The sequence below is a fragment of the Salmo salar genome, chromosome 16 (genome assembly GCF_965601325.2).
Source record: "Salmo salar chromosome 16, fSalSal1, whole genome shotgun sequence".
NCBI classification, from domain to species: domain Eukaryota; kingdom Metazoa; phylum Chordata; class Actinopteri; order Salmoniformes; family Salmonidae; genus Salmo; species Salmo salar.
This window is the reverse complement of record NC_138306.1, coordinates 12,185,809-12,244,357: the sequence shown is the minus strand read 5'-3', so window position 1 is coordinate 12,244,357 and position 58,549 is coordinate 12,185,809. Positions and strand designations below refer to the sequence as shown.

The following is a 58,549-nucleotide window of genomic DNA, read 5'->3' as shown; positions in this document are numbered from 1 at the left end:
CACACAACTACCACTATTGTAGTATAGAAGTCAAAATACCTACAGCTATGTTCCTACTTGGACATAATCAAAAACATTGACACCACAGTGATTCTCGTTCTAAGAGGATGCTATAATAAATAGATAATTGCGATTTTCAGATTTATTTGAGTACTGGGAATGTATTTGCCGTGCATATATGCTGATGAATTGAATATGAAACTAAAGTCGTGATTTTTTTTCAAAGGCGTCTGTGTGGCGTCAGCTGCAAACGTTCCACACAGATGTTCAATGAGCGATCGAGTTCTACGAAACTCACTAGGCCTACTCTCATTTTAATAAATTCAAAACCACTACTGTAATGAAAATAAAAGCCAATAAACTGAAAAATTACTGTCAAACTATTATTTTTATTCAATTGTTGAATTAGGTCTATTGTCTTTAATTTTACATTTCATGTCTATTCAAGTGGTTTTGACAAACTTTTATAATGTGGACGGCTGCTATGTCATAATGTACATGATGTCATAATGAAGCATTCTTTTGTTAAAATAAGACAATCCATAGACAGGTCATTGACGCTCTTCCTGAACTGAGGTAGGACCTATAATTAAATGAAATAATCTCAAATACATTACTTTTATCTTATGAGAACTTTATTTGATAAATATCTGTCAGAAAACTGTTATGTTTTGTGATTTGTGACAAAAAAGTTTTGGTTTCAAACTAGGTCTTGTGGTCTTGTGTTTCTGTTTTCAAGAATATATTGTTGAAACTGTATAGTCAAATCCTACGTGTGCAAATGATCTGGAAGTCCAAGTTGAAGGTAGGCCTTAGTCTGTGAATCTTTCATTTTTATGAATTTATGAACATTTTGGCAGGAATTGGAATGTCCTTTGAAAGTGGAAAAACACTAGTTTATAATAACAACTTTGATCAAATTCTATTGAAATATGTCATTTGTTCTATGTTCTTATTGTTAAACATGCTTTTTGTTGTTGTTTGCTACTCCACCTTGACTCTCAGCCATGAAAGACAGAGGGAAGTCCAGCTTACCGTTGGCTAGTACACAAGAGACCAGTCAGAACAGTTCTGAGAACAGCCTGACAGACATCCTCAGTGTCCGGAGTGCCAGTGATATTGTCCTACAGCCAATGCCACCAGGGAGAAAGAATAGCCGATCCCACTTCCACACGATGGATGTAACAAAAGAGAGGGCTGACATGGGAAGGCTTCCAATGGCCACTCCACCCGTCAGGCTCCCAATGCTCACTGTGACCTCTCTCACTGTCCAAAAGATCAAAAACACCCTCAAGGTGACTGGCATGCCTCGTCTACAGCTGGAGGGACAGATGGGTAGTAAGCGTCTGGGTCCGGTCAAAACCAAAACCGGAGGGAGCACATTGACCTCCAGCCACAAGCAGGAGCCAGAGGTTAAATCCAGCAGACCACAGACACCAGGAAGCATCCCTAGGAGGCCCAATGTATGCTCCACTGCAGCCAAGACAGTAGCTTCTTTATCTGGGACTCCATGCAGCCAGTCTGAGGTCAGGATCCAGGCCCATCCTCTCCAGAGGTCTAACATCCAGGACCAAAGGCCCCGCTCTCCTCCTGCTCAGGCCAGACGGTCTCTGTCCGACGGCAGCCTCTTGCAGCCGCCATGTTCTCCTGTGGATGTCCTCCAGACTGAGGTCCAGGCCAGCAGGAGCCTGGCTCGACCCAAGACCGGGATAGCTAGGATAACAAGACATACTGATGGCAGCACTCTGAGGTTCCCTAACCAGACCTTAGAACTTATAAACTCCATGGATAGGAGGGAGAGCAACAATACTTTCCCTGTGCTGCCAACCATTGCAGTGTCAGCCTCACCTGCCCAGATGGCCATCCCATTGCCTACCCCAATGGTCATCCATGTGCCTGACCTTCTGGTGCCTACTCCATCTGCTTTTCCGGTTCCTTCCAGCCGAGTGCCTGCCCCACCTGCCTCCCCAGTGCCAGCCCGGCCTGCCAACGCCAGATCACGGCGTGTGTCGAAGACGATCCAACTCTTACAGATCCGGTCTGCTATGCTGGACCAGCAGCTACCAGAACAACTGGGTGACAAACAAAGCATATTACCCTCTGAGCCCCTGTCCTTCAGTAGCACTGAGAGGATGTTCCTCTGTGGTCCACCTTTAGTCTGCCACCCAGCTAACGTAGGTGGAGATGATGGCTGTCACCCCCTGCCCAGACCTACGCCCAGCCACACAGGTCACACCGACCACTCCGCTTTACTGACCAGTAGGAGAGTAGTACAGGTGGGCGAGAAGTGCCCCTTTGAAATCCTCTTGACCCCCGTGGTCCCACTGGCAGAACAGCCTCCTATCAAGCGGTGGCACATGCCCGCCTCCCGTGCCAAGGCCGAGCGGAAATGGAAGAATAGCCAACGAGGGCGCAGGAAGAGAGCGAAGCCCATTCACTGGGACGTAAACTTTAAGTCTGGGCCTTTCTTCCCAGTGTGTGTCTCTCCATCACTGCCCTCGATCTTGGAGGTGGATGAAGAGTCTCTTTCTGAAGAGATGGAGCAAAGCCAGTTGTAGGGGTCGCACACACACACACACACACACACACACACACACACACACACACACACACACACACACCACACACACACACACAATCTTAATTTTTAGTTTTTTTTAACCGTTATTTAAATAGGCAAGTTAGTTAAGAACAAATTCTTATTTACAATGACGGTCTACCCTGGCCAAACCCTAACCCGGACGACACTGGGCCAATTGTGCGCCGCCCTATGGGACCAGTGCCTTAGACCGCTGCGCCAATCGGGAGCCCTATTGAGACCTCATGGCCTCCCATGGACCAGAGAGGATCAGCAAGCATCATCCCAGCATTGCCCTGCCTGTCATCCTAGTACCTCCACTGCCCTTTCAACCCTGCAAGGCAGTAACTGTATCGTTTTTCTTTTGATCTGAAGCCTGACACTGTTCAACACGTCATGTCTCATCCTCCATCTTTTGAATAAAGCTTCCTCTGCATGATTTTATTCTAACATTATCCATGTTTTTTTTGCAACCCTCAAAAACAAATGTTGATCCCCATGTAACGACACGTGATATTCCACAAGGGGGGCACTAAAGGTCTGTAACTAAAGGAGGTTGAACACTTTGTACCTTGAACACCATCTGAGGTACACCATCTTTGTACCTTGAACACTCACTAGCAGAATCTGTCTGCCACAGCTGCTGCGCTAAGGCCAATCTTCTATCACAGAGAGCGCTGACAACCAGAGGTGTTTCCAAAAGCCAACAACACAGAGCAGGTTAGAGAAGCTTCAAACTTAACCACACAGGCACGCACTTACGCACACACACACACAGACACACACACACACACACACACACACACACACACACACACACACACACACACACACACACACACACACACACACACACACACACAGATCTAGGAGCAGTTGACCTCCACAGAATGTGGACATTAGCCACTAATATCTGACATCAGTATAGTTTATAAAAGTGTATCTGTCTGTCTGTGTCTTTCAGTTTCTGTTTAGACTACATCAAAGATAGAGAAGTTGTGCAGCCACACCATGTTCAATCATGTTACCTAATTAGCTAGCTAGCTAGCTGACAATCTGGTTGACCTGTAGCATATAAACATTTGTTTGCACATGAATGTAAAAAATGATTGATCAAATTCCCCCCTGACACTATTTGACTGGGTTAATAACTTAATATTAAGTTAATATGGACCCATTGTCTTAGACTTGAAATCTTGGATCAGGATTCAAACACAGGGACTCTTATTTCAGCCATAGGGACTTGTGACTCGACTCGACTCAAACATTGGTGACTTTGACTCAACTCAGACTTAGCCATAGGGTCTTGTGAATTGACTGGAACTTATGCTTTAGTGACTCGACTACAACACTGCTGCCATTACATGGCTACTGCTACAACTAACAATTCTAGCAAGGGGCACCCCTTCTTGGATACACTTTTCTGCTGCTCCCTCAAAAGCATTAAGCAGACATTTTGATTATACCTCCCAACTCATAACTCCCTGTTGGGGTGAGTCTATCTACAAATAAACACAGCAAGAGGATTACAACAGCTAACACAGGAAGCTGAAATCCTGGGGTCCGCCTTATGTTCACTCAGTTCTACCACATTTTGAAAAGGTGCTTTTCATCCATGTCCAGGCCATGTTTTGGCCATTTTGCTGCACTAGGCATGACAATTGCAGACATTCTCCAATCCGGCAAAGAAATAGGCCTATAGTGTACAGTGTCGGCCTATAATGTAATTTTATAACTAGGCCTACCATTAGATAGCCTACCATTTGTAAAACATGCAGTTGTGTTGGCTTTATTAACCGAGTCCTGATTCCTGACAAAAGCTTATAGTGACTTGTCCTTTAAGATATGAACATAAGTTACACATCAGCTACCCAAGTTTATTATGAGTTTTCTTGAGGATTTTTGCAAAGAGACCAATGCTGATGTAAAGGCCTAAGTCTTCACAGCAGTACAAACCTGAAATCACTTATTATCAGTACATTTTATTCCACCTTGTGAAACCAGGGGTCTAGTGGAGGGTAAATGCGAATAAGATTTTTTTTTAAAGGCCTGTTATGAGAGAGAAAGAGAGATGGTGAGAGTAGTTGAGTGCCTATAGCAAGAGATGGCTGTTAATATCAGTAGGCTGTTTGGTCTGTGTGCAGGTAGTGAAGCTGATTGCTGAGGGGTTAGGTTGCTAGTTAGAATCTTAACCTGCCATACGGTACTTTTGTGTCAGCAGGTCTACAGACCATTCAAGTAGCTGCACTTAACACCTCACTGATACTGATTGTGTAAGCTACAAACCCAAACTGTCTAAAGAAATGTAGGTGACAGTAATAATATTGCACACATATTCAGAAATCTGGGCTGATGGAATCATTGTCTACTCTCCATAATTTCTGCTGGAGATCCAGCCCCTCCCCCACTGCAGAGTGCACAAAGTACCAAACTATCAAAAATGTCACAGGTCAACACAGTTCCCATCTCCCCCATGCTGCAGTGACAAATCTCTCCCTAGGGTTGCCACGTAAACTATATGTCTTTTATTGAGGTACTTTTAAAACTTTGCTGCAGGTGAAAAGTTTTGGTCGCTGGGTGCAAGTTTTTAATACTACTTCTATATTGCACCGTTACCAACATGGTAGTTAAAAAAAGCCATTAATTTCCCTGTAATCTTCTGAAATTGTGATAGGTTTCAGGCTTTGAACGTGGGTTTTTTACCTGGTTTTCATAGAAATTTGGAATTGACCTGGCAAGCCTGTCTCTGTCTGAGCATGATCACAACAAAAGTAGCTGTGCAGCACGTTTTTTAATGAAGAGGAGGATGGTTGTAGACGTTCACATTCCTGCAAGAAGGTAAGCTATTAACTAAACTGTTAACCAATATTGTAACTAAAATTTTATTTGGTGTATTGGCAAGCAAGCATGTTCCCGTTGTCTTTATTTGTAATGAATGTTAGCTCATGTATGTCTTTCGGTGGAATCCAACATGCATTGACAATGTCCGAAAGCCACATTGTGTCAGATATACTGCGTCATGAGAATGAAATTGTTGGGTTTATCCAAACAATTCATTAATGTGCAATTGTTACTTTGCATGTTTTTACCTTCTACTTATTTACTGCTTGCTAATGATTAGCGTGCTAGCTAGCGATTAGCGTGCTAGCTAGCGGTTAGCGTGCTAGCCAGGGGTAAGCGTGCTAGTTTAGCATAATTGGTAACATGTCTTTGACTCAGAATACATGATTGTGGTTAACCCAATGTTACATGCATTAGAAAATAATATTGCTAGTGTAACTTGAATTGGTTTACAAGCTAGCTAGAAAAGCCAGTTCTTTTTCATCTGTTTTGTCAAGTCATAAGCATGCATGTGTGCTGAAATATTTATATAAATCCCCCCATTTAAATTATTTTATTGAAGTTTTGGCAGTTTTTTTTGTGCCCTTTCTTACTCAAAGAGAAATAAGTTGCTAGTTATTTTGGCTATGCACGTAAAAGAGTGTAACACCACAACAGGAATAAGGATTGTGGAAAGGTTAACATTTGGTAGGGCTGTGCCAATTCACATGCCTTGCTTTAGCCATATCACTCATACTGTTTCTCGTTTAGTCCATCCATAAAAGCAGATCAGCTTTAGTTGCATCCAGGAACTTGCATAATGTGCTTATGTTATGCTTATACTTGCTTTTTTACCTTGAAAGTCATCTGAAAGGAAATTGTAATAGATGTTTGTAGGACCTCTATCAGTCAATGATAACAGTCATTGGTGTCCCCCAGCCCATCCCCTTTGTTGTGTGCTGAGCAATCTTGTCATTCTTTTAAGTCTCAACCATTCTTTTTGAAACTTGTCTTCCTTTACAAAGGCACTGCAGAGGCTAAGAAGACGCATGGAAACTCTAAAAGAAACATAATTCAACTTGTAGGCCAGATTTGAAAAGGAAATAATAAATCCCGAAGCTCAGGTTCGTCAGTTGTTTAGAATGAGGATACTAGGGATGGTTGAATCATATTCAATTGCCTAATTTGCACGTGACTAATTTTATTGTATCCTTAGATGTCAGACACCGAGGCTGCCAGTACCTCTGGGTCGATAGTCCATGTGTTGGATGATGCACTGCCGTTGATCAGAACAGACAGCGTATACGTAAGTTAGTGTCATTCAACACCAGCACATACTGTAAGTTCTTGTGAATCAGCTTTGTAAATCAAAGACAGGCAAGTCTGCACTTTCATCCCATATTCATTGTATTATTAGAAAATGTAAAGTAGAGGAGCACAGAGCCATAACTAATCAAAATGTACCAGTGTCCAAATACTTTGATATCTATCTAGTTATCCAAGATACTTTTTTTCTGCAATACAGTTGACCAAAGCTATGCTTGGATACAAGACTGATGACTCAATAACCAGTATTGACAACAGTGAAGATGGTTGTGTCCCAGGGCCATCAGAGGAAGGCAATTTCTATGAAGAAAATCTGACCTGTATGCCTATACCTTACATACACATGGACCTATTCTTAATTACAATGTCCTTTTTGACATGTTTTCCAGGAGAGATGTCAGCGATTCGGGCTAAACAGCCAATGACCAAGGGAAAGCTGGGACAAATGAGAGGCTCACACGGTAAGCATGTTTCCTGCTGCCTTCAGTCAGTGCATTTTCACTCTGTAGTGTCAATTTATGGCCGTACTGTGCTGGTCCAGATCAATACTGTCTTTATCAGTTAGTGTATTTCCAACCATGCCAGCACAGAACGGTTCAGTTTGGATTGGACACAAGTCAAGATGTTAGATCTGGAACTAGTGTGTCAGGATAGATGATAACACAGAAGGATTACAACGCTTTACATTGTTTTTCTTGAGGGAGGGAACTTGATTTAATAGGTATTGCTTTTATTAGAATATTACATTGCAAACAGGTTGTTGGGCTTAGATTCCATACAGATTGAGTCTGCCTTGATGTCAGCATTGCACATTCTCCTCTCACATCCTTATCTATGTAGTTATTTAGTTGGGATTGTTAGTTTAATCTCAACACACCCTCTGCAGAAACAGCTGTAACCTTGTAGAGTTAATACAGAGAGATGTTCAAGTACTGTATTGTAGTCAACCTTTTTTTAATGTAGTCATTCATAATGCCATCTCTTTCCAAAGGTGTAACGATCGTCAAAAGGAGTAGACCAAGGTGCAGCGTGGTACGTGTTCATCTTGAATTTATTTTAATTTAGAACACTTCAACAAAAGAACAAACAATGACAAACGACCATCACGTCTTGCAGGCTATAACGAGCAGTACAAAAATAAGATCCCACAACTACAGGTGGGGAAAGGCTGCCTAAGTATGGCTCCCAATCAGAGACAACGATAGACAGCTGCCTCTGATTAGGAACCATACTCTGCTCAACACAAAGAAATAGACACCATAGAATGCCCACCCCACACCTTGACCTAACCACATAGAGAATCAAACCGTCTCTCTCAGGTCAGGGTGTGACAAAAGGTGCCAAAGGAACAAAAGGTATTGGTCGACAATAGAGGTGGATGCCCTTGAAGATTCCTTGATGAATTTTATCCGAATGGGAAAAACAAGACTGAGAAATGCATTGCTGCTTCTCCCCAAGCGCTAGTAAACAGGGACTGGAGAGCAGTAAAGTTCTATGTACACAACAGAATAGTTGCAGATCAGAGAAAATAAGTGTATGAGATGCTTCTGGCTATCTTGGTGTACTTCTGAGGATTTAATGGGACTTAAACTCATCAGTAGATGACGAATGTCCTCTATCTCACTGTTACGATCGTCAAAAGGAGTGGATCAAAACGCAGCGTGTTGAGTGCTCATATTTATTACTATAATGAAACACTTAAACAAATAAACAAAAACGAAAGCAAACAGTTCCGTCAGGCCACAGACAACTAAACGGAAAACAACTACCCACAAAAACCCAGGTGGGAAAAGGCTGCCTAAGTATGGCTCCCAATCAGAGACAATGATAGACAGCTGCCTCTGATTGGAAACCATACCCGGCCAAAACATAGAAATAAAACACATAGAATGCCCACCCCATATCACACCCTGACCTAACTAAACAGAGAAAAATGGCTCTCTCAGGTCAGGGCCTGACACTCACTGTCCAGGGGAAGTTTTTCCAGGTGGGTGGTTCACTTTTGGAGTGACTAAGGTCTCAAGAATACAAAGCCTGCTGACTTTGAATGTTACAGAAAATAAAGAAAAAAAATTCTAAACTATTAATCTGTTACTTGGATATATTGAATCCATTACTGAAATGGTTGTTCCAGTTTAAATACTTTACAGAAGAACTACACTACAGCCGTTGAGTTGCCATCCGTGTTGCATCATTGTGGCATTCTACATGAATATTTTCAGTCTTAAAATAGAATGAATGCGTCAAATATTGAGAATTTAAACTTGTTAATTATTTTACGCTTCCATTAGATACAATGTAGGCAGTTGGATAGCTTTTATAGATTTCATAGGAGGCATTCTCTCCATGGATGATGGCAATGCATTGCAATGCATTGAGTGGCTGCTGCCAACATACAGACTCAATCTCTCGCCACTTTAATAATTCGATGTAATAAATGTATCACTAGTCACTTAAAAAATGCCACTTTATATAATGTTTACATACCCTACATTACTCATCTCATATGTATATACTATACTCTATACCATCTACTGCATCTTGCCTATGCCGTTCGGCCATCGTTCATCCTTATATTTATATGTGCATATTGTTAATTATTCCTTTACACTTGTGTGTGTATAAGGTAGTTGTCGTGAAATTGTTAGATTACTTGTTAGATATTACTGCATGGTCGGAACTAGAAGATTACAAGCATTTTGCTACACTCGCATATACATCTGCTAACCATGTGTATATGTGACCAATACGATTTGATTTGCAATGTACGGTTTCAAGAAGTTGGTAAAATTACAAGTGAACTTTTTTCAAGGAGTCAGAAACTTTACGTGATTAACTCAATAGATTTTTTTTCTTTCTCATGAGTGTAATTTCTGTGCTTCTATGATGTCTGGAAAGCATGGTCCTCAAAAGGTATGTATTTGTGAGGAGTCCTAAATTGGTTACAGTGTTTGTGCGTGTGTGGTTAGTTAGGTTTGAAGCTTCTCTAACCTGCTCTGTGTTGTTGGCCTCTGGAAACACCTTCACTTCTATTAGTCCGGTCAGCACTTACCTCTTCTCCTTGGGCAACAAATCAACAAATCCAATGAAGAAATAAACATTCTACTAAAATTGTATACTTCATAGCTCACAAGAAACCAACAACACACACCACTGATCATTTTCAACTGCAATAAAACTTTATAGAAACAGAATTCTTTGGAACATGCTGATGATAAATTAACATTTGCCTAACTAGAATAACAAGTGGATTAATATTAATCTCTAATTGATACTGATAGACATATTCTATCATCACACCAGCGTACTAGATACTCTGGATACTCCCAAGGGGTTGAAGCAGTCCATCTTCAGGAAGGGAACACTCTTCGAGAAGCTACACACCCCAGGGATGAAAGTACTTTGACAGCTTGTGGCTCCTGTTGGGTCTCATAGGAAAAGTCTGTTCCAACAGTACTTCCGACAGTAGCTGCTGCTGCTCATGCACAACAGCCTGGATCGGTGGGCGCTGGATCATTTCTGTCACCTGCCCTTTGTGCTTTGGGGTTGAAAGGGCAGTGGAGGAACTAGGATGGAAGGTAGAGCAGACACTGGGATGATGCTGACTGATCCTCTCTGGTCCATGGGAGGCCATGAGGGCTCCCGAATGGCACAGCGGTCTAAGGCACTGGTCCCATAGGGCGGCACAATTGGTCCAGTGTTGTCCGGGTTAAGGTTTGGCAGGGGTAGGCCGTCATTGTAAATAAGAATTTGTTCTTAACTAACTTGCCTATTTAAATAAAGTGACCCCCTACAACTGGCTTTGCTCCATCTCTTCAGAAAGAGACTCTTCATCCACCTCCAAGATCGAGGGCAGTGATGGAGAGACACACACTGGGAAGAAAGGCCCAGACTTAAAGTTTACGTCCCAGTAAATGGGCTTCACTCTCTTCCTGCGCCCTCGTTGGCTATTCTCCCGCTTGGCCTTGGCACGGGAGGCGGGCATGTGCCATCGCTTGATAGGAGGCTGTTCTGCCAGTGGGACCAAGGGGGTCAAGAGGATTTCAAAGGGGCACTTCTCGCCGGCCTGCACTGCTCTCCTACTGGTCAGTAAAGCGGAGTGGTCGGTGTGACCTGTGTGGCTGGGCGTAGGTCTGGGCAGGGGGTGACAGCCATCATCTCCGCCGACGTTAGCTGGGTGGCAGACTAAAGGTGGACCACAGAGGAACATCCTCTCAGTGCTACTGAAGTACAGGGGCTCAGAGGGTAATATGCTTTGTTTGTCACCCAGTTGTTCTGGTAGCTGCTGGTCCAGCATAGCAGACCGGATCTGTAAGAGTTGGATCGTCTTCGACACACGCCGTGATCTGGCGTTGGCAGGCCGGGCTGGCACTGGGGAGGCAGGTGGGGCAGGCACTCGGCTGGAAGGAACCAGAGAAGCAGATGGAGTAGGCACCAGAAGGTCAGGCACATGGCTGACCATTGGGGTAGGCAATGGGATGGCCATCTGGGCAGGTGAGGCAGACACTGCAATGGTTGGCAGCACAGGGAAAGAATTGTTGCTCTCCCTCCTATCCATGGAGTTTATAAGCTCTAAGGTCTGGTTAGGGAACCTCAGAGTGCTGCCATCAGTATGTCTTGTTATCCTAGCTATCCCGGTCTTGGGTCGAGCCAGGCTCCTGCTGGCCTGGACCTCAGGCTGGAGGACATCCACAGGAGAACATGGCGGCTGCAAGAGGCTGCCGTCGGACAGAGACCGTCTGGCCTGAGCAGGAGGAGAGCAGGGAGTTTGGTCCTGGATGTTAGACCTCTGGAGAGGATGGGCCTGGATCCTGACCTCAGACTGGCTGCATGGAGTCCCAGATAAAGGAGCTACTGCCTTGACTGCAGTGGAACATACATTGGGCCTCCTAGGGATGCTTCCTGGTGTCTGTGGTCTGCTGGATTTAACCTCTGGCTCCTGCTTGTGGCTGGAGGTCAATGTGCTCCCTCCGGTTTTGGTTTTGACCGGACCCAGACGCTTGCTACCCATCTGTCCCTCCAGCTGTAGACGAGGCATGCCAGTCACCTTGAGGGTGTTTTTGATCTTTTGGACAGTGAGAGAGGTCACAGTGAGCATTGGGAGCCTGACGGGTGGAGTGGCCATTGGAAGCCTTCCCATGTCAGCCCTCTCTTTTGTTACATCCATCGTGTGGAAGTGGGATCGGCTATTCTTTCTCCCTGGTGGCATTGGCTGTAGGACAATATCACTGGCACTCCGGACACTGAGGATGTCTGTCAGGCTGTTCTCAGAACTGTTCTGACTGGTCTCTTGTGTCCTAGCCAACGGTGAGCTGGACTTCCCTCTGTCTTTCATGGCTGAGAGTCACGGTGGAGTAGCAAACAACAACAAAAAGCATGTTTGAGAATAAGGATATAGAATAAATTACATATATTTCAATAGAATTTGATCAAAGTTGTTATTATAAACTAGTGTTTTTCCACTTTCAAAGGACATTCCAATTCCTGCCAAAATGTTCATAAATTCATAAAAATGAAAGATTCACAGACTAAGGCCTACCTTCAATTTGGACTTCCAGATCATTTGCACACGTAGGATTTGACTATACAGTTTCAACAATATATTATTGAAAACAGAAACACAAGACCACAAGACCTAGTTTGAAACAAAAACTTTTTTGTCACAAATCACAAAACATAACAGTTTTCTGACAGATATTTATCAAATAAAGTACTCATAAGATAAAAGTAATGTATTTGAGATTATTTCATTCAATTATAGGTCCTACCTCAGTTCAGGAAGAGCGTCAATGACCTGTCTATGGATTGTCTTATTTTAACAAAATAATGCTTCATTATGACATCATGTACATTATGACATAGCAGCCGTCCACATTATAAAAGTTTGTCAAAACCACTTGAATAGACATGAAATGTAAAATTAAAGACAATAGACCTAATTCAACAATTGAATAAAAAGAATAGTTTGACAGTAATTTTTCAGATTATTGGCTTTTATTTTCATTACAGTAGTGGTTTTGAATTTATTAAAATGAGAGTAGGCCTAGTGAGTTTCGTAGAACTCGATCGCTCTTTGAACATCTGTGTGGAACGTTCCCAGCTGACGCCACACAGACGCCTTTGAAAAACGTTCACAATTTTAGTTTCATATTCAATTCATCAGCATATATGCACGGCAAATAAATTCCCAGTACTCAAATAAATCTGAAAATCACAATTATCTATTTAGTATAGCTCATCTTAGAACGAGAAACGCTGTGGTGTCAATGTTTTTGATTATGTCCAAATAGGAACATAGCTACAGGTATTTTTACTTCTATATTATAATAGTAGTAGTTGTGTGTGTTTTGTTGTCGTGCATTCGTTTTGAGTCAACGCTAAACCCACAATTGTTTGGTCCCATTCGGTATTAGCACGGTCAGCCAATGGGGGAAGTGACATGCCTGATGCCTAAATTGATGTTGTCGACCAAACACATTTCAATATCATTTTTGAAATACAATAAATAGCCTGTTAATTTGTTGACAAAACATGTTAATAAATTAGATGTTGGCTTCGCGTCTCCAACTCAACCAAAAATAAAAGTTAAAGAATGGAATTAAGCCAGTGCCTTAGATTGAACTATCCAAGCAGTTAATATATCCTTTAAATGTTGATATTTGGTTGCGTTGTCCACTAAACACAATTCAATATTACTTTTGTAATACAGTAAATAGCCTAAAGTTATCTTACAAACTAATGTAACAATATTTATTCAACCTTAAAATAAGTAACAGATCCATGGCCACATTTTAAGGTTTCTGTAAGTATACATTTATTCGTATGTAACGTTAATCATATAAAGCGTACATGTTCAAGATAGCATGCATACTGTATGTTGTGGCGGATCTGTGGAGATATTCACAATTGCTGTAGTCTGTAGAATCTCGAACGGCATTGATCACTTGCAGCATGTACTTTTAATGTAATCTCAACTTCAAACCAGGTAATTTGGTTCTGCTATTTGATGAAGCACAGTGTGCTTTCGTCACCAGGGTTGTGGGTGCGATTCCCACGGGTGACCAGTGTGACCGTATGCTAAATGACTAAAACGTAAATAACCAGTGGTGGGAAAACGACAAAAACATTTTTTTACAATATATTTATTGGCATTTCTTTTTTTTCTTTTTTTATTTAACAATCATCAAAATATGACACAGATAATGCCCAGTTATTCCTTCCACCTGCACAAAACACCATGCTACATGGGTGGACATCGTGCAAAACCCTTCCCTCCCCAACACAGGAACACCCCCCTCCCTCCCCTCTGCCGGTATTAGCTTCACTGATTAACAACAAAAAAAGAAACAGAATGACTTTCACATTCCATGCTAGAAAATAAATGATTCAACATAAAAACAAATAATAATACATTAATGAAGAAAGTAGTAATGATGCAGCTAAGGTGACGTCTCTAGAAACTGCTGAAAGTCCCCCAGACGTCAGTAAATTCAAAGGGTTTATTACGTAAATTGTATGTTATTCTTTCAGATGGAATATAGAAAGATAGTTATTTTAGCCACATCTGCTTGCTTGGCGGAGTGTCACACTTCCTGTCACAGGGGTCGTTGAATGGAGACCAAGGCGCAGCGTGTATAGTGCTCATTCTTTGATTTTTAATAAAAACACTTCAACAACAAAACAATAAAACGACCAACAGTCCCGTCAGGTACTCTAGACTAAACGGAAACAACTACCCACAAACCCCAAAGGAAAACAGGCTGCCTAAGTATGGCTTCCAATCAGAGACAACGATAGACAGCTGACTCTGATTGGAAACCATACCTGGCCACAACATAGAAAATGACAACATAGAATGAAACTCTAGACAATCCACATAGAAAACAGAAAACCCAAAACACATAGACAAAACACCCCCCTGTCACACCCTGACCAATCTACTAGGGATAAATTACCTCATACCAGGGTCAGGACGTGACAGTACCCCCCCAAAGGTGCAGACTCTGACTGCACCCAAACCAAAAAACCCAACAACAACAACCCCAAACAGAAAGGGAGGGCAGGGAGGGTGACAACAGTCTATGGCGGCTCATGTGCTCCACCCAGAACCCTCCTCTTCTCCCGATCCTCCAGCTTCGGAGGTAGCTCTGGCTCAGGGCGTAACCTTCATTCCGCCCGCAGATCCCTCCGCTTCTGTAACATAGGCCTATGGATCATGATTGGAGGAATCGGACTGTAGATCCTTACCGGAATCACTGTGCTGTAGACCACTGCTGGAGGTTCCGACCTCCAAGCCGCCGCTGGAGGCTCTGGGCTGCAGACCTCCGCTGAAGGCTCTGGGCTGCAGACCTCCGCTGAAGGCTCTGGGCTGCAGACCTCCGCTGAAGGCTCTGGGCTGCAGACCTCCGCTGAAGGCTCTGGGCTGCAGACCTCCGCTGAAGGCTCTGGGCTGCAGACCTCCGCTGAAGGCGTGACACTTCCATATAATAGCTGTGCATTTACTGGCTGCAATGACTGCCAATTTAATGAATCTGGTTTTGATACAAATATTAACTGGTAGAACAGAATCATCTCCAAGAAGAATAAGGGAAGGATCTAGTGCTACCGTCATATTAGTGACCTGTGATAAGATCTGAATAATGTCTTTCCAATAATTGCTTAGTTCAGGGCAAGACAAAAACATATGCATAAGTGTGCCCATGTAAGGGGTGCGTAACTGGTGGCAGTGAAGTCAGACGCAGGAGAGCAGAACGGAGCAGTTTAATTTTGAAAACCAACGGCATAAAGAAATAACCAACATGGGTACAAAACCCAACGTGCACCAGTAAACATGTGCACAAGCACTTACAACAAACAATTCCACACAAAGACATGGGGGGAACAGAGGGTTAAATACACAACATTTAATGAGGGAAATGAGAACCAGGTGTGTAGGAAAACCAGACAAATGAAAAGTGGATCGACGATGGCTAGAAGACCAGTGATGCCGAACTCCGCCCGAACAAGGAGAGGAACCGACTTCGGTGGAAGTTGTGACAGCCAGGGGCGGAAATCCCGGGGGGGACGGGGGGGACACGACCCCCCCCCCCCCATCCTGGGAAAAATATGATTTGTCCCCCCCAATATATCACTGAAACATAACTATGTAATTTAAATAATATTAATAATACGCAATGAAAGCAATTGTGCTGATTATAGACACTTAATAGCGCGTTTTTAAGTTTCAAAAGATTGCGACCCCCCCCACCCTTTGCCTCACAATGGTTTGATCCACTGCCAGTTCCTTAGTTGGCAAGGTAACAGAGGGGTCGTGTCTACTGTCTGAAAGGCACTCAATGAACGTAACTGACATAAGGTTAATCCAGTCAATCACGCACACACACTAGCTGAATATGCAGAGCTAGCGCGCAAATATTAACTATTAACCTGTTATGGCTAGGGGGCAGTATTTTCACGGCTGGATAAAAAACGTACCCGATTTAATCTGATTATTAGTCCTGCCCAGAAGCTAGAATATGCATATAATTATTAGCTTTGGATAGAAAACACCCTAAAGTTTCTAAAACTGTTTGAATGGTGTCTGTGAGTATAACAGAACTCATTTGGCAGGCCAAAACGTGAGAAGATTCTGTACAGGAAGTACCCTGTCTGACCATTTCTTGAACTTCTTTGCCATCTCTATCCATTACAAAGGATCTCTGCTCTAACGTGACACTTCCTACGGCTCACATGGTCTCTCAGAGCCCGGGAAAAAGCTGAATGACGTAATTCAAAGCCCTGGCTGAAACACACGAGCGCTTTTGCTAAGTGGTCTATCAGAGGACAAAGGGCTTAGGCTCGTGCACTGGCCGCCCCCATCTTTCTGTTTTTCCCTCTATTTGCCGAAACACAGATTCCCGGTCGGAATATTATCGCTTTTTTTACGAGAAAAATGGCATAAAAATTGATTTTAAACAGCGGTTGACATGCTTCGAAGTACGGTAATGAAATATTTAGAAATCTTTTGTCACGAAATGCGCCATGCGCGCGACCCTTATTTACCATTCGGATAGTGTCTAGAACGCACGAACAAAACGCCGCTATTTGGATATAACGATGGATTATTTTGGACCAAACCAACATTTGTTATTGAAGTAGAAGTCCTGGGAGTGCATTCTGACGAAGAACAGGAAAGGTAATCAAACTTTTCTAATAGTAAATCTGATATTGGTGAGTGCTAAACTTGGTGGGTGTCTAAATAGCTAGCCCTGTGATGCCGGGCTATCTACTGAGAATATTGCAAAATGTGCTTTCACCGAAAAGCTATTTTAAAATCGGACATATCGAGTGCATAGAGGAGTTCTGTATCTATAATTCTTAAAATAATTGTTATGTTTTTTGTGAACGTTTATCGTGAGTAATTTAGTAAATTCACCGGAGGTTTGCGGGGGGTATGCTAGTTCTGAACGTCACATGCTAATGTAAAAAAGCTGGTTTTTGATATAAATATGAACTTGATTGAACAAAACATGCATGCATTGTATAACATAATGTCCTAGGGTTGTCATCTGATGAAGATCATCAAAGGTTAGTGCTGTATTTAGCTGTGGTTTTGTTTTTGTGACATTATATGCTAGCATGAAAAATGGGTAGTCTGATTATTTCTGGCTGGGTACTCTGCTGACATAATCTAATGTTTTGCTTTCGCTGTAAAGCCTTTTTGAAATCGGACAGTGTGGTTAGATTAACGAGAGTCTTGTCTTTAAAATGCTGTAAAATAGTCATGTTTGAAAAATGGAAGTTTTCGGATTTTAGAGTAATTTGTATTAGCGGAACATCTAGATGTAAGAGGTTAAGCTAGCTAGTACCTATTCCATTTATGTGGCGTCGTCAAAGATGGAATCTTTCCTATCGTCAATTTATTCCAAGATCAGCATGCAGATGATGTAAGTTAGTGCTTCAAAGTCCCTGTGATAAGGTTAGCGATAAACTGAAGTCCAAACTGAACAGAACTACACTCTCTTCTACCATTGCCTTAAATATATTTAATGGTCTCGTTGCAAAAGCTAAATTGTCGCAAGGGAACTTTTATTTATTTAATTTCACCTTTATTTAACACGGGTAGCAAAGATTATAGCAAACACCACTGAAACTGAACTGGTGCTCGCTAGCTTTGCAAATTCAGCTATTGTTGGAAGCCAGCCAATATGAAACAAACTATTAAAATTACAAAAGGTTGCAGCATATGTTGTGTAAATGGTGAACTCATACTGCTGTCAACTCTTGTCATTTTAATCCGTTTCACATTTGCTAGCTACCTTTTAGATCGAAGCCCATATAGAATGATTGAAGATGATAGAAGCCCATCTCCAGCTGTAAATAACCTACACACTGTGTGTGTGTGTGTGTAGCCAGCCAGCCAGCCAGGTAGAAAAATGGCAGAAAAATAAGACGGACATCAGAGTATTTTTCAGTACACCAAAACGCAAAGTAAGAACCCTAGTAGCCTAATATCTCAGACTAGTTGATAAAATGTTCATAAGAAAGAAATGAAATTCTAATGGAAATGTTTCACAATGATGTCATTAGGCAGAGCAGGCAACAGATGGCACACAGACAGCAGAGTTGGGGACAGCTATGCAGGGACAGACTGGCAGAGACAGGGAGTCTCAGGTAAGTTTGTTGAGTCTTTGTTTGGCAACATTATGAAAGGTTCTCAATTTTTTTCACTTGTAAAATAGGAACATAATTGGAAAATGCCATGGATACCCCCACTCTCAACTTAAACTGGTGACTGAACTAAGATTTGTTAAAGGCAATGGTATTGCTGTTGTGATTAGTTGTGTAGTTTTGGGTACCGGTAGTTAGGAGTACGGCAAACACCTTATTTCTTTGGTTCCTCAATATACATTTACCATATTACAATGTAGGCTATGTGTTACAGCACTACTTTTGGTGTCCCCCTCAGGAATTGCTCTTTAGAAAATTTCATGTAATTGTCCCCTCCAAAGTTGATATCAGATTTTCGCCCCTGGTGACAGCCCACTCCCGTTTTACACCTTGGGCAAAATGTTGAATATTTAGAATTGATCTTGTACAGTCTCTCTGGTGTAAAGTAGACCCTATGTAAAATATTGAATTGCATCAACTTGTGCCTTGTGTTAAATGAAAGACGCTGAGCATCTAAAAAGAGCTTTCCCCATTTCTTATCCTCAAAAATGAGACCAAGGTCATCATGCCACTTCATGCAAGCTTTCAGTGGTTCATCATTCCCCAGCTTGAAGCCAAGAGTACATGTAGGAAATGAAACCTTTTACCCCTTTCCTTTCCAGCCACAGTTTATCAGTTTTAGGTTTACTCATGGGCTGAATCCTACCTCCCTGCTGAGTGGCAAGATAATGCCTAACCTGTAGGTACTTGAAGAAAAGAGTTTGAGGTAACTGAAAACGAGATGCCAGTTGTTGAAAGGATAGTAGTTCACCTTCTCTATAGAGATTACCAATTTTTTTAATTCCTTTGTTGAACCAAGAAAATGTAATACCATCTCTCAGGGCTTTGGGTAAGATGGGGTTATTTTCGAAAGGTGTTTGTTCATATATAGATCTAAGCCCTTCTGTTTGTTTACAGACTTCAATCCATATATTTAAAGTGTTTTTAATGAAAGGGTAGTTTATGAAACCTAGCAAAGCTTTAGGTGGGCTAATATAAGGTATAGATGCCAATGTAGCCGGGGTCAGACACTCTTCCTCTATCTGCCTCCAAGAGGGTGAACTTGATGTTGTATCTTGCCATACCCACACAGCCTTTAACTGAGATGCCCAGTAATACAACTGGAAGTCAGGTAGAGTGAGTCCTCCTTCTGAGTATGGTTTGCATAAAGTTGTGTGTTTCACTCTGGGGGGTTTCCCTTTCCACAGAAATGAAGAAATCTTCCTATTAAGTTGTTTGAAAAAAACTTTGGGAATAGGAAAGGCCAAGGTTTGAAAAAGGTACAAGAATTTTGGTAATATATTCATCTTTACAGAATTGACCCGCCCAATAAGAGAAATTGGTAAATCCCGTCATCTATCCAATTCTTCCCCAACCTTTTTGAGAAGTGGAGTATATATAGTTCAGTTGATATGTCTTAATAATTTCAGAAGGAATTTGCAATCCAAGATATGTCATTTTCTGTGGTTTCCAAGAAAATGGTTGGTCTAAGATTGGGTTCTGCATAGCTGCCCTGTTAAAAGGCATAATTATACTCTTCGATAGGTTTATTTTATATCCTGAAAAGGTCCCATATTCTTTCAGGATGTCAACTAATGTCCGGAGTGAAATTTCTGTTTTGGTGAAGTAAAGCAAAATGTCATTGGCATATAGCGAGACCAGATGTTCACGCCCACCTATATGAACACCATGAATGGATGGATGAGATCTAAAAGCTTCTGCCAGTGGCTCTATAGCCAAAGAAAAAGGGAGCAGACTAGCGGGACAACCCTGCCTTGTGCCACGTGATAGGGAGAACTGTGAGGAAATGTTTCCATTAGTCAGGATCTGAGCTACCAGACATTTGTACAGTAATCTAATCAGGCCTACATACTTAGGTCCAATATTCATCCTCTGTAAAACTTCAAACAGGTAGTTCCATTCTATGCGGTCAAAAGCTTTTTCCGCATCTAATGAAGCCGCCACTACACATTCTTGGTCATTCTCTACATAATGCATAATATTACATTATATTCTGATATTATCAGCAGATGAGCGGTTTCTTACAAAGCCTGTTTGGTCCATATCAACCAAGTCCGGTAGAACCTTATCCAGTCTAAGAGCTATGAGTTTCGCAAGAATCTTATATGAAGTGTTCAATAGAGATATTGGTTTATACGACCCACAAAGCATAGGATCTTTCCCAGGTTTTAACAAAACTGTGATCAGTTCCTGTTCAAGTGTGTCTGGGAGCTTTGCTGTCTCTATGGCATAATTAAACATACTGCAAAGAGGCTCAAATAGTTTGGGTAAAAAGGATCGCTAGAATTCAATAGGGAATCCGTCTAACCCTGGTGACTTTCCCCCAGCAGTGTTGAAAATGGATTCCCTAATTTCCTCTGATGTAATCTCTTTCTCCAAGTGCTCTCTATCCTCATCAGTTAAAGTTTGTACATTGAGTTTGTTCAAAAACTCATGCATTGTGGCAGGGGCATCCCCTTCAGACTTGTACAATGTTTCATAAAACTCCCTGAAGACTAGATTAATTTCCTCAGGACTGTGAACTACTGTGTTATTGGGTAGCTTAATAGAGCTAATAACTCTACTAGCATCCTCTCGTCTTATCTTGGGTTCTGCATAGCTGCCCTGTTAAAAGGCATAATCACAGTCCCGTATGGCTCAGTTGGTAGAGCATGGTGTTTGCAACGCCAGGGTTGTGGGTTCGATTCCCACGGGGGACCAGTCCCGGGGAAAAAAAGAGAGAAAAAGAAGCATGAAATGTATGCATTTGCTTCTGTAAGTCACTCTGGATAAGAGTGTCTGCTAAATGACTAAAATGTAAATGTAAATCTGCCAAGCAAGCAACTTTCCTGCTTTATCTCCATGTTCGTAGTGGTTTTGTTTTGTTCTCCTAAGAGCATTTTCTGCTTTATGGGTCGTCAGGGTGTTATATTCCAATCACTTTGAGTCCAATTTTTGTAGAGTTGAGTCGTCAAATGTTACACTATGTTCATTTTCCAGATCTCTAATTTCATTCTCCAACAAATCTACTTTAGCCTTATACATCTTACGAGCACCTGAACTAAAGGATATGATTTGCCCCCTCAGATATGCAAGGAGAGCTTCCTAAAATTAGGGGGAGGCAGAGTTGTTATTGGTGCTAAAAAATATGTCTATATGAGTGTTCAGAAATGTTACAAATGTGGGATTATTTAGCAAGTATGTGCCAAACCTCCATCTTCTTATCTACTGACTGGTACTGAAGCCAGCAGGGTAGAATGATCTGATATACATCTTGGTAAGTACTTACACCCAGTAGTTAAACTTCCCTTGGCTGCAGGAATAAGAAATAAGTCAATTCTAGAGTAACTGTCATGGACAGGGGAGTAAAATGAGTATTCTTTAACCTTTTGGTTGTGAAATCTCCATAAGTCTACGAGTCCATAGTGTTTCATTTCTGCTTTTAACATTTTAGCTGCCTGTGTGAGGTTGATACTATTAGAGGAAGATCTATCACTGGAAGGGTCCAGTACCAAGTTAAAATCCCCTGCCATTATTATCTCTGATGATGGGCACATTAACTTCAAAAAGATCTCTTGGTAAGATTTAGGATCATCATGGTTAGACCCATACACATTCACATTGGTAATGGGCTCAGTGCTAAAGAAATCTTGAATGATCACAAACCTACCCCCTTTGTCTTTAATCTGAGATTGTATCTGAAAGGGGCAAATCTTATTAATGAGTATGGCCACCCCTCTTGCCCGAGAGGTGAAAGATGAATAGTACACTTGGCCCACCCACTCTCTCTTCAGTTTATCAGGCTCAGAGTCAGTCAGGTGTGTCTCCTGAAGAAGAGCTATATCAACCTTATGCTGCTTTAGATAATACAGAATGCATTTGCGCTTGACTGGGCATTTAGTACCCCTAATGTTAAGTGTCATAAAAGTATAGTTATTAGGTGCCGACATCTTTAAAGAAAATAAGAAATAGGGAAAAGGAAAGAATCAAAATTGCATTGAGTGTATACAACTTGTACAAAATGAAATTATGAAAGTTTAAAGTAGTAAACATCTCGTAAGCTAATACCCTGACCCTACCACAAACCCACCCAACCCCCTCCCCAACTGAGGGAGTTAAAGAACCCATATCCTTAGACGCTAGTCTTTAAGCTAAATGTACCTGCTATGCATAGCATCACTCGAATTAGGTTCATTTTAAATTATATGTATATGGAGTACATTGACTGTAACAAAAATACAAGTAACAAAATACAATTTGATTACAACAATAATGACCGGACTATTTAGCCCCACTTGAGCATGTCTCAACAACAACAACAAAAACCTTGGGTGCGTTCATAGTCAACAACAGAGCCTACCCGCACACCCAAATGTCAACCAATCGGCATTCCCCAATGCGCCCTGAAACCTGTGCCGCGCGGCGACAAAAGTGATGACCACAAACGCACCCCAGCAGGTCAGGAAAAAAGACATCAAGCTATGATGTATAAATGAAAACCTTTACCAGAGGATAACAATAATCTCTCAAATATAAAATAGGGACAAGTAGTTAAACAATCACCATCCTCCTGAGTTCACCGTCCCCCCAAAAATATATATACACTGCTCAAAAAAATAAAGGGAACACTTAAACAACACAATGTAACTCCAAGTCAATCACACTTCTGTGAAATCAAACTGTCCACTTAGGAAGCAACACTGATTGACAGTAAATTTCACATGCTGTTGTGCAAATGGAATAGACAACAGGTGGAAATTATAGGCAATTAGCAAGACACCCCCAATAAAGGAGTGGTTCGGCAGGTGGTGACCACAGACCACTTCTCAGTTCTTATGCTTCCTGGCTGATGTTTTGGTCACTTTTGAATGCTGGCGGTGCTTTCACTCTAGTGGTAGCATGAGACGGAGTCTACAACCCACACAAGTGGCTCAGGTAGTGCAGCTTATCCAGGATGGCACATCAATGCGAGCTGTGGCAAGAAGGTTTGCTGTGTCTGTCAGCGCAGTGTCCAGAGCATGGAGGCGCTACCATGAGACAGGCCAGTACATCAGGAAACGTGGAGGAGGCCGTAGGAGGGCAACAACCCAGCAGCAGGACCGCTACCTCCGCCTTTGTGCAAGGAGGAGCACTGCCAGAGCCCTGCAAAATGACCTCCAGCAGGCCACAAATGTGCATGTGTCTGCTCAAACGGTCAGAAACAGACTCCATGAGGGTGGTATGAGGGCCCGACGTCCACAGGTGGGAGTTGTGCTTACAGCCCAACACCGTGCAGGACGTTTTGCATTTGCCAGAGAACACGCAAATTCGCCACTGGCGCCCTGTGCTCTTCACAGATGAAGCAGGTTCACATTGAGCACATGTGACAGAGTCTGGAGACGCCGTGGAGAACGTTCTGTAGCCTGCAACATCCTCCAGCATGACCGGTTTGGTGGTGGGTCAGTCATGGTGTGGGGTGGCATTTCTTTGGGGGGCCGCACAGCCCTCCATGTGCTCGCCAGAGGTAGCCTGACTGCCATTAGGTACCGAGATGAGATCCTCAGACCCTTTGTGAGACCATATGCAGGTGCGGTTGGCCCTTGGTTCCTCCTAATGCAAGACAATACTAGAACTCATGTGGCTGGAGTGTGTCAGCAGTTCCTGCAAGAGGAAGGCATTGATGCTATGGACTGGCCCGCCCGTTCCCCAGACCTGAATCCAATTGAGCACATCTGGGACATCATGTATCGCTCCATCCACCAATGCCACGTTGCACCACAGACTGTCCAGGAGTTGGCGGATGCTTTAGTCCAGGTCTGGGAGGAGATCCCTCAGGAGACCATCCGCCACCTCATCAGGAGCATGCCCAGGCGTTGTAGGGAGGTCATACAGGCACGTGGAGGCCACACACACTACTGAGCCTCATTTTGACTTGATTTAAGGACATTACATCAAAGTTGGATCAGCCTGTAGTGTGGTTTTCCACTTGAATTTTGAGTGTGACTCCACATCCAGACCTCCATGGGTTGATAAATTGGATTTCCATTGATTATTTTTGTGATTTTGTTGTCAGCACATTCAACTATGTAAAGAAAAAAGTATTTAATAAGATTATTTCATTCATTCAGATCTAGGATGTGTTATTTTAGTGTTCCCTTTATTTTTTTGAGCAGTATATATACACACACACACACACACACACGTTCGCACATACACAAGTGTAAAGCTATCAGCTAGCTTGCAATTAGGCGGCCAGCGAGTAGCTTATCCCTGTCTCGGTATCAGTAATGCTAGCATTTATCTCTAACAATAAACAAGCCAGCAAACGTAATAGTAGCTAAAGTTCCCTGAAGTAATATAAACAACATAGTTAGGCTTGAAACCCAGTCAAAAGCCACATAACTATTTAACCAAACCTGACTGGACCTCTCTCTACGTAAAATAAAAGTATACAGCAAAAATGTAACTACCTGGCTTAGTGTGGATGTATAGTAGCTATAGCAACACCCTTGGAAACTTAGCGAGCTGGCTAAATAGCACAGCCAACATTAGCTATGATCCAACTTTACCTCGCTAGTCATTATCACGCTAGCCATCTAGCCAGTCGATCACTTTTAGACTTTTACTCAAGTAGTATTTTATTGGAGTCATTTTCTACTAAGGTAACTTTACTTTTACTCAAGTATGACAATTGAGTTATTTTTCCACCACTGGTTAATTACATTTTAGTCATTTAGCATACGGTCACACTGGTCACCCATGGGAATCGCACCCACAACCCTGGCGACTAAACCACACTGTGCTTCGTCAAATAGCAGAACAAATTACCTGATTTGAAGTTGAGATTACATTAAAAGTACATGCTGCAAGTGATCAATGCCGTTCGAGGTTCTACAGACTATAGCAATTGTGAATATCTCCACAGATCCGCCACAACCTACAGTATGCATGCTATCTTGAACATGCACGCTTTATATGATTAACGTTACATACGAATAAATGTATAGTTACAGTAACCTCAAAATGTGGCCATGGATCTGTTACTTATTTTACGTTTGAATAAAAACTGTTACATTAGTTTGTAAGAGCCTTAACTTTAGGCTATTTACTGTATTACAAAAGTAATATTGAATTGTGTTTAGTTGACAACGCAACCAAATATCAACATTTAAAGGATATATTTACTGCTTGGATAGTTCAATCTAAGACACTGGCTTAATTCCATTCTTTAACTTTTATTTTTGGTTGAGTTGGGTTTAGCGCTGACTCAAAACGAATGAACGACAAGAAAACACACACAACTACCACTATTGTAGTATAGAAGTCAAAATACCTACAGCTATGTTCCTACTTGGACATAATCAAAAACATTGACACCATAGTGATTCTCGTTCTAAGAGGATGCTATTATAAATAGATAATTGCGATTTTCAGATTTATTTGATTACTGGGAATTTATTTGCCGTGCATATATGCTGATAAGTTGAATATGAATCTAAAATCGTGATTTTTTTTTCAAAGGTGTCTGTGTGGCATCAGCTGGGAACGTTCCACACAGATGTTCAATGAGCGATCGAGTTCTACGAAACTCACTAGGCCTACTCTCATTTTAATAAATTCAAAACCACTACTGTAATGAAAATAAAAGCCAATAAACTGAATAATTACTGTCAAACTATTATTTTTATTCAATTGTTGAATTAGGCCTATTGTATTTCATTTTACATTTCATGCCTATTCAAGTGGTTTTGACAAACTTTTAGGATGTTGACGGCTGCTATGTCATAATGTACATGATGTCATAATGAAGCATTATTTTGTTAAACTAAGACAATCCATAGACAGGTCATTGATGCTCTTCCTGAACTGAGGTAGGACCTATAATTTAATGAAATAATCTCAAATACATTACTTTTATCTTATGAGAACTTTATTTGATCAATAACTGTCAAAAACTGTTATATTTTGTGATTTGTGATTTAAAACTAGGTCTTGTGTTTCTGTTTTCAATGATATATTGTTGAAACTTTATAGTCAAATCCTACGTGTGCAAATTATCTGGAAGTCCAAATTGAAGGTAGGCCTTAGTCTGTGAATCTTTCATTTTTATGAATTTATGAACATTTTGGCAGGAATTGGAATGTCCTTTGAAGGTGGAAAAACACTCGTTTATAATAACTTTGATCAAACACTATTGAAATATATGTCATTTATTCTATATTCTTATTCTCAAACATGCTTTTTGTTGTTGTTTGCTCCTCCACTGTGACTCTCACAGCCATGAAAGACAGAGTGATGTCCAGGACTAAGACACAAGAGACCAGTCAGAACAGTTCTGAGAACAGCCTGACAGACATCCTCAGTGTCCGGAGTGCCAGTGATATTGTCCTACAGCCAATGCCACCAGGGAGAAAGAATAGCCGATCCCACTTCCACAACATGGATGTGACTAAAGAGAGGGCTGACATGGGAAGGCTTCCAATGGCCACTCCACCCATCAGCCTCCCAATGCTCACTGTGACCTCTCTCACTGTCCAAAGGATCAAAAACTCCCTCAAAGTGCCTCGCATGCCTCGTCTGCAGCTGGAGGGACAGATGGGTAGGAAGCGTCTGGGTCCGGTCAAAACCAAAACTGGAGGGAGCACATTGACCTCCAGCCACAAGCAGGAGCCAGAGGTTAAATCCAGCAGACCACAGACACCAGGAAGCATCCCTAGGAGGCCCAATGTATGTTCCACTGCAGCCAAGGCAGTAGCTCCTTTATCTGGGACTCCATGCAGCCAGTCTGAGGTCAGGATCCAGGCCAATCCTCTCCAGAGGTCTAACATCCAGGACCAAAGGCCCCGCTCTCCTCCTGCTCAGGCCAGACGGTCTCTGTCCGACGGCAGCCTCTTGCAGCCGCCATGTTCTCCTGTGGATGTCCTCCAGCCGGAGGTCCAGGCCAGCAGAAGCCTGGCTCGACCCAAGACCGGGATAGCTAGGATAACAAGACATACTGATGGCAGCACTCTGAGGTTCCCTAACCAGACCATAGAGCTTATAAACTCCATGGATAGGAGGGAGAGCAACAATTCTTTCCCTGTGCTGCCAACCATTGCAGTGTCAGCCTCACCTGCCCAGATGGCCATCCCATTGCCTACCCCAATGGTCAGCCATGTGCCTGACCTTCTGGTGCCTACTCCATCTGCTTCTCCGGTTCCTTCCAGCCGAGTGCCTGCCCCACCTGCCTCCCCAGTGCCAGCCCGGCCTGCCAACGCCAGATCACGGCGTGTGTCGAAGAGGATCCAGCTCTTACAGATCCGGTCTGCTATGCTGGACCAGCAGCTACCAGAACAACTGGGTGACAAACAAAGCATATTACCCTCTGAGCCCCTGTACTTCAGTAGCACTGAGAGGATGTTCCTCTGTGGTCCACCTTTAGTCTGCCACCCAGCTAACGTAGGTGGAGATGATGGCTGTCACCCCCTGCCCAGACCTACGCCCAGCCACACAGGTCGCACCGACCACTCCGCTTTACTGACTAGTAGGAGAGCCGTGCAGGCGGGCGAGAAGTGCCCCTTTGAAATCCTCTTGACCCCACTGGCAGAACAGCCTCCTATCGAGCGGTGGCACATGCCCGCCTCCCGTGCCAAGGCCGAGCGGGAATGGAAGAATAGCCAACGAGGGCGCAGGAAGAGAGCGAAGCCCATTCACTGGGACGTTAACTTTAAGTCTGGGCCTTTCTTCCCAGTGTGTGTCGCTCCATCACTGCCCTCAATCTTGGAGGAGGATGAAGAGTCTCTTTCTGAAGAGATGAAGCAAAGCCAGTTGTAGGGGTCGCACACACACACATCTTCATTTTTTTTAACATTTTTTACCTTTATTTAAATAGGCAAGTTAGTTAAGAACAAATTCTAATTGACAAAGACAGCCTACCCCGCCCAAACCCTAGCGACACTGGGCCAATTGTGCGCCGCCCTATGGGACCAGTGCCTTAGACCGCTGTGCCAATCTGGAGCCCTATTGAGACCTCATGGCCTCCCATGGACCAGAGAGGATCAGCCAGCATCATCCCAGCATCTGCACTGCCCTTTCAACCCCAAACCACAAAGGGCAGGTGACAGAAATGATCCAGCGCCCACCGATCCAGGCTGTTGTGCATGAGCAGCAGCAGCTACTGTCGGAAGTACTGTTGGAACAGACTTTTCCTATGAGACCCAACAGGAGCCACAAGCTGTCAAAGTACTTTCATCCCTGGGGTGTGTAGCTTCTCGAAGAGTGTTCTCTTCCTGAAGATGGACTGCTTCAACCCCTTGGGAGTATCCAGAGTATCTAGTACGCTGGTGTGATGATAGAATATGTCCATCAGTATCAACTAGAGATTAATATTAATCCACTTGTTATTCTAGTTAGGCAAATGTTAATTTATCATCAGCATGTTCCAAAGAATTCTGTTTCTATAAAGTTTTATTGCAGTTGAAAATGATCAGTGGTGTGTGTTGTTGGTTTCTTGTGAGCTATGAAGTATACAATTTTAGTAGAATGTTTATTTCTTCATTGGATTTGTTGATTTGTTGCCCAAGGAGAAGAGGTAAGTGCTGACCGGACTAATAGAAGTGAAGGTCCGATTCAAATTTGTATTAATCCGAAGGAGGCACATCTGACTCACACCTTAGTGCCATAATTCTTCACATTCTGAACACCATCTGAACGTACACACAGCCTCAACTATTTAAATGACAGAAAATGTCATATCTGCTCTCACACAGTACACTAATAGATGATTATCCCTTGGGTTTTTCACAGTCCATCATAACAAATACTTTTTGGCAACTTATGTATTGTTGTCTAAGGTTCATTCCGAAACACATTTTCTCCACCAAAGCCCAAAGCTTACTAGCATTATAAAGATATCACTCAAGTTTAAGAGGTGTTACCACATTTTTGTAGAGATTTATTGTGGCCAGTGCAAAGATCTTACATTGCACTGTAAGATCAGTCATGCATCGTACCCAGTTTCTCTCTAGAAACATGCATGAGAAAGGTATGACTAAGCAGAGAAGTATGTCTGTATCAGTTGTTCTAGAACTGGTTCAAGAAAGAAGAGCGAGAGAGAGAGAGCAAAGCACAGAAGGATGTTGGGTTACATATGAACACTTTCCATCATACTCTCAGGAAGGTTAGGTTAGTTAGACTACATGTGATCGTGCGTCACCATAACTGAAACACGGCCTTCTTTCTTTCACGGTTTCACGTCATGGTGCAAGAATTTACATAAACTGGGAAATATTTGAATACATTTCAATTTCCCTGGCTGGCAGTGAAGGGGTTAATCAGTTGTGTGCTCTCAGTTTACGCTCACTAGCAGAATCTGTCTGCCACAGCTGCTGCGCTAAGGCCAATCTTCTATCACAGAGAGCGCTGACAACCAGAGGTGTTTCCAGAGGACAACAACACAGAGCAGGTTAGAGAAGCTTCAAACCTAACCGCACGCACGCACACACAGTCTTGTATTTGTAACCAATTTAGGACTCCTCACAAATACATACCTTTTGAGGACCATGCTTTCAGACATCATAGAAGCACAGAAATTACACTCATGAGTTAGAAAAAAATCTACTATGAGGAAATCACGTAAAGTTTCTGACTCCTTGAAAAAAGTTCACTTGTAATTTTACCAACTACTTGAAACCGTACATTGCAAATCAAATCGTATTGGTCACATACACATGGTTAGCAGATGTTTATGCGAGTGTAGCGAAATGCTTGTAAGCTTCTAGTTCCGACCGTGCAGTAATATTTAACAAGTAATCTAACAATTTCACGACAACTACCTTATACACACACAAGTTTAAAGGAATAATTAACAATATATACGTATAAATATAAGGCCGAACAGCATAGGCAAGATGCAGTAGATGGCATAGAGTACAGTATATACATATGAGATGAGTAATGTAGGGTATGTAAACATAAAGCGGCATTGTTTAAGTGACTAGTGATACATTTAATACATCGAATTATTAAAGTGGCGAGAGATTGAGTCTGTATGTTGGCAGCAGACACTCAACGCATTGCAATGCCTTGCCATCAGCCATGGAGAGAATGCCTCCTATGCAGGGGCGAAAATCTGATATCCACTTTGGAGGGGACAATTACATGAAATTTTCTCAAGAGCAATTCCTGAGGGGGACACCAAAAGTAGTGCTGTAACACATAGCCTACATTGTAATATGGTAAATGTATATTGAGGAACCAAAGAAATAAGGTGTTTGCCGTACTCCTAACTACCGGTACCCAAAACTACACAACTAATCACAACAGCAATACCATTGCCTTTAACAAATCTTAGTTCAGTCACCAGTTTAAGTTGAGAGTGGGGGTATCCATGGCATTTTCCAATTATGTTCCTATTTTACAAGTCAAAAAAATTGAGAACCTTTCATAATGTTGCCAAACAAAGACTCAACAAACTTACCTGAGACTCCCTGTCTCTGCCAGTCTGTCCCTGCATATCTGTCCCCAACTCTGCTGTCTGTGTGCCATCTGTTGCCTGCTCTGCCTAATGACATCATTGTGAAACATTTCCATTAGAATTTCATTTCTTTCTTATGAACATTTTATCAACTAGTCTTTGAGATATTAGGCTACTAGGGTTCTTACTATGCGTTTTGGTGTATTGAAAAATACTCTGATGTCCATCTTTTATTTTTCTGCCATTTTTCTACCTGGCTGGCTACACACACAGTGTGTAGGTTATTTACAGTAGGAGATGGGCTTCTATCATCTTCAATCATTCTATATGGGCTTCGATCTAAAAGGTAGCTAGCAAATGTGAAACGGATTAAAATGACAAGAGTTGACAGCTGTATGAGTTCACCATTTACACAACATATGCTGCAACCTTTTGTAATTTTAATAGTTTGTTTCATATTGGCTGGCTTCCAACAATAGCTGAATTTGCAAAGCTAGCGAGCACCAATTCAGTTTCAGTGGTGTTTGCTATAATCTTTGCTACCCGGGTTAAATAAAGGTGAAATTAAATAAATAAAAGTTCCCTTGCGACAATTTAGCTTTTGCAACGAGACCATTAAATATATTTAAGACAATGGTAGATGAGAGTGTAGTTCTGTTCAGTTTGGACTTCAGTTTATCGCTAACCTTATCACAGGGACTTTGAAGCACTAACTTACATCATCTGCATGCTGATTCCATCTTTGACGACGCCACATAAATGGAATAGGTACTAGCTAGCTTAATAGTTAATATTTGCGCGCTAGCTCTGCATATTCAGCTAGTGTGTGTGTGCGCGATTGACTGGATGAACCTCACGGCAGTTACGTAGCAAGCTAAGGAACTGGCAGTGGATCAAACCATTGTGAGGCAAAGGGCGGGGGGGTTGCAATCTTTTGAAACTTAAAAACGTGCTATTAAGTGTCTATAATTAGCACAATTGCTTTCATTGCGTATTATTAATATTATTTAAATTACATAGTTATGTTTCAGTGATATATTGGGGGGGACAAATCATATTTTTCCCAGGATGGGGGGGGTCGTGTCCCCCCGTCCCCCCCGGGATTTCCGCCCCTGCTCCTATGAAATCTATAAAAGCTATCCAACTGCCTACGTTGTACCTAATGGAAGCGTAAAATAATTAACAAGTTTAAATTCTCCATATTTAACGCATTCATTCTATTTTAAGACTGAAAATATTCATGTAGAATGCCACAATGATGCAACACGGATGGCAACTCAACGGCTGTAGTGTAGTTCTTCTGTAAAGTATTTAAACTGGAACAAACATTTCAGTAATGGATTCAATATATCCAAGTAACAGATTAATAGTTTAGATTTTTTTTTATTTTCTTTCTGTAACATTCAAAGTCAGCAGGCTTTGTATTCTTGAGACCTTAGTCACTCCAAAAGTGAACCACCCACCTGGAAAAACTTCCCCCGGACAGTGAGTGTCACGCCCTGACCTGAGAGAGCCATTTCTCTCTGTTTGGTTAGGTCAGGGTGTGATATGGGGTGGGCATTCTATGTGTTTTATTTCTATGTTTTGGCCCGGTATGGTTCCTAATAAGAGGCAGCTGTCTATCGTTGTCTTTGATTGAGAGCCATACTTAGGCATCCTTTTCCCACCTGGGTTTTTGTGGGTAGTGGTTTTCCGTTTAGTTGTCTGTTGCCTGACGGAACTGTTTGCTTTCGTTTTTGATTCTTTTTTTAAGTGTAATAAATATGAGCACTCAACACGCTGCGTTTTGATCCACTCCTTTTGACGATCGAAACAGTGAGATAGAGGACATTCGTCATCTGTTGATGAGTTTAAGTCAAGTAAGTCCCATTAAATCCTCAGAAGTACACCAAGATAGCCAGAAGCATCTCATACACTTATTTTCTCTGATCTGCAACTATTCTGTTGTGTACATAGAACTTAACTGCTCTCCAGTCCCTGTTTACTAGCGCTTGGGAGAAGCAGCAATGCAATTCTCACAGTCTTGTTTTCCAGGTGTTTTTCCCATTCGGATAAAATTCATCAAGGAATCAACTGCATCCACCTCTATTGTCGACCAATACCTTTTTGTTCCTTTGGCACCTTTGGAAAGAGATGGCATTATGAACGACTACATTAAATAAAGGTTGACTACAATACAGTACTTGAACATCTCTCTGTATTAACTCTACAAGGTTACAGCTGTTTCTGCAGAGGGTGTGTTGAGATTAAACTAACAATCCCAACTAAATAACTACATAGATAAGGATGTGAGAGGAGAATGTGCAATGCTGACATCAAGGCAGACTCAATCTGTATGGAATCTAAGCCCAACAATCTGTTTGCAATGTAAACCTTCTAATAAAAGCAATACCTATTAAATCAAGTTCCCTCCCTCAAGAAAAACAATGTAAAGCGTGGTAATCCTTCTGTGTTATCATCTATCCTGACACACTAGTTCCAGATCTAACATCTTGACTTGTTTCCAATCCAAACTGAACTGTTCTGTGCTGGCATGGTTGGAAATACACTAACTGATAAAGACAGTATTGATCTGGACCAGCACAGTACGGCCATAAATTGACACTACAGAGTGAAAATGCACTGACTGAAGGCAGCAGGAAACATGCTTACTGTGTGAGCCTCTCTTTTGTCCCAGCTTTCCCTTGGTCATTGGCCCGAATCGCTGACATCTCTCCTAGAAAACATCAGTGGAAAACATGTCTAAAAGGACATTGTAATTAAGAATAGGTCCATGTGTATGTAAGGTATAGGCATACCGGTCAGATTTTCTTCATAGAAATTGCCTTCCTCTGATGGCCCTGGGACACAACCATCTTCACTGTTGTCAATATTGGTTATTGAGTCATCAGTCTTGTATCCAAGCATAGCTTTGGTCAACTGTATTACAGAAAAAAAGTATCTTGGATAACTAGACAGATAACATAGTATTTGGACACTGGCACATTTTGATTAGTTATGGCTCTGTGCTCCTCTACTTTACATTTTCTTATAATACAATGAATATGGGATGGAAGTGCAGACTTGCCTGTCTTTGATTTACAAAGCTGATTCACAAGAACTTACAGTATGTGCTGGTGTTGAATGACACTAACTTACGTTACTAACTTGTTCTGATCAACGGCAGTGCATCATCCAACACATGGACTATCGACCCAGAGGTACTGGCAGCCTCGGTGTCTGACATCTAAGGATACAATAAAATGAAATTAGTCATGTGCAAATTAGGCAATTGAATATGATTCAACCATCCCCAGTATCCTCATTCTAAACAACTGATAAACCTGAGCTTCGGGATTTATTATTTCCTTCTCAAATCTGGCCTACAAGTTGAATTATGTTTCTTTTAGAGTTTCCATGTGTCTTCTGAGCCTCTGCAGTGCCTTTGTAAAGGAAGACAAGTTTAAAAAAGAATGGTTGAGACTTAAAGAATGACAAGATTGCTCGGCACACAACCAAGGGAATGGGCTGGGGGACACCAATGACTTATCATTGACTGATAGAGGTCCTACAAACATCTATTACAATTTCCTTTTTTAAGACGACTTTCTAGGTAAAGCAGCAAGTATAAGCATAACATAAGCACATTATGCAAGTTCCTGGATGCAACTAAAGCTGATCTGCTTTTATGGATGGACTAAACGAGAAACAGTATGAGTGATATGGCTAAAGCAAGGCATGTGAATTGGCACAGCCCTACCAAATGTTACACTTTCCACAATCCTTATTCCTGTTGTGGTGTTACACTCTTTTAGTGCAAAGCCAAAATAACTAGAAACTTATTTCTCTTTGGGTAAGAAAGGGCGATAAAAAAACTGCCAAAACTTAATTTAAATGGGGGGATTTATTTAAATATTTCAGCACACATGCATGCTTATGACTTGACAAAACAGATGAAAAGGAACTGGCTTTTCTAGCTAACTTGTAAACCAATTCAAGTTACACTAGCAATATTATTTTCCAATGCATGTAACATTGGGTTAACCACAATCATGTATTCTGAATCAAAGACATGTTTACCAATTATGCTAAACTAGCACGCTAACCGCTGGCTAGCACGCTAACCGCTAGCTAGCACGCTAACCGCTAGCGAGCACGATAACCGCTAGCTAGCACGCTAACCGCTAGCGAGCACGCTAACCGCTAGCTAGCACGCTAACCGCTAGCTAGCACGCTAATCATTAGCAAGCAGTAAATAAGTAGAAGGTAAAAACATGCAAAGTAACAATTGCACATTAATGAATTGTTTGGTTAAGCCTACCAATTTCATTCTCATGACGCAGTATATCTGACACAATGTGGCTTTCGGACATTGTCAATGCATGTTGGATTCCACCGAAATACATACATGAGCTAACTTTCATTACAAATAAAGACAACGGGAACATGCTTGCTTGCCAATACACCAAATACAATTTTAGTTAAAATATTGGTTAACAGTTTAGTTAATAGCTTACCTTCTTGCAGGAATGTGAACGTCTACAACCATCCTCCTCTTCATTAAAAAACGTGCTGCACAGCTACTTTTGTTGTGATCATGCTCAGACAGAGACAGGCTTGCCAGGTCAATTTCAAATGTCTTGTAAATCCAGGAAAAACCCGCCTTCAAAGCCTGAAACCCATCACAATTTCAGAAGATTACAGGGAAATTAATGGCTTTTTTAAAATACCATGTTGGTAACGGTGTAATATAGAAGTAGTTTTAAAAACTTGCACCCAGCGACCAAAACTTTTCACCTGCAGAAAAGTTTTAAAAGTACCTCAATAAAAGACAACAATTTAAACATGGCAACCCTGGGGAGAGACTTATCACTGCAGCATGGGGGAGATGGGAACTGTGTTGACCTGTGACATTTTTGATAGTTTGGTACTTTGTGCACTCTGCAGTGGGGGAGGGGCTGGATCTCCAGCAGAAATTATGGAGAGTAGACAATGATTCCATCAGCCCAGATTTCTGAATATGTGTGCAATATTATTACTGTCACCTACATTTCCTTAGACAGTTTGGGTTTGTAGCTTACACAATCAGTATCAGTGAGGTGTTAAGTGCAGCTACTTGAATGGTCTGTAGACTTGCTGACACAAAAGTAGCTTATGGCAGGTTAAGATTCTAACTAGCAACCTAACCCCTCAGCAATCAGGTTCACTACCTGCACACAGACCAAACAGCCTAGTGATATTAACAGCCATCTCTTGCTATAGGCACTCAACTACTCTCACCATCTCTCTTTCTCTCTCATAACAGGCCTTTAAAAAAAAATCTTATTCGCATTTACCCTCCACTAGACCCCTGGTTTCACAAGGTGGAATAAAATGTACTGATAATAAGTGATTTCAGGTTTGTACTGCTGTGAAGACTTAGGCCTTTACATCAGCATTGGTCTCTTTGCAAAAATCCTCAAGAAAACTCATAATAAACTTGGGTAGCTGATGTGTAACTGATGTTCATATCTTAAAGGACAAGTCACTATAAGCTTTTGTCAGGAACCAGGACTCGGTTAATAAAGCCAACACAACTGCATGTTTTACAAATGGTAGGCTATCTTATGGTAGGCCTAGTTATAAAATGACATTATAGGCCGACACTGTAGACTATAGGCCTATTTCTTTGCCGGATTGGAGAATGTCTGCAATTGTCTTGCCTAGTGCAGCAAAATGGCCAAAACATGGCCTGGTCATGGATGAAAAGCACCTTTTCAAAATGGGGTAGAACTGAGGGAACATAAGGAACATGATTTCAGCTTCCTGTGTTAGCTGTTGTAATCCTCTTGCTGCGTTTATTTGTAGATAGACTCACCCCAACAGGGAGTTATGAGTTGGGAGGTATAATCAAAATGTCTGCTTAATGCTTTTGAGGGAGCAGCAGAAAAGTGTATCCAAGCTGGGGTACCCCTTGCTAGAATTGTTAGTTGTAGCAGTAGTAGTAGCCATGTAATGGCAGCAGTGTTGTAGTCGAGTCACTAAAGCATAAGTCTGTGTCAATTCACAAGACCCTATGGCTAAGTCTGAGTTGAGTCAAAGTCACCAATGTTTGAGTCGAGTCGAGTCACAAGTCCCTATGGCTGAAATAAGAGTCCCTGTGTTTGAATCTCGGTCCAAGATTTCAAGTCTAAGACAATGGGTCCAAATTAAATTAATATTAAGTTATTAACCCAGTCAAATAGTGGCAGGGGGGAATTTGATCAATCATTTTTTACATTTATGTGCAAACAAATGTTTATATGCTACAGGTCAACCAGATTGTCAGCTAGCTAGCTAGCTAATTAGGTAACATGATTGAACATGGTGTGGCTGCACAGCTTCTCTATCTTTGATGTAGTCTAAACAGAATCTGAAAGACACAGACAGACAGATACACTTTTATAAACTATACTGATGTCAGATATTAGTGGCTAATGTTCACATTCTGTGGAGGTCAACTGCTCCTAGATGTGTGTGTGTGTGTGTGTGTGTGTGTGTGTGTGTGTGTGTGTGTGTGTGTGTGTGTGTGTGTGTGTGTGTGTGTGTGTGTGTGTGTGTGTGTGTGTGTGTGTGTGTGTGTGTGTGTGTACGTGCGTATGTGCGTACGTGCGTACGTGGTTAGGTTGGAAGCTTCTCTAACCTGCTCTGTGTTATTGGCTTCTGGAAACACCTCTGTTTGCCAGCGCTCTGTGATAGAAGATTAGCTTTAGCACAGCAGCTGTGGCAGACAGATTCTGCTAGTGAGCATAAACTGAGAGCACACAGCTGATTAACCCCTTCACTGCCGGCCAGGGAAATTGAAATGTATGCAAATGTTTCCCAGTTTATGCAAATACTTACACCATGACGTGAAACCGTGAAAGAAAGAAGGCCGTGTTTCAGTTATGGTGACGCACGATCACATGTAGCCTAACTAACCTAACCTTCCTGATAGTATGATGGAAAGTGTTCATATGTAACCCAACATCCTTCTGTGCTTTGCTCTCTCTCTCTCGCTCTTCTTTCTTGAACCAGTTCTAGAACAACTGATACAGACATACTTCTCTGCTTAGTCACAGCTTTCTCATGCATGTTTCTAGAGAGAAACTGGGTACGATGCATGACTGATCTTACAGTGCAATGTAAGATCTTTGCACTGGCCCCAATAAATCTCTACAAAAATGTGGTAACACCTCTTAAACTTGAGTGATATCTTTATAATGCTAGTAAGCTTTGGGCTTTGGTGGAGAAAATGTGTTTCGGAATGAACCTTAGACAACAATACATAAGTTGCCAGAAAGTGTTTATTATGATGGACTGTGAAAAACCCAAGGGATCGTCATCTATTAATGTACTATGTGAGAGCAGATATGACATTTTCTGTCATTTAAATAGTTGAGGCTGTGTGTAAGTTCAGATGGTGTTCAAGGTACAAAGTGTTCAACCTCCTTTAGTTACAGACTTTTAGTGCCCCCCTTGTGGAATATCACGTGTCGTTACATGGGGATCTACATTTGTTTTTGAGGGTTGCAAAAAAAACATGGATAATGTTAGAATAAAATCATGCAGAGGAAGCTTTATTCAAAAGATGGAGGATGAGACATGACGTGTTGAACAGTGTCAGGCTTCAGATCAAAAGAAAAACGATACAGTTACTGCCTTGCAGGGTTGAAAGGGCAGTGGAGGTACTAGGATGACAGGCAGGGCAGATGCTGGGATGATGCTGGCTGATCCTCTCTGGTCCTTGGGAGGCCATGAGGTCTCAATAGGGCTCCCGATTGGCGCAGCGGTCTAAGGCACTGGTCCCATAGGGCGGCGCACAATTGGCCCAGTGTCGTCCGGGTTAGGGTTTGGCCGGGGTAGGCCGTCATTGTAAATAAGAATTTGTTCTTAACTAACTTGCCTATTTAAATAAAGGTAAATAAAAAATGAAGTTGTGCGTGTGTGCGTGTGTGTGTGTGTGAGACCCCTCTACAACTGGCTTTGCTCCATCTCTTCAGAAAGAGACGACCCACGGGACAGCAGGGGGGTAGTGGGAGGGGTGAAGAGGGGAGAGGTGGGTGTGCTTTCTCTTGTAGACGGGCGCGGAAGCATAATCCTGTGAAAGTGGATAGGGGCACGTGTCTTCAACACAAAGCTTGAAAATGGCTTGCCCATGGTGATTATATCATGGCTGAAGTCAATCTTGACTGTGGTCTCCAAGGACATCCAGTACTGGAGCATCTCTTCATCCTCCTCCTTTTCATCCACCTCCAGGATCGAGGGCAGTGATGGAGCGACACACACTGGGAAGAAAGGCCCAGACTTAAAGTTAACGTCCCAGTGAATGGGCTTCACTTTCTTCCTGCGCCCTCGTTGGCTATTCTCCCATTCCCGCTCGGCCTTGGCACGGGAGGCGGGCATGTGCCACCGCTCGATAGGAGGCTGTTCTGCTAGTGGGGTCAAGAGGATTTCAAAGGGACACTTCTCGCCCGCCTGCACGGCTCTCCTACTGGTCAGTAAAGCGGAGAGGTCGGTGAGACCTGTGTGGCTGGGCGTAAGTCTGGGCAGGGGGTGACAGCCGTCATCTCCACCTACGTTAGCTGGGTGGCAGACTAAAGGTGGACCACAGAGGAACATCCTCTCAGTGCTACTGAAGGACAGGGGCTCAGAGGGTAATATGATTTGATTGTCACCCAGTTGCTCTGGTAGCTGCTGGTCCTTCATAGCAGACTGGATCTGTAAGCGCTGGATCCTCTCCGACACCTGCCTACGTGATCTGGTGTTGGCAGGCCGGGCTGGCACTGGGGATGCAGGTGGGGCAGGCACTCGGCTGGACGGAATCGGTGAAGCAGATGGAGTAGGCACCAGAAGGTCAGGCATTTGGCTGACTATTGGGGTAGGCAATGGGATAGCCATCTGGGCAGGTGAGGCTGACACTGCAATGGTTGGCAGCACAGCGAAAGAATTTGTGATCTCAATCCTACCCATAGAGTTTATAAGCTCTAAGGTCTGGTTAGGGAACCTCAGAGTGCTGCCATCAGTATGTCTTGTTATCCTAGCTATCCCGGTCTTGGGTCGAGCCAGGCTTCTGCTGGCCTGGACCTCCGGCTGGAGGACATCCACAGGAGAACATGGCGACTGCAAGAGGCTGCCGTCGAACAGAGACCGTCTGGCTTGAGCAGGAGGAGAGTGGGGCCTTTGGTCCTGGATGTTAGACCGCTGGAGAGGATGGGCCTGGATCCTGACCTCAGACTGGCTGCATGGAGTCCCAGATAAAGGAGCTACTGCCTTGGCTGCAGTGGAGCATACATTGGGCCTCCTAGGGATGCTTCCTGGTGTCTGTGGTCTGCTGGATTTTACCTCTGGCTCCTGCTTGTGGCTGGAGGTCAATGTGCTCCCTCCGGTTTTGGTTTTGACCGGACCCAGACGCTTACTACCCATCTGTCCCTCCAGCTGTAGACGAGGCATGCCAGTCACCTTGAGGGTGTTTTTGATTTTTTGGACAGTGAGAGAGGTCACAGTGAGCATTGGGAGCCTGACGGGTGGAGTGGCCATTGGAAGCCTTCCCATGTCAGCCCTGTCGTTTGTTACATCCATGTTGTGGAAGTGGGATCGGCTATTCTTTCTCCCTGGTGGCATTGGCTGTAGGACAATATCACTGGCACTCCGGACACTGAGGATGTCTGTCAGGCTGTTCTCAGAACTGTTCTGACTGGTCTCTTGTGTCCTAGCCAACGGTGAGCTTGACTTCCCTCTGTCTTTCATGGCTGAGAGTCACGGTGGAGTAGCAAACAACAACAAAAAGCATGTTTGAGAATAAGAATATAGAATAAATGACATATTTCAATAGAATTTGATCAAAGTTGTTATTATAAACTAGTGTTTTTCCACTTTCAAAGGACATTCCAATTCCTGCCAAAATGTTCATCAATTCATAAAAATGAAAGATTCACAGACTAAGGCCTACCTTCAATTTGGACTTCCAGATCATTTGCACACGTAGGATTTGACTATACAGTTTCAACAATATATTATTGAAAACAGAAACACAAGACCACAAGACCTAGTTTGAAACAAAAACTTTTTTGTCACAAATCACAAAACATAACAGTTTTCTGACAGATATTTATCAAATAAAGTTCTCATAAGATAAAAGTAATGTATTTGAGATTATATCATTAAATTATAGGTCGTACCTCAGTTCAGGAAGAGCGTCAATTACCTGTCTATGGATTGTCTTATTTTAACAAATTAATGCTTCATTATGACATCATGTACATTATGACATAGCAGCCGTCCACATTATAAAAGTTTGTCAAAACCACTTGAATAGACATGAAATGTAAAATTAAAGACAATAGACCTAATTCAACAATTGAATAAAAATAATAGTTTGACAGTAATTATTCAGTTTATTGGCTTTTATTTTCATTACAGTAGTGGTTTTGAATTTATTAAAATGAGAGTAGGCCTAGTGAGTTTCGTAGAACTCGATCGCTCATTGAACATCTGTGTGGAACGTTTGCAGCTGACGCCACACAGACACCTTTGAAAAACATTCACGACTTTAGTTTCATATTCAATTCATCAGCATATATGCACGGCAAATAAATTCCCAGTACTCAAATAAATCTGAAAATCACAATTATCTATTTATTATAGCATCCTCTTAGAACGAGAAACGCTGTGGTGTCGATGTTTTTGATTATGTCCAAATAGGAACATAGCTACAGGTATTTTTACTTCTATATTATAATAGTAGTAGTTGTGTGTGTTTTTTTGTCGTGCATTCGTTTTGAGTCAACGCTAAACGCAACTCAACCAAAAATAAAAGTTAAAGAATGGAATTAAGCCAGTGTCTTAGATTGAACTATCCAAGCAGTAAATATATCCTTTAAATGTTGATATTTGGTTGCGTTGTCAACTAAACACAATTCAATATTACTTTTGTAATACAGTATATAGCCTATCTTACAAACTAATGTAACAGCATTTATTCAACCTTAAAATAAGTAACAGATCCATGGCCACATTTTAAGGTTTCTGTAACTATACATTTACTCAAATGTAACGTTAATCATATAAAGCGTGCATGTTCAAGATAGCATGCATACTGTAGGTTGTGGCGGATCTGTGGAGATATTCAATTGCTGTAGTCTATGTAGAATCTCGAACAGCATTGATCACTTGCACCATGTACTTTTAATGTAATCTCAACTTCAAACCACGTGATTTGGTTCTGCTATTTGATGAAGCACAGTGTGGTTTAGTCGCCAGGGTTGTGGGTGCGATTCCCACGGGTGACCAGTGTGACCGTATGCTAAATGACTAAAACGTAAATAACCAGTGGTGGAAAAACTACTACATTTTTTTTGAACAATATATTTATTGGCATTTCTTTTTTTTACAATTTAACAATCATCAAAATATGACACAGATAATGCCCCGTTATTCCTTCCACCTACACAAAACACCATGCTACATGGGTGGACATCGTGCAAAACCCTTCCCTCCCCAACACAGGAACACCCCCCTCCCTCCCCTCTGCCGGTATTAGCTTCACTGATTAACAACAAAAAAATAAACAGAATGACCTTCACATTCCATGCTAGAAAATAAATTATTCAACACAAAAACAAATAATAATACATTAATGAAGAAAGTAGTAATGAGGCAGCTAAGGTGACGTCTCTAGAAACTGCTGAAAGTCCCCCAGACATCAGTAAATTCAAAGGGTTTATTACGTAAATTGTATGTTATTCTTTCAGATGGAATATAGAAAGATAGTTATTTTAGCCACATCTGCTTGCTTGGCGGAGTGTCACACTTCCTGTCACAGGGGTCGTTGAATGGAGACCAAGGCGCAGCGTGTATAGTGCTCATTCTTTGATTTTTAATGAAAACACTTCAACAACAAAACAATAAAACGACCAACAGTCCCGTCAGGTACTCTAGACTAAACGGAAACAACTACCCACAAACCCCAAAGGAAAACAGGCTGCCTAAGTATCGCTTCCAATCAGAGACAACGATAGACAGCTGCCTCTGATTGGAAACCATACCCGGCCACAACATAGAAAATGACAACATAGAATGAATCTCTAGACAACCCACATAGAAAACAGAAAACCCAAAACACATAGACAAAACACCCCCCCTGTCACACCCTGACCAATCTACTAGGGATAAATTACCTCATACCAGGGTCAGGACGTGACAGTACCCCCCCAAAGGTGCAGACTCTGACTGCACCCAAACCAAAAAACCCAACAACAACAACCCCAAACACAAAGGGAGGGCAAGGAGGTTGACAACAGTCAATGGTGGCTCATGTGCTCCACCCAGAACCCTCCTCTTCTCCCGATCCTCCAGCAACGGAGATGTCTCTGGCTCAGGGCGTAACCTCCATTCCGCCCGCAGATCCCTCCGCTTCTGTAACATAGGCCTGTGGATCATTATTGGAGGAATCGGACTGTTGATCCTTACCGGAATCACTGTGCTGTAGACCACTGCTGGAGGTTCCGACCTCCAAGCCGCCGCTGGAGGATCTATGCTGCAGGCCGCCGCTGATGTCTCTGGGCTGCAGACCGCCGCTAAAGGCTCTGGGCTGCAGACCGCCGCTGAAGGCTCTGGGCTGCATACCGCCGCTGAAGGCTCTGGGCTGCAGACCGCCGCTGAAGGCATTTCTCAGCCTTGATGTACAGGTCATGCTCCAACAGTCTACCAAGCACATTGCGCACCAGGGACACATGCTCGGCGGGTGTAGCGGAGTATATCAGAATGTCATCAATATACACCCTGCCCATGCAGGTCCCTGAAAATCTCATCTACAAAGGCTTGGAAGACTGATGGAGCATTCATCAACCCGTACGGCATGACGAGGTACTCATAAAAAAGAAACTCGAGGAGGCGGGTGAAGTGGAGGACCGAATGTACCCCTGACGCAGGGATTCGGAGACATATGTTTCCATAGCCGCCATCTCCACCCGTGACGGGATACACGTGACTCCTGGTAAGTGCAGCGTCTACCAGGAGATTTATCGCACAATCCCCCCGTCGATGGGGTGGTAATTGAGTCCCCTTCTTTTTGGAGAAGGCGAGAGCCAAATCGGCATAGTCGGTGGGAATGCGCACAGTGGAGACCTGGTCTGGACCGTAGTAGCACCAACGGAAACCCCTAAACACCTCCCTGAGCACTCTCGCAACCACCCCGTGAGAGCCCTCTGTTGCCATGAAATGGTGGGGTCATGACGAGCTAACCAGGGAAGGCCTAGTACCACGGGAAACGCAGGAGAGTCAATGAGGAAGAGACTGATTCTCTCCTCGTGACCCCCTGCGTCACCATACCAAGGGGGATGGTAGCTTCCCTAATTAACCTGGACCCTAATGGTCGACTGTCCAGAGCGTGAACTGGGAAAGGCCTAACCACTGGAACAATAGGGATCCCTAACCTATGGGCGAATGCTCTGTCGATAAAATTCCTAGCCGCGCATGAATCTATGAGCGCTTTATGCTGGGAATGCGGGTAAAACTCAGGAAAGTAAACATACACAAACAGGTGTACAACAGAGGGCTCTGGATGAGAGTGGTGCATGCTCACCTGGGGTGACGCCAGAGTGCCCTGCCTGCTGCCTCGACCCCTAGAGGAACCAACCCGGCACCGACCAGCAGTGTGACCTCTGCGGCTACAGATGGTACACGTGAAAGCCCCTCCGGCCTCCCTGAGCGAGGGAATCGACTGAGTCCTCTCTGGACGTCCGCGGGTGACCAGCAGGTTATCCAACCGAATGGACAGGTCCACCAGCTGGTCGAAGGTGAGGGTGGTATCCCTGCAGGCCAACTCCCGACGGACTTCCTCGCGCAGGCTGCAACGGTAGCTGTCGATAAAGGCCCTGTCGTTCCATCCCGCTCCTGCGGCCAAGGTCCGAAATTCCAGGGCAAACTCCTGGGCGCTCCTCATCCCCTGCCTCAGGTGGAAAAGACGTTCACCCGCCGCTCTACCCTCGGGCGGGTGAACTCCGTGAAGTCGTCCAACGCCGCATCTCCCCACACGGCATTAGCCCACTCCAGAGCTCTCCCTGAGAGGCACAGGGCGGACACCCTCTCCCTTCCCGAGGGAGCCGGGTAAACGGTGCCCAGGTATAGGTCCAGCTGTAGCAGGAAACCCTTGCACCGTGCCGCCGTCCCATCATACTCCCCGGGAAGGGCGAGACGCATCCCACTGGGACCGGGTACAGGAGGGACGAGTAGTGGGAACCCCTGTTGTGCTGGTGGAGGCACTGGAGGGACTCCCTGTCTCTCCCAGTGGTCCATGGGCTGGACGACGCCGTCCATCACGACGCCGAGATGTTGTAGAATCGCCGCGTGTTCTCTGACGCGCTCCTCGACTCCTATAACTGGGGTACCTGCTCCTACTGACTCCATGGTGAGGTGTGGAATTCTGTAAGGGGTGCGTAACTGGTGGCACTGAAGAGCAGAACTAGGTAAGCAGTTTAATTTGAAAACCAACGGCATAAAGAAATAACCAACTTGGGTACAGAACCCGATGCACACCAGTAAACATGTGCACAAGCACTTACAACAAACAATTCCACACAAAGACATGGGGGGAACAGAGGGTTAAATACACAACACTTAATGAGGGAAATGAGAACCAGGTGTGTAGGAAAACAAGACAAAACAAATGGAAAATGAAAAGTGGATCGACGATGGCTAGAACACCGGTGATGCCGACCGCCGAACGCCACCCGAACAAGGAGAGGAACCGACTTTGGTGGAAGTCGTGACAGCCCACTCCCGTTTTACACCTTGGGCAAAATGTTGAATATTTAGAGTAGTCTCTCTGGTGTAAAGTAGACCCTATGTAAAATATTGAATTGCATCAACTTGTGCCTTGTGTTAAATGAAAGACGCTGAGCATCTAAAAAGAGCTTTCCCCATTTCTCATCCTCAAAAATGAGACCAAGGTCATCATACCACTTCATGCAAGCTTTCAGAGGTTCATCATTCCTCAACAGAGCTTGAAGCCTAAAGTACATGTAGGAAATGAAACCTTTTACCCCTTTCCTCTCCAGCCACAATTTATCAGTTTTAGGTTTACTCATGGGCTGAATCCTACCTCCCTGCTGAGTGGCAATATAATGCCTAACCTGTAGGTACTTGAAGAAAAGACTTTGAGGTTACTGAAAATGAGATGCCAGTTGTTGAAAGGACAGTAGTTCACCTTCTCTATAGAGATTACCAAATGTTTTAATTCCTTTGTTGAACCAAGAAAATGTAATACCATCTCTCAGGGCTTTGGGTAAGATGGGGTTATTATAGAAAGTGGTTTGTTCATATATAGATCTAAGCCCTTCTGTTTGTTTACAGACTTCAATCCATATATTTAATAAAGTGTTTTTAATGAAAGGGTTGTTTATGAGAGCTAGCAAAGCTTTAGGTAGGCTAATATAAGGTATAGATGCCAATGTAGCCGGGGTCAGACACTCTTCCTCTATCTGCCTCCAAGAGGGTGAACTTGTTGTTGTATCTTGCCATACCCACACAGCCTTTAACTGAGATGCCCAGTAATACAACTGGAAGTCAGGTAGAGTCCTCCTTCTGAGTATGGTTTGCATAAAGTTGTGAGTTTCACTCTGGGGGGTTTCCCTTTCCACAGAAATGAAGAAATCTTCCTATGAAGTTGTCTGAAAAAAACTTTGGGAATAGGAAAGGCCAAGGTTTGAAAAAGGTACAAGAATTTTGGTAATATATTCATCTTTATAAAATTGACCCGCCCGATAAGAGAAATTGGTAAATCCCGTCATTTTTCCAATTTTTCCCCAACCTTTTTGAGAAGTGGAGTATAGTTCAGTTGATATGTCTTAATAATTTCAGAAGGAATTTGCAATCCAAGATATGTCATTTTCTGTGGTTTCCAAGAAAACGGTTGGTCTAAGATTGGGTTCTGCATAGCTGCCCTGTTAAAAGGCATAATTATACTCTTCGATAGGTTTATTTTATATCCTGAAAAGGTCCCATATTCTTTCAGGATGTCAACTAATGTTCGGAGTGAAATTTCTGTTTTGGTGAGGTAAAGAAAATGTCATCGGCATATTGCGAGACCAGATGTTCATGCCCACCTATATGAACACCATGGATGGATGGATGACATCTAAAAGCTTCTGCCAGTGGCTCTATAGCCAAAGACAAAAGGAGCGGACTAGCGGGACAACCCTGTCTTGTGCCACGTGATAGGGAGAACTGTGAGGAAATGTTTCCATTAGTCAGGATCTGAGCTACCGGTCATTTGTACAGTAATCTAATCAGACCTACATACCTAGGTCCAATATTCATCCTCTGTAAAACTTCAAACAGGTAGTTCCATTCAATGCGGTCAAAAGCTTTTTCCGCATCTAATGGAGCCGCCACTACAGATTCTTGGTCATTCTCTACATAATGCATAATATTAAATAATCTTCTGATATTATCAGCAGATGAGCGATTTCTTACAAAGCCTGTTTGGTCCATATCAACCAAGTCCAGTAGAACCTTATCCAGTCTAAGAGCTATGAGTTTCGCAAGAATCTTATATGAAGTGTTCAATAGAGATATTGGTCTATATGACCCACAAAGCCTAGGATCTTTCCCAGGTTTTAACAAAACTGTGATCAGTGCCTGTTCAAGTGTGTCTGGGAGCTTTTCTGTCTCTATACTGCAAAGAGGCTCAAATAGTTTGGGTAAAAAGGATCGATAGAATTCAATAGGGAATCTGTCTAACCCTGGTGACTTTCCCCCAGCAGTGTTGAAAATGGATTCCCTAATTTCCTCTGATGTAATCTCTTTCTCCAAGTGCTCTCTATCCTCATCAGTTAAAGTTTGTAAATTGAGTTTGTTCAAAAACTAATGCATTGTGGCAGGGGCATCCCCTTCAGACTTGTACAATGTTTCATAAAACTCCCTGAAGACTAGATTAATTTCCTCAGGACTGTGAACAACTGTGTTATTGGGTAGCTTAATAGAGCTAATAACTCTACTAGCATCATCTCGTCTTATCTGCCAAGCAAGCAACTTTCCTGCTTTATCTCCATGTTCGTAGTGGTTTTGTTTTGTTCTCCTAAGAGCATTTTCCGCTTTATGGGTCGTCAGGGTGTTATATTCCAATCGCTTTGAGTCCAATTTTTGTAGAATTGAGTCGTCAAATGTTACACTATGTTCATTTTCCAGATCTCTAATTTCATTCTCCAACAAATCTACTTGAGCCTTATACATCTTACGAGCACCTGAACTAAAGGATATGATTTGCCCCCTCAGATATGCAAGGAGAGCTTCCCATAAAATTAGGGGGGAGGCAGAGTTGATATTGGTGCTAAAAAATATGTCTATATGAGTGTTCAGAAATGTTACAAATGTGGGATTATTTAGCAAGTATGTGCTAAACCTCCATCTTCTTCTCTACTGACTGGTACTGAAGCCAGCAGGGCAGAATGATCTGATATACATCTTGGTAAGTACTTACACCCAGTAGTTAAACTTCCCTTGGCTGCAGGAATAAGAAATAAGTCAATTCTAGAGTAACTGTCATGGACGGGGGAGTAAAATGAGTATTCTTGAACCTTTTGGTTGTGAAATCTCCATAAGTCTACGAATCCATAGTGTTTCATTTCTGCTTTTAACATTTTAGCTGCCTGTGTGAGGTTGATACTATTAGAGGAAGATCTATCACTGGAAGGGTCCAGTACCAAGTTAAAATCCCCTGCCATAATTATCTCTGATGATGGGCACATTAACTTCAAAAAGATGTCTTGGTAAGATTTAGGATCATCATGGTTAGGCCCATACACATTCACATTGGTAATGGGCTCAGTGCTAAAGAAACCTTGAATGATCACAAACCTACCCCCTTTGTCTTTAATCTGAGATTGTATCTGAAAGGGGCAAATCTTATTAACCTCTTAGGGCTAGGGGGCAGTATTTACACGGCCGGATAAAAAACGTACCCGATTTAATCTGGTTACTACTCCTACCCAGTAACTAGAATATGCATATACTTATTAGATATGGATAGAAAACACCCTAAAGTTTCTAAAACTGTTTGAATGGTGTCTGTGAGTATAACAGAATTCATATGGCAGGCAAAAACCTGAGCGATTCCTTTACAGGAAGTGGCCTGTCTGACCATTTATTGGCTTTCTTTGACATATCTTTCCAAAACAAAGGATCTCTGCGGTAACGTGACACTTCCCACGGCTCCCATAGGCTCTCAGAGCCCGGGAAAAAGCTGAATGTCGTCATTCCAGCCCCAGGCTGAAACACATTATCGCCTTTGTCAAGTGGCCGATCAGGGGACAGTGGGCTTAGGCGCGTGCACTGGTCGCCCCCGTCTTTCTTTTTTTCCCTCTATTTACCGAAACGCAGATTCCCGGTCGGAATATTATCGCTTTTTTACGAGATAAATTGCATAAAAATTGATTTTAAACAGCGGTTGACATGCTTCGAAGTACGGTAATGGAATATTTAGACATTTTTTGTCACGAAATGCGCGATGCTCGTAACCCTGATTTACCATTTCGGATAGTTTCTTGAACGCACGAACAAAACGCCGCTGTTTGTATATAACGATGGATTATTTGGGACCAAACCAACATTTGTTATTGAAGTAGAAGTCCTGGGAGTGCATTCTGACGAAGAACATCAAAGGTAATCAAACTTTTGTAATAGTAAATCTGATTTTGGTGAAGGCTAAACTTGCTGGGTGTCTAAATAGCTAGCCCGTGATGGCTGGGCTATGTACTTACAATATTGCAAAATGTGCTTTCACCGAAAAGCTATTTTAAAATCGGACATATCGAGTGCATAGAGGAGTTCTGTATCTATAATTCTTAAAATAATTGTTATGCTTTTTGTGAACGTTTATCGTGAGTAATTTAGCAAATTGTTAGTAAATTCCCCGGAAGTTTGCGGGGGGTATGCTAGTTCTGAACGTTACATGCTAATGTAAAAAGCTGGTTTTTGATATAAATATGAATTTGATTGAACAAAACATGCATGTATTGTATAACATAATGTCCTAGGGTTGTCATCTGATGAAGATCATCAAAGGTTAGTGCTACATTTAGCTGTGGTTTGGGTTTATGTGACATTATATGCTAGCTTGAAAAATGGGTGTCTGATTATTTCTTGCTGGGTACTCTCTTCTCTTCAGTTTATCATGCTCAGAGTCAGTCAGGTGTGTCTCCTGAAGAAGAGCTATATCAACCTTATGCTGCTTTAGATAATACAGAATGCATTTGCGCTTGACAGGGCATTTAGTACCCCTAATGTTAAGTGTCATAAAAGTATAGTTATTAGGTGCCGACATCTTTAAAGAAAATAAGAAATAGGGAAAAGGAAAGAAACAAAATTGCGTTGAGTGTATACAACTTGTACAAAATAAAATTATGAAAGTTTAAAGTAGTAAACATCTCGTGAGCTAATACCCTGACCCTATCACAAACCCACCCAACCCCCTCCCCAACTGAGGGAGTTAAAGAACCCATATCCTTAGACGCTAGTTTTTAAGCTAAATGTACCTGCTATGCATAGCATCACTCGAATTAGGTTAATTTTAAATGATATGTACAGTGCCTTGCGAAAGTATTCGGCCCCCTTGAACTTTGACCTTTTGCCACATTTCAGGCTTCAAACATAAAGATATAAAACTGTAATTTTTTGTGAAGAATCAACAACAAGTGGGACACAATTATGAAGTGGAACGAAATTTATTGGATATTTCAAACTTTTTTAACAAATAAAAAACTGAAAAATTGGCAGTGCAAAATTATTCAGCCCCCTTAAGTTAATACTTTGTAGTGCCACCTTTTGCTGCGATTATAGCTGTAAGTCACTTGGGGTATGTCTCTATCAGTTTTGCACATCGAGAGACTGACATTTTTGCCCATTCCTCCTTGCAAAACAGCTCGAGCTCAGTGAGGTTGGATGGAGAGCGTTTGTGAACAGCAGTTTTCAGTTCTTTCCACAGATTCTAGATTGGATTCAGGTCTGGACTTTGACTTGGCCATTCTAACACCTGGATATGTTTATTTGTGAACCATTCCATTGTAGATTTTGCTTTATGTTTTGGATCATTGTCTTGTTGGAAGACAAATCTCCGTCCCAGTCTCAGGTCTTTTGCAGACTCCATCAGGTTTTCTTCCAGAATGGTCCTGTATTTGGCTCCATCCATCTTCCCATCAATTTTAACCATCTTCCCTGCCCCTGCTGAAGAAAAGCAGGCCCAAACCATGATGCTGCCACCACCATGTTTGACAGTGGGGATGGTGTGTTCAGGGTGATGAGCTGTGTTGCTTTTACGCCAAACATAACGTTTTGCATTGTTGCCAAAAAGTTCGATTTTGGTTTCATCTGACCAGAGCACCTTCTTCCACATGTTTGGTGTGTCTCCCAGGTGGCTAGTGGCAAACTTTAAACTACACTTTTTATGGATATCTTTAAGAAATGGCTTTCTTCTTGCCACTCTTCCATAAAGGCCAGATTTGTGCAGTATACGACTGATTGTTGTCCTATGGACAGAGTCTCCCACCTCAGCTGTAGATCTCTGCAGTTCATCCAGAGTGATCATGGGCCTCTTGGCTGCATCTCTGATCAGTCTTCTCCTTGTATGAGCTGAAAGTTTAGAGGGACGGCCGGGTCTTCGTAGATTTGCAGTGGTCTGATACTCCTTCCATGTCAATATTATCGCTTGCACAGTGCTCCTTGGGATGTTTAAAGCTTGGGAAATCTTTTTGTATCCAAATCCGGCTTTAAACTTCTCCACAACAGTATCTCGGACCTGCCTGGTGTGTTCCTTGTTCTTCATGATGCTCTCTGCGCTTTAAACGGACCTCTGAGACTATCACAGAGCAGGTGCATTTATACGGAGACTTGATTACACACAGGTGGATTCTATTTATCATCATTAGTCATTTAGGTCAACATTGGATCATTCAGAGATCCTCACTGAACTTCTGGAGAGAGTTTGCTGCACTGAAAGTAAAGGGGCTGAATAATTTTGCACGCCCAATTTTTCAGTTTTTTTATTTGTTAAAAAAGTTTGAAATATCCCAAAAATTTCGTTCCACTTCATGATTGTGTCCCACTTGTTGATTCTTCACAAAAAATTACAGTTTTATATCTTTATGTTTGAAGCCTGAAATGTGGCAAAAGGTCGAAAAGTTCAAGGGGGCCGAATACTTTCGCAAGGCACTGTATATGGAGTACATTGACTGTTCCTTGTAGCATGAAAATATTGTTAGTCAAGTAACAAAATACAATTTGATTACAACAATAATGACCGGACTATTTAGCCCCACTTGAGCATGTCTCAACAACAAAAACCTCGGGTGCGTTCATAGTCAACAACAGAGCCTACTGTTGACACCCAAATGTCAACCAATCGGCATTCCCCAATGCGCCCTGAAACCTGTGCCACGCGGCGACAAAAGTGATGACCACAAACACACCCCAGCAGGTCAGGAAAAAAGACATAAAGCTATGATGTATAAATGAAAACCTTTACCAGAGGATAACAATCATCTCTCAAATATAAAATAGGGACAAGTAGTTAAACAATCACCATTCTCCTGAGTTCACCGTCGCCCAGAAAATATTATATATATATATATACACACACACACACACACACACAAACACACACACACACACACACACACACACACACACACACACACACACACACACACACACACACGTGTAAAGCTATCAGCTAGCTGGCAATTAGGCGGCCAGCGAGTAGCTTATCCCTGTCTCGGTATCAGTAATGCTAGCATATATCTCTAACAATAAACAAGCCAGCAAACGTAATAGTAGCTAAAGTTCGCTGAAGTAATATAAACAACATAGTTAGGCTTGAAACCCAGTCAAAAGCCACATAACTATTTAACCAAACCTGACTGGACCTCTCTACGTAAAATAAAAGTATACAGCAAAAATGTAACTACCTGGCTTAGTGTGGATGTATAGTAGCTATAGCTACACCCTTGGAAGCTTAGCGAGCTGGCTAAATAGCACAGCCAACATTAGCTATGATCCAACTTTACCTCGCTAGTCATTATCATGCTAGCCATCTAGCCAGCCAGTCGATCACTTTTAGACTTTTACTCAAGTAGTATTTTATTGGCTGACTTTTATTTCATTTTCTACTAAGGTAACTTTACTTATACTCAAGTATGACATTTGAGTACTTTTTCCACCACTGGTTAATTACGTTTTAGTCATTTAGCAGACGGTCACACTGGTCACCCATGGGAATCGCACCCACAACCCTGGCGACTAAACCACACTGTGCTTCATTTTACATTTCAGTCATTTTGCAGACGCTCTTATCCAGAGCGACTTACAGTAGTGAATGCATACATTTCATTTCATGCATTTTTTTTCTTGTACTGGCACACCGTGGGAATCGAACCCACAACCCTGGCGTTGCACACACCATGCTGGCGTTGATAACACCATGCTCTACCAACTGAGCCACAGGGAAATAGCAGAACCAAATAGCAGAACCAAATTACCTGGTTTGAAGTTGAGATTACAATAATAGTACATGCTGCAAGTGATCAATGCCGTTCGAGATTCTACAGACTACAGCAATTGTGAATATCTCCACAGATCCGCCACAACCTACAGTATGCATGCTATCTTGAACATGCACGCTTTATATGATTAACGTTACATACGATTAAATGTATAGTTACAGTAACCTCAAAATGTGGCCATGGATCTGTTACTTATTTTACGGTTGAATAAAAAGTGTTACATTAGTTTGTAAGATAGGCTATATACTGTATTACAAAAGTAATATTGAATTGTGTTTAGTTGACAACGCAACCAAATATCAACATTTAAAGGATATATTTACTGCTTGGATAGTTCAATCTAAGACACTGGCTTAATTCCATTCTTTAACTTTTATTTTTGGTTGAGTTGCGTTTAGCGTTGACTCAAAACGAATGAATGACAAGAAAACGCACACAACTACCACTATTGTAGTATAGAAGTCAAAATACCTACAGCTATGTTCCTACTTGGACATAATCAAAAACATTGACACCACAGTGATTCTCGTTCTAAGAGGATGCTATAATAAATAGATAATTGCGATTTTCAGATTTATTTGAGTACTGGGAATGTATTTGCCGTGCATATATGCTGATGAATTGAATATGAAACTAAAGTCGTGATTTTTTTTCAAAGGCGTCTGTGTGGCGTCAGCTGCAAACGTTCCACACAGATGTTCAATGAGCGATCGAGTTCTACGAAACTCACTAGGCCTACTCTCATTTTAATAAATTCAAAACCACTACTGTAATGAAAATAAAAGCCAATAAACTGAAAAATTACTGTCAAACTATTATTTTTATTCAATTGTTGAATTAGGTCTATTGTCTTTAATTTTACATTTCATGTCTATTCAAGTGGTTTTGACAAACTTTTATAATGTGGACGGCTGCTATGTCATAATGTACATGATGTCATAATGAAGCATTCTTTTGTTAAAATAAGACAATCCATAGACAGGTCATTGACGCTCTTCCTGAACTGAGGTAGGACCTATAATTAAATGAAATAATCTCAAATACATTACTTTTATCTTATGAGAACTTTATTTGATAAATATCTGTCAGAAAACTGTTATGTTTTGTGATTTGTGACAAAAAAGTTTTGGTTTCAAACTAGGTCTTGTGGTCTTGTGTTTCTGTTTTCAAGAATATATTGTTGAAACTGTATAGTCAAATCCTACGTGTGCAAATGATCTGGAAGTCCAAGTTGAAGGTAGGCCTTAGTCTGTGAATCTTTCATTTTTATGAATTTATGAACATTTTGGCAGGAATTGGAATGTCCTTTGAAAGTGGAAAAACACTAGTTTATAATAACAACTTTGATCAAATTCTATTGAAATATGTCATTTGTTCTATGTTCTTATTGTTAAACATGCTTTTTGTTGTTGTTTGCTACTCCACCTTGACTCTCAGCCATGAAAGACAGAGGGAAGTCCAGCTTACCGTTGGCTAGTACACAAGAGACCAGTCAGAACAGTTCTGAGAACAGCCTGACAGACATCCTCAGTGTCCGGAGTGCCAGTGATATTGTCCTACAGCCAATGCCACCAGGGAGAAAGAATAGCCGATCCCACTTCCACACGATGGATGTAACAAAAGAGAGGGCTGACATGGGAAGGCTTCCAATGGCCACTCCACCCGTCAGGCTCCCAATGCTCACTGTGACCTCTCTCACTGTCCAAAAGATCAAAAACACCCTCAAGGTGACTGGCATGCCTCGTCTACAGCTGGAGGGACAGATGGGTAGTAAGCGTCTGGGTCCGGTCAAAACCAAAACCGGAGGGAGCACATTGACCTCCAGCCACAAGCAGGAGCCAGAGGTTAAATCCAGCAGACCACAGACACCAGGAAGCATCCCTAGGAGGCCCAATGTATGCTCCACTGCAGCCAAGACAGTAGCTTCTTTATCTGGGACTCCATGCAGCCAGTCTGAGGTCAGGATCCAGGCCCATCCTCTCCAGAGGTCTAACATCCAGGACCAAAGGCCCCGCTCTCCTCCTGCTCAGGCCAGACGGTCTCTGTCCGACGGCAGCCTCTTGCAGCCGCCATGTTCTCCTGTGGATGTCCTCCAGACTGAGGTCCAGGCCAGCAGGAGCCTGGCTCGACCCAAGACCGGGATAGCTAGGATAACAAGACATACTGATGGCAGCACTCTGAGGTTCCCTAACCAGACCTTAGAACTTATAAACTCCATGGATAGGAGGGAGAGCAACAATACTTTCCCTGTGCTGCCAACCATTGCAGTGTCAGCCTCACCTGCCCAGATGGCCATCCCATTGCCTACCCCAATGGTCATCCATGTGCCTGACCTTCTGGTGCCTACTCCATCTGCTTCTCCGGTTCCTTCCAGCCGAGTGCCTGCCCCACCTGCCTCCCCAGTGCCAGCCCGGCCTGCCAACGCCAGATCACGGCGTGTGTCGAAGACGATCCAACTCTTACAGATCCGGTCTGCTATGCTGGACCAGCAGCTACCAGAACAACTGGGTGACAAACAAAGCATATTACCCTCTGAGCCCCTGTCCTTCAGTAGCACTGAGAGGATGTTCCTCTGTGGTCCACCTTTAGTCTGCCACCCAGCTAACGTAGGTGGAGATGATGGCTGTCACCCCCTGCCCAGACCTACGCCCAGCCACACAGGTCACACCGACCACTCCGCTTTACTGACCAGTAGGAGAGTAGTACAGGTGGGCGAGAAGTGCCCCTTTGAAATCCTCTTGACCCCCGTGGTCCCACTGGCAGAACAGCCTCCTATCAAGCGGTGGCACATGCCCGCCTCCCGTGCCAAGGCCGAGCGGAAATGGAAGAATAGCCAACGAGGGCGCAGGAAGAGAGCGAAGCCCATTCACTGGGACGTAAACTTTAAGTCTGGGCCTTTCTTCCCAGTGTGTGTCTCTCCATCACTGCCCTCGATCTTGGAGGTGGATGAAGAGTCTCTTTCTGAAGAGATGGAGCAAAGCCAGTTGTAGGGGTCGCACACACACACACACACACACACACACACACACACACACACACACACACACACACACACACACACACACACACACACACACACACACACACAATCTTAATTTTTAGTTTTTTTTAACCGTTATTTAAATAGGCAAGTTAGTTAAGAACAAATTCTTATTTACAATGACGGTCTACCCTGGCCAAACCCTAACCCGGACGACACTGGGCCAATTGTGCGCCGCCCTATGGGACCAGTGCCTTAGACCGCTGCGCCAATCGGGAGCCCTATTGAGACCTCATGGCCTCCCATGGACCAGAGAGGATCAGCAAGCATCATCCCAGCATTGCCCTGCCTGTCATCCTAGTACCTCCACTGCCCTTTCAACCCTGCAAGGCAGTAACTGTATCGTTTTTCTTTTGATCTGAAGCCTGACACTGTTCAACACGTCATGTCTCATCCTCCATCTTTTGAATAAAGCTTCCTCTGCATGATTTTATTCTAACATTATCCATGTTTTTTTTGCAACCCTCAAAAACAAATGTTGATCCCCATGTAACGACACGTGATATTCCACAAGGGGGGCACTAAAGGTCTGTAACTAAAGGAGGTTGAACACTTTGTACCTTGAACACCATCTGAGGTACACCATCTTTGTACCTTGAACACTCACTAGCAGAATCTGTCTGCCACAGCTGCTGCGCTAAGGCCAATCTTCTATCACAGAGAGCGCTGACAACCAGAGGTGTTTCCAAAAGCCAACAACACAGAGCAGGTTAGAGAAGCTTCAAACTTAACCACACAGGCACGCACTTACGCACACACACACACAGACACACACACACACACACACACACACACACACCACACACACACACACACACACACACACACACACACACACACACACACACACACACACACACACAGATCTAGGAGCAGTTGACCTCCACAGAATGTGGACATTAGCCACTAATATCTGACATCAGTATAGTTTATAAAAGTGTATCTGTCTGTCTGTGTCTTTCAGTTTCTGTTTAGACTACATCAAAGATAGAGAAGTTGTGCAGCCACACCATGTTCAATCATGTTACCTAATTAGCTAGCTAGCTAGCTGACAATCTGGTTGACCTGTAGCATATAAACATTTGTTTGCACATGAATGTAAAAAATGATTGATCAAATTCCCCCCTGACACTATTTGACTGGGTTAATAACTTAATATTAAGTTAATATGGACCCATTGTCTTAGACTTGAAATCTTGGATCAGGATTCAAACACAGGGACTCTTATTTCAGCCATAGGGACTTGTGACTCGACTCGACTCAAACATTGGTGACTTTGACTCAACTCAGACTTAGCCATAGGGTCTTGTGAATTGACTGGAACTTATGCTTTAGTGACTCGACTACAACACTGCTGCCATTACATGGCTACTGCTACAACTAACAATTCTAGCAAGGGGCACCCCTTCTTGGATACACTTTTCTGCTGCTCCCTCAAAAGCATTAAGCAGACATTTTGATTATACCTCCCAACTCATAACTCCCTGTTGGGGTGAGTCTATCTACAAATAAACACAGCAAGAGGATTACAACAGCTAACACAGGAAGCTGAAATCCTGGGGTCCGCCTTATGTTCACTCAGTTCTACCACATTTTGAAAAGGTGCTTTTCATCCATGTCCAGGCCATGTTTTGGCCATTTTGCTGCACTAGGCATGACAATTGCAGACATTCTCCAATCCGGCAAAGAAATAGGCCTATAGTGTACAGTGTCGGCCTATAATGTAATTTTATAACTAGGCCTACCATTAGATAGCCTACCATTTGTAAAACATGCAGTTGTGTTGGCTTTATTAACCGAGTCCTGATTCCTGACAAAAGCTTATAGTGACTTGTCCTTTAAGATATGAACATCAGTTACACATCAGCTACCCAAGTTTATTATGAGTTTTCTTGAGGATTTTTGCAAAGAGACCAATGCTGATGTAAAGGCCTAAGTCTTCACAGCAGTACAAACCTGAAATCACTTATTATCAGTACATTTTATTCCACCTTGTGAAACCAGGGGTCTAGTGGAGGGTAAATGCGAATAAGATTTTTTTTTAAAGGCCTGTTATGAGAGAGAAAGAGAGATGGTGAGAGTAGTTGAGTGCCTATAGCAAGAGATGGCTGTTAATATCAGTAGGCTGTTTG

The 58,549-nt window shown here is 42.6% G+C and overlaps 2 long non-coding RNA genes across 3 annotated transcripts; one reads left to right on the top strand and one right to left on the bottom strand.

Annotated features, from left to right (window-relative positions):
* Positions 1–5,322: 5,322 nt before the first annotated feature.
* Positions 5,323–8,831, top strand: LOC123727754 (uncharacterized). Of its 2 annotated transcripts, none has more exons than XR_006759631.2 (4): positions 5,323–5,416; positions 6,615–6,704; positions 7,114–7,185; positions 7,716–8,830. It is a non-coding gene; the product is annotated as an uncharacterized LOC123727754 (long non-coding RNA). The 2 variants fall into 2 exon arrangements; XR_014380813.1 differs by lacking the exon at positions 5,323–5,416 and adding an exon at positions 6,430–6,522 and having other exon boundaries at positions 7,716–8,831.
* Positions 8,832–30,811: 21,980 nt separating this feature from the next.
* Positions 30,812–35,504, bottom strand: LOC123732888 (uncharacterized). The gene is made up of 5 exons (XR_014380843.1): positions 35,342–35,504; positions 33,984–34,071; positions 33,644–33,764; positions 33,498–33,561; positions 30,812–32,966 (listed from the first exon to the last, which is right to left on the bottom strand). It is a non-coding gene; the product is annotated as an uncharacterized LOC123732888 (long non-coding RNA).
* Between the last annotated feature and the right edge of the window lie 23,045 nt (positions 35,505–58,549).